We start from the raw sequence: 70748 nt of genomic DNA, 5'->3' as shown, positions 1-70748 counted from the left end.
TGGATCTGCAAAGGACAACCGAAGAGCACCTTGTCCAGGAGAATCCCACAGTGGTCCTCAGTCACTCAACCCTGTCTCTCTGCGTCCCGGTTTGGGCTCATCAGCGTTTAACGCTCAGGTTTACCCGTCCAGGCGCTCCCACAGCGTTTTCTCAGTCGCTCTGACTTGCTCATTTAACATTGCTTTTATTGGAGCTTTATTACCGGTGCGTAAAGCCCGGCTTTACTTTCCTGGGCCAGCAGCACCATCTACAGCTTGCTCCGATATGTGCAGCCTGCTTCTGCCTGTAGGAGTGTACCTCCTCCTTCCACCCATAGCAGAGAACAGAGACATAATCTACACGTGTTTGGTGGCAAAGAGAGGGTGGCAGACTGAACAGCACCTCTGGGGATAGAAAAGCTGATGTACAGTCATATACAGCTGGTGCGTTGTACTAAAAGAAGGAAGGTATGCTTTGTACAGTTAGAGGCAAAAAGGATGTGGTATGTAGCTGTTATCTCGTTCTCAGGTAGCACTGTATGTACATGGAGAAGAAAGTTCTTCAGCCAGGGGGTATATGAGCCTTACACATTGCTTCCATGAGGAAGAACAGAGGAAACAATTTGGGCAGAGTTATAAAACCAGCTGGAGACAGAGCCAAGACCGGATCCTGTGGCTCCTGCTTACATTTCCCAGCCAACAGCAGAGTCACTGCTGCTTTTCCAAAGGGTCACTGCCTTCACTGTCCTAAAAACATCCACCCAGCTCAGAACAAGGGCCCATGGCACAATCCCTCCATGCACCTGGGCATGCAGTGGTGCTGTGCAGTGCTTCCAAGGGCCACTTACAGGGCAAACACAGCCTGCAGCAGAAAACCATGTGAAATCACTCTTATACGCCAATGGAAAAGAGCAAGAGAAGCCCAGGGCATAGCCTCTTGCAGCTCCCTGCAATAGGAAGGAATTTGTAAGACAGAGCTCTGAGACAGTGCGGGCAAGCAGAGCATGCCCCATAGTCACAGAGGAGAGCAAAAGGGGGAGGAAAAACTCAACTACTTCTGTCATTTGGTTTAGGGGAAAAGCCATCCTTACGACCCATCACTTTAAATCATTAGGCTCACCTCTGGTACCCATGAGGTAGTGTGCTGCTTTCTCCAGAACGATCTGTAAACATCATATCCTGCAAAATGGCTTACCCAAAGCACTGGGGTTTGTAGAGGGAAGGACAGTCCTGCACGGCCCCAGTGCTACAGGCCACCACTGAGGCCATTACAGCAGCTGTGTACATCTGCATCATGATACACACAGAAAGGCGGGAGGAAGAGCTGGGTGCACACAAACACAAAAAGAACAAAGTGTCCTAATCTATCCTGTCTGGTTTTGCAACAAATCCATGTTTTGCTTTGCTGTTGCAGGATCCATGGACTGGAAACCCCAAGGGAACAGACAGATTTCTCCCTCGTCTCCTTTTCCTTCTTCTCCTCCGCAGCAAGCAGGATGTGCTGTACCGGCAGCAGCTGAGCTAGACCCCATCCACACTCATCAGACAAAGCTCTCTGCAGCACAGATTGTATCTTGTGGTTACATCCACACTAGTAACCTAGATGGGAACAAAACAGCCCATAGTCCCATGAGTGTCCGTGGCTTCCCGCAAGATGCTGCAGCACAACAAGGCAACATGGGCCAGGAACTGCTTTCCCAGGAGGCAGTTTGGATGAAGCCTCTGCCACTCCTGAGGAATTGCTCTAAACACTTTGGGGAATGCTGCTCTACGCAATGATAAACCACGGTCTGGAGGAGCCAGGAGTAGCAATGACCAGGTCCTACAACTGAAACTGCAAAGCAAAAGTTCCAGGCAGGAGAGTGCAGAGATTTCCCAGGAGATGCTGAAGTGCCAGGACCATGCGTCTTTGATCGAGTTCACACTCTCTGAGTAACAAGGGACTGTAAGGGAATAAATCAGCATATTAATGGGGATGCTAATTGCAGCTGAGTCTGGCATGGACTAAAATCTGCATGTTCCTTTTAATTATGAATTCTACAGCCCAATTTGAACCACATTTGCAATAATTTGTGAGAACAACTATTCTTTTAGAGATCAACCACCCTTTCAATGGTTTTGATATTTTGATTAAATGTAAAGGCAGGTAAGAGGACAGCTCCCAATCTTTGTATCACAGCATAATCCAAATTACCTCCTCTATAGTGGAGAAGGCATTCAGAGTCACTGAGGTCAGGATAGGGCCTGGTATTTGAAGCAGAAGTACATTGCTGTTCCCATTTCTCCTTGGCTGAACAGTGCTGCAGGGACAGTAATTGGCATCTCAATGCCTGTGTGCAATGACCACATTCTTGAGTGAGTGCAGGCCTATGAAATGTCTGCAGCTATTATCAGTGTGTGTATATGTGTATGTATGCTGATTTGTTACCAGTCCTCCTTACTCAGAGGAGTTAGGAGTTTTCCCATTCTAATTTCCCCAGTCCAGGAGAGCTCCGCAATGGGATTTAAGCACCTTTAGCTTTTTCTTTTTAGGAAGCTTAATGAGGAAAGTCTGAAAGAACTGAATCACTCCCTCACACCCACAGTGCTATACATGGCCCAGAGCCTTGTCTTCCATCTCTATCACTGAAGACCATATGAGCAATCCAGTATCAAAGACCCGTGCATCACGGGAGCCTGTCTCAGGAGGGGATGATCAACAGCCACAGTTATGAGGGTGAATGTCTCTTACAGGATTCTTCTGAGGGCAAGAGGAGAAGTGAGAAACCAGGTTCTGAATCTCCCCCTTCCAAGGTCTTCTTATTTGCTTCTTCAGGCTGAACTTCCAGCCCTCAGAGTGTCTTGCAGAGGTGACTTCCACAAGTCAAACCAGCACTCCTCATTCAGTCCATTGCTTTGTATGAGTAACCCACAGCCTTTGGTTATTTAGCATAGTCTAAGTATCCAGTCTGCCTTCTCTTGTCAGACCATCCTCCCAGCAGTAGCCTTTCCCCCCTCTTTATTAGTTATGGTCAGCATTCTCCAAAGAGTAAGGGTGTATCCACTGAAGACCAGTCAAGCCACCCAAGTCTCACCTGTCAATGCATGATATCAGAATTTGCATTGACTATTTCTTGAGCTTGAGATATTTCCAGAGGCAGAGAAGCTGCAATAGCCCTTAGGGAATCATGTTAATGAACCACATGGTTTGCTTTTCTTCTACTGTCTTTCCATTAAACCCTGTATAGGTCTCAAAAGCACCTCAGGTCCTCTACACCCTTGGCTGCCACGGTCTCAGCCCTAAGGCCAGACACTGGTGTCACTGGCACAAGAACAGCATCCGAAGCTACTCTGGCAAGAGACTGCTCCAAATCCCTCCTTCCCCAGTGTGGTCTTTTCTTATGGCTTTCTGTATTTGTCCCACACACTTCACACCTTCATTCACCCGAAACATTTGCCTGCAAAGTAAGCAGTTTGTCAAGTTTCCCCTTTGTAGTCTGTTCTAATTCCTTTTGTTCAGGAGAGAGTGGAAAGCTCCAGGGGCTTCTGTCTTGGGTCACAGCTCAAAACTGAAGATGATCTAATTATGGCACAGCCCAGAGCCCTTATAGCATCTGAATTCATTAAATGGAGTGCTAATCTTTGATGGGGGAGCTGTAATAACACTGGGGTATGAATAGGCTTGTGCACTTGAATCAGCTAAGTCTCATCTCTAGACCTCTCCTTTAGAGATTCAGGGTGGGAAGTTATAGTTTTGATATATTACATATGAATGCATGGGAAAACTTGCTTTTCAGTTTTGTGATATGCAGGTGTAGGCAGAGTCTGGCTTTGTTTCTTTGTCAGAAACCTTGTGGCTGGCTGAAGCATCCAGGTGGGAGAGGAGAGTCCCCATGGACCCTGGTACAGTGGTTCTCAGTGACACTGGTGCAGGTAGATGTGGCACAGCCCCATGGGGACATGAGAAGGGAAAGGCTGGAAGGCAAGAGCTGGGATGTCTCTGGATTCCCCATCACCAGTCTAACCTCCTCCAGTTACTGCTTGCAGGGGTGTTTCAGGTGATTATGGGATTCAGCCCTGCTGTGGAGCATGTTACAAAAAACAGTTTTGAGTTTCCCCTCATCCCTTCTGGAGCTGGGGATGGGATTCATCCCATCCTAAACAAGGATAATAAACAGGATGAGTCCCCTCTGGAAATGTCTTTCCCTCCCCAGTGACCAGGCAAAGGGCAAGACAACTAACTCATGTCAAGCATGTACCCAAAAAGGTTAAATTCCTCCTCATCCTCACTTCAGCTTCAACATGGGCTAAAAAGCATCTGGTTCCTCGCATCTCACCAAAGAGAAACTTCAGCTGATAAAATAACGTTAAGCAGAAGGACCTCACCTCCAACCATGGCTTCAAGACCTTTCAATGCCACAAGGAAAACAGGCTCTTTCCTGCACCCAAACCACTGCTTCTCCAGGCCCAACAGCTTAGGACCCTTTCACAGCATGGATGTATCCCAAGCATTCCACCAGCAAAACACAGTGCAGTGATTTAACTCCCCGAGCAGTGATTTAACTGGGCAGGCATGCCATAAAGTAGCAAGTAAGTGGGTCAAAAGTAAGTGGTAGGGTTTATATAGTTGTTATGTTTATTCTGCTGAAGTGTTTTGATGCCAGATTTAAGGGAAAAAGGGGAGAAGAAGTTCAGTTGACATAATGGGAGCTGGCTCCAGTATAAACACTCTATCAAGATTTGTCAGTCACTGTTATAAAAGAGGGTGGTAAGATGGCTTAGCATGCCAGCTTGCAGAGTTGTGTTCAGTTCACAACCATGTCCTGAATCCAGCTCTCACTAGTTTAACATGCTCTTTGGCATGGGGCTGTGCTCTTCAAGCTGCAGCCATTGCAGTTAAGTATCGTGATGAACAGCAAAAGCTTTGAGACTTCCCAGTGGCAAGAAAGGCTCAAAAAACACACAGTAAAGAACCCCAAATCAATGATTTCTTTAGATTCTGGGAGGTTTGGGGTGCATTTGGACATTTCCTGAACCAACAAATGGGTTTAAACAAATGGGCAATCTGTGATGGTATAAAGCCCCCACCAGAGTGCCCAGCACACCCTCTGGGTGTGAGAGGGATCTAGGCATGAATGCGGGATGCTGACTGCATCCGGCCTGCAGCAATGGGAAATGCACACATGTTAGGAGAGCACTTTTTTCATAGGCTGCAGTTTTAAATCCCCAGGGATTGGCAGTTTGGGATTCCTCCAGGACACAGACCTCCCCAGGTGCTGTTTATAATGTTTATCAACATAAACACCCAGGGGTAATGTACTGCAGGATATTGTACCTCTTTAAATCAAAGTCAGTTTAATCTCTACCTGCTTGTATGTCTGTCCCCTGTGGTGATGAACTGTGTGATGGAAATCAGGGCTTCCCTCTGAGATTTCCACTCTGCTATCATTTTAACACAGATACCCTGGGGGGGGCACTGGAGTGAGGTTATTTGAACACACATCCACCACTACTGAAGGCACAAGTACCAATATACAGAAATACCCATCACAAAAACCTTTCCTGGTGAAGCTTTTCTCATTATTAGAATAAACACAGGCTCCCATTTACTGCAGAAGCAGAGCTTTTAACTAATGGCACTACACAGCATACAAAAGAAGTCAGTAGAGCTAAAGATCCTAAAGAGTTTAGCCAGGTCCAAGTCTACACAGCAAAGCATCACGGGATTTTAGTTCCATTTAAACCTTTACCAAAGGGGCACAGAAGCAAGTGCCTAAATTATAGCACAGTCCAAAATCAACATGAAGAAAATATGTGAAAGTCAATGGAAACACATTGGGAGCTGAAGGGCTCGGTGCCCAACATTGGCTGCTCCCTAAGAAATGGTTTCTTGTGTTTTCAAACGTGCTGCAGAAGCAGCCAAAGCAAACTGGTGGGTTTTCATAAAGAAAACCGATGAGAGCAAACATCTCTCCTCTCCTTGGTGCTCCCACATGCAAAGAACTTTGCATTCAAAGCCTTGTGATAGATTTTTCACATCAGGTGCCTTCTTTGCCCCTCTGGCTGGCAGATCTCCAGCCAGGCTGCCCACAGAGACATCAGATATTCATGCCCCATCTTCTCTAAACAAGCCCTAGGTGAAGGTGTAAAGGAAGCTGCTGCTCAAGACAAGGAATAACAGGAGTCTGCTGAGCTGTAAACTACCAGACCCCATTCCTCTGCTCTCCTGGGTAGGTTCAATGGACAAGAGGCACCAAGGGCTATCCTGGAGCTGTGCACCCCCTGATTCCTTTGCTGGCAGCTCTCACTCAACATGTGTGGACACTGGGTGCTCCCTGCTTTCACATGGGTGTCTCTTATTCTCTGGGCACCCAGACAGAGAATGAATGTCCTTGGTCATATCCACCAGCTGCATTGACAGCAACAGAGACACCTCTGCTTCTTCGGAGAAATCCCATTAGCTTCAACACATGGAGATGCGGCTCTGTGCTTTTTGGTGGCTTAGTGGATGCATGGTCCTGTGGGTTGCCTGGCTAGGTGTGTTGCTGTTGACCTGGTAGGGAAGAGGACCAACTCCACAGGTCAATACAACAGATCTAAAGTCTGGGAACAAAACCCAGAAGTATGTCAAGAAGAAAGGAGCAGGAGAGATGCTCAGTGTGTAGCTGGGGGCACCCCATTAAGGCTTTAAGAAGACAAATCACTGTAAAGCACGTAAGTTACAACAGCCCGCGTGTGTGTGGCTGAGATGTGCGGATGGAGGTAGGGCCAGAGATGCTCTGGAGCAGTGTATTAGCAGGCAAACCAAGTGGAAATGGAGCAAACTGATGCCAGGACTTCTGGGAGTGATAGATTTCTAAAGAAAAAATAAACTTTCAGACCAATGTGGAAGCAAGCACAGTGTATGTAAGGGGCTGATGATGGGGGAAAGTGGAGGAAGTCAAAATGCATTTGATTGTATCACTGCAATGAAAAGCATCTGAACTGAGTGGGGCATTGGAGAATGATGTTCAGAGGAATGCAAAGGCTGAGGAGCCATTTGATGATCATTGAGATTCCAGCAACTGGAAGAAATAAAAGAAATACAATTGTCTGAGGTTTTCTGGTTGTTGGTTTGGGATTTCTTTACTTGAAACCAAGGAATGGAGGGCAGAGACTTCTGCTCCACAGCTAAGAACTTTGGCATCAGCACACAAACCAAGAAGTGCAAACGCTTCCTCCCTCAAAAGAGAGCTCTTCACAGGGCCCAGGATTTCCAAAAGAAATTACTGAGGGCAGCAGAGCTAAACCTCCAAACAGAAATGTCCAGGGGAGGATGCAATTTGCAACCACTCAAGCTGAGCAAGGACACAGCTTCAAGTGAAGGGAGGCTGAGAATCAGGGCAGAGAAATACATGGGGAAGTCACTTTTCGCAGTGCAGGGATGTAGAAAAGAAAGAAGTACTTAATTCTGGACAACAGCACAGGGAGAAAGAGGTTTGCTTTGTGTTCCCATCTAGTCCTTCCTTGCCAGAAGTCAGGCAAGAAATAAATCAGTTTTGGTGACTGAGGCTTTGGGGCTCTCCAGTGTAATGGCAGGTATCCAACCAGCTCTCAACGCTGGGTGGAATTAGACAGAATTGGAGGATTTTCTCCTCCAGTCTTCCCCCTTCCATGTGAAGATGCTTTTACTTTAGGACAAGGATAAGTATTCAAGAACAAGAGGAGTGCACCCTGAACATAAAGCATCTGAAGACTGACAGTCCTCTGAACATACAGTCACAGATAACTCCAAGATGTCATGGAGACAGTCAGGAACTAGCAGGGGTGTCCTAAGCAAGAGACCAGCCCTAAGCTACTGCAATGGTGCAGAGCAACCAAGGACTAGAGAAGAGAAGAGGCATAAGGATTGCTCAGTGCACAATCAGCAGCCCTAGACAAGGATGGGAAACATCCCTGTGAATGAATCCAATACACCGGCTTCATGAATTCATGTTACCTCTGCACCAAATATGAGACATGAGCCTGGATGACGCAAAGACCAAATGTCCCAAGCCCTGCTTCTCAGGTACCCACAGGTAACCACCTGAGGAGCTGGTGGTGGTTCCAGTTGCTCAGCTGGCTGCCTCCTCCACTTCTCAGCCATCTCTGCTCCAGGAGACCTCCCAAACCCCCACATTTCACAGCACATAAGGCTAAAACAGCAGGTGCCAATTTCCCCAGCATCCCATGCTAAACAACATCACACTGCAGAGGAGCAGTAGAATTACTGTGGTCATCCTAAAGCAGCCGTGCCCTTCATTTGCTCCTTGTGGCACTTCAGTTGCGTATGTTCAGCCTGGAGAAGAGCGGGGTGTGTGGAGACCTCATAGCAGCCTTCCAGTATCTGAAGGGGGCCTACAAGGATGCTGGAGAAGGACTCTTCATCAGGGACTGTAGTGATAGGACAAGGGGTAATGGGTTGAAACTTAGGTTAAGGGAAAGCTCAGGTTGGATATAAGGAAGAAGTTCTTTTCTGTGAGGCACTGGAAAAAGTTGTCCAAAGAAGTGACAAATGCTCCATCCCTGGCAGTGTTCAAGGCCAGGCTGGACAGAGCCTTGGGTGACATGGTTTAGTGTGAGGTGTCCCTGCCCATGGCAGGGGAGTTAGAATCTTAAGGTCTTTTCCAACCCAAACTATTCTATGATTCTGATTCTATGCCATACCAAGGACTGTGGCCCCTGGCATCACTCAGCTACTTGCTGGCATGTCTAAGGCAGCCCCATCGCTGGACAGCAGGGAGCATTTTAAAGCATATTCAGCTTTTTTATTTGACAGTGGCTTTCTATGCACATTACAGTGTAAAGGTTTGTATTTGTGGCTGTTGTTGCACTGTTTATTCCCCAAACTCTTTTAATAGTGGGCTTTTGACAAAGTGTTTCCCCAGCAGTGGGAACTACATCTACAGCACAAAGCAAACACTCGCAAGATAAACATCCTTCACATCCCGTGCTGGTCCTAACCCCTCGGAGCTCGCTGTTACCTCCCTTGGAGCAATTCAGCACAACTTCATCAAAGTTAAAAATAATACTGTGTGATGTTATTCCTTGTACTTGCTCAGTGAGCTTTTATTGGCAGCTGCTGCCAGGATCTGGGACTCTGCCAAATTCCCTGCCTATATTGCTCCAGTGTGGACAAACAAAGCAAGCCTAGTTCAAGTTTCTTGGACGCAAATAAGGTAAAAAACATAACAAAATAAAAAACAATGTGTAATTATTTGTTTCCTTTATGGAGGGCCCCCTTTGGAGGCCTTTGAAATCACTTCTGGTTTCTACTTACGAAAGGCACCCAAGTGAATTATTTAGTATTAATAGACATTCCTGAGCAAGAGTGTTACAGCCGGAGGCACAAAATCCAGGGGAAAAAGGGTATCTACCTTCGCCTTTCATATTACACTTCCTGAGCCAAAATAACTTTAGCTCCTTGCCTTTCTCAATAACTTTTGTTGCTTCTAATCATGACTCAAAGCTATTTGGTATTTAAGTTATTTAAGCACAATAACATTAATGAAGCCTTTTTATAGTAATTAAAGACTAAGGCCCCCATGCCTGCCTCTAGGTGCATGTGTGATCCTGACCCTTAGTGTTTCTGCATCAGAGCTGCCACCTTCTCATACCATATTGGAGACAATCACTGCTCATGTGTGACAACGAGGGCCCTGTCACCTTGTTAAGGTCAGTGCCATTGCATTGGGTCCTTCAGAGGTTATAAAGGCAGAAATACAAGGAGCTGAATGCACAGCCTGGAAATAATCCCTTTGCACAGAGGAGCCTCTCTTCCCAAAGTCTATACTAGAGGGAGGGAGGTACAGAGAGGAAGGGAGGGAGAGGAGAAGGAAAATCAGGGATAGGGATAGAGACAGAGATAGGGATAGGGACAGAGAGAGAGGAAAGGAGAAGTGAAAGGCAGAAGAAAGTCTCTCCCTGCTTGACAAGGCTACTTGGCAGTGTTTTAGAGCCAAAGCCTGTCCTGTCAACAACACACACAATGTGCTTTTGAAAACACAGAAGTGTACACGCAGTTCCTTGGCACTTGGAAATCACGGTCAATATACAGACAAACAGGTTTTGGAGCATATGGGTTTTGAACTCCCAAGAAGCTGCACCTTATCCATTTGGGCTTTTTGGGGTCACCTCCAGTTAATTATGCAGAGTCAGTCACTTGCTGGTGGGCATAGTCCTGAGTCACAATAAGCATAAGAGAAAAATCCCACCCTCTCTCCCAGCAGAACAGTCTGACAGAAAATAAAGCTTCTTGTTTCCTCACTATCGGCTGCAAAAAGGAGATTAGAGAGGAAATAAAATCCCTGCTTTACTTCTCTCTCACTCAACAGGTTTGGATCCGGGAGCGCTTCTCAGAACGCAGTATCTGAAGGGGGCCTACAGGGTTGCTGGTGAGGGACTGTTCATTAGGGACTGTAGTGATAGGGCAAGGGGTAACGGGTTGAAACTTAAACAGCAGAGGTTTAGATTGGATATAAGGAAGAAATTCTTTACTGTTAGGGTGGTGAGGTACTGGAATGGGTTGCCCAGGGAGGTTGTGAATGCTCCATCCCTGGCAGTGTTCAAGGCCAGGTTGGACAGAGCCTTGGGTGATATGGTTTAGTGTGAGCTGTCCCTGCCCATGGCAGGGGGGTTGGAACTTGGTGATCTTAAGGTCCTTTCCAACCCAAACCATTCAATAAGTCTATGATTCTAAGGCTCAGGTCTTCATCATGAGCAGGTGCCTCATTCTGATCACAAACCCTTGAGAATAACACATCTAAACCCCTTTGAAGATCCGACCTCTTACCACCAGCACAGTTTTAGTTTCCCATGCATGAGCCATGCTGAAACATGCCTTGGGTCCAGCTGTCATTGTTATTGATATGGTGCTGGTTTTTGCTGGTTCTGTAAGTTTTGCAAGTGCAAATAAAGCTTTCATGGAGCCCCAACTGTCTGCAAACCACAAGCTTAAAATCATGCTGCTCGTCCTGCCCTGTGGCAGCATGCTACCAGTGGCCTTGCCTGAGCTTTGGGGTCTATCACCATCTCCTAGAATCACGGAATCATAGAATCAACCCAGTTAGAAACAAACCTTTAAGCTCAAGTCCAAACATTACCCCAGCCCTGCAAGGCCACCACTAATCCATGGCACTGAGGGCTTCATCTACACGGTGTGTGAACACTTGCAGGGATGGTGATTCCCCCGCTGCTCCGGGCAGCCTGTTCCAATGCCTGAGCACCCTCTGGAGAAGGAATTGTTCCTAATATCCAATCTAAACCCCCCCTGGTGCAGCTTGAAGCCATTTCCTCTTGTCCTAACACTTGTTACCTGGGAGAAGAGCCCAGCTCCACCTCACTACAGCCTCCATTCAGGCAGTTGTACAGAGCAAATAAGGTCCCTCCAAGCCTTCTCCAGGTTAAACACCCCCAGTTCCCTCAGCTGCTTCTCATCACACTTGTTCTCCAGACCCTTCTACCATGAACTCATGGCTCACATCCCTCTTGGCATGTTTATATGGACCTGGAGACAGGTCACTGCTAACACAGGGACCAGGATGCACAACCCCACCTGAGCCATACCAGAAGACCTGGAACTCAAATTGGCTCATCCAGTTAATTTCTTCTGCAATCTCTCAGTTACACCCCTTTCCTTTATATTTTACTCATTCTTAATCAAACTAAAACCCAAGTTGCAGTTCATTTTACTTGCAAGAATGTAAATGTAAATCCCTTTCCTCCATTTCTTTAACATCCTCTGGATTTCACAGCCACAAATCACAGCAAAACCCAACTGGAAGATGCAGTCTGAAGTAATTACTTTGTTGGTTGCCAGGAGGATAATGTTCCTATAAATAATATTCCTTACAATGCTGAGAAACGAAATACCTTTGTGAGCAAAGGAAGCAATTAAGTTCACAGCAGTTTCACACCTGGACAAAGAGTACAGGTAGCCTAATTCCTTGTCCACAGCAATCAAGTTGCTTTGCTCCCTGTGCATCCATGTGAATCAGCTGAAAAGCACCTGGCAGCCATGTGAAGTGTTTTCCTGTGGATAGATCAAGACCCTTGTTCAGCTACAGCAGGACTTCTCCAAGCTGGCAAACCCTGAGGGGCTGCAAGGGGCACTCCACAACCCCAGCAGTGGAGTAGCTGAGACCAGGCTGCATGACAGGGGCACTCCTGTTTTGTAGTGGGATCTTGGAGATAAACCTATCGTCATCTGTCTGCAAACTACTTTCCTCTTCTCCACTGCATGTGGCTCAAGGTGGTGGCTTTGAAGGTCACTCTTTTGAGTGACTTACGCTTCTTGGGCTCCAGTTCTCTGCAGCCAGCCTCATTCTCATAGATCTCCAAACAAACATAGCAGGGACCACCAGCACTAACTCTGTGTCACACCACAACAAGTGGCAACTTGCCCTGCTAGTGCTGGGCTAAAAATTAATAGATAGATACTAAAAGCAACCCTCAGCTGCAGTAGCCAACAGACATATGGACACATCTTCTGCTGCTGCTGTCCTAGGAAGCTTTAGTCAGGTAGCAAGCAGTGAAATTCACAGAAATTTGTGCATACATATGGACACATATATACCTATATATATATATACAAACGTAAATGGAAAAAGACAAATATGCTGTCAACATTTCCAATTGCAGGTCTTTTCCTGCTCAGGTTATGGATCCTGGAAATTAAGATTAGGTACCCCCAATTGCAAAGAACATTGGGAGACTCATTTCCTGCTGCATGGGAATACTTCCTTTTTAGGAGTCAGCAAACACAACCAATGTTTACTCTCAAGTATACACAGATACTTCCTAACTTTTTCTCATGCACTCTGAATGGTCACAATATCCTCAGTCCATACCAATGACATTTCATGGTACATTGATCCAGCTATTGATCAGTCACAGGCATATCTCAGACACCTTGTACCACACCACCAGCACTTTCCTTCAGCCTCCACACTCTGTCATTATCCAGGTGTTTTTCCAGGGCTCCTCAGTTGGGCTTTATGCTAAAAGATGAGAGCAGTGCTTGGAGGAGTGAATTACACATCCCTGGCAGACAGACTGACTCCAGTTTCACCTTGCATTGTTGCCACTGGAAGGACCTTGGGTGCAGAAAGAGGTTAATAACAATCAGTGCTTGTGTTGAGGTCACTGCAAGCATTGAAATGTCACACGTTTGAGCAATGGATTTGTCAGTGCCATCTAGATAAATGTTACTCCTTAACACTCCTTGGTGTGTTATCACACACTAGCTGCTGCAGGCTTCACAATGGGCAGTCCTCTTGGAGGCCCATGAGGTGCTTCTGCCTTGCTGTCATGGATGTATTAACATACTTCACTCATAAGAAACACGTAGCAATACGTTAATTGATATAAACCAGTGATTTAACAAGGTTTGATAGTGAATATGACAGTGGTTTAACAAGATTTGATGGCCAGGTACGCTCCATTACTTACTGCAGAGGGCAGGGTCAGACAGAACTGTGAAGGAGACCTTCCCATTGCATCACGAGGTTCAGACAGGAGTCCATGCATTCTAAAGTCCTTCTTAGAGGGGAGTTTAGGTGCAGCTGGATCCAGAATTAGTCTCAGAATTGATCAATAGTTTATGTCTAAAGTGTTATGGATGTGCAATCAATTCTTTATATCAGCTAGCTAAGATTTCAAAGTTTAACATGCCATTAATCATAACTGAGGGTCTGCTACAGCAAGGAATCTCTCAAACCCAAGGAGTAACATTGAGAGGCATCCTTGCTCAAGGGGAGATCCTGGCATGCAGCCCATTGCCATGCAGGAGAACTCAACAGCCCCTGGTCTGTCCACCAGTTATGGAGTGAAATAATTGACTCATTGTTGCATTTGCACACCAACAACAAAAGCTAGATTCTTCCAAACCTGGCAGGAGTCAGACCTTGACCAGCACTATGGTTAAGGGGCACAGGTTGTTCAGATTAGCCCTTAGCTGTTGTGTTGTTATCTGTCTTTCCAAAATCCACTTTGAGATGGATGCAACATCTATTACAATTACCACTGGTGGTTCAGTTGATTATGGGAAATAAAGGTCAGGTTGGGGTGGGAGCACACTGCTTGCTCCTAGCACTAACCACTAGTGGTCTAACAGCAGTCACCACTTACAGACTCCTTAAAAGCCCTTGTTCCACAGGAAGCATAAGGCTGTTTCCATTTTTATTTAGAAATGGCATATTTTCTCATTATAAATAGGTGATGTTTGCTGCACTATCTGTTTTGGTGGTACCATTGCACTACGAACAGAGACAGCTCCTGCATCACTTGTCACGAGTAATGCAAAAAGCACTGGATCAGTTTAACTCAGGTTTCTGTTTGGAAGGAGTTCTTGTACACCACCTACATTAAAGAGTTAAATCCACAGCAAATCCTCCAGCCCTGACATCCCAGATTCCAGTGGGACTAGGTCTTGGCTGGAGACTTCTGATTTGGGACCCAGATATAAGTTCCATTGTTTAGAAACAACTGCTGATCAAAATACTGTTTTGGAAAGGATGTTATTTATTTACAGAAATCCCTATAGAAACCACAGCAGAGATTCTTTAACCAGATGTGATGCTTCATTGTTAATTAGTTCATCTATCGGAACAACAGTGCTCCTATCACGAGATCTGGGCAACTAAAATTGAAGCACTAGCTCCAGGCTGCCCATCAGATGGAAAATATTACTAACACTCAGCTTTTGGAACTGAAAACCTCCAAGTGCATTGTGCTAACACAACAGACATTGTTAAGCTCTAGCCACCACTATGGAACCAGGGGCACAGAGCACCAAAGTGGTTTCTTCAAGAGCACACTACTACCCAGCACTCAAATTCAACTCCTATCACCTAGACTATTACACCCCTGGAATGGACTAAACCCCATCTTTACCACAAGATCCAATAAACAATGTTATTGATTGATATTATGGATTATATTCAATGACTTTCTGCATCTAAGCTCTGGGGGCTATAGTGAATAACAGCAATTAAATCAGGGGAGCAAGAGATGACAACTGTGACTGGGAAAACAAAGCAGCAGTCACATCCCTGTCTCCTCAGTTTAGGAGCTAGGCTACGGATCTAATTTTAGACTCATATTTACCTCTTTTCCAACCCAAACACAGCTCTCCCTTGTAATACCAACAATGCTTTTGAAGGGAACAGCAAACTCTGGTGCCATGATTATAAATAAAACTATCAGTTGTTGGGCAGAGGCTCCTACACAACTCCTCAATGTAGGCTAGGGTAACACTTGTCACCAGCCTCCCAAACACAGGCCAGTTGGCTTTGCTAATGGAAAGAAGGGCAGGGAATGTTGCTTTAAGTGCCAAAAGACAGACAAGTGGTGGAAGATTCTGCATGATGAAATGTTGCATAAGTAACTTCCCAAATAATCTTCAAGTCCTGGGTCTATCATGCACTACTGGTTTGTGTTCTGTTTTGCCTTTATGGGACCTGCTCACTTAAACTGGGGGTGAATTCCAGGAAGGAAATTCCCAGAAAACGTTTGGATTCCCTCACCACCTGGGCTTGACTGAGACCCTCTTTCACTCCAGGATGCAAAGTCTCTTCATAGTGATTAAAACATGCTGCTTGCTTCCCAAAGCCAGCATCACCTTTATTAGCTTTGTTCCTGTTTTGGTTGTGCATTCCCCAGAGGAAATAATGGAGAATGGGCTGGAAGAACTTCTACAGAAGGAAATGTATCCATTGAGTGTGACAAGCACAACATTTACGTGTCTTGGGAGGGAGTAATATAGGCCTTTGATTTGGAAAATATAAAGATTAAAGAAATGGCCTGGCAATGCATGGAAACTATTTCTTCAAGGATCCACTTAAATCAGACAACATAAAACAATCTTACTTTTAAGACATTAAAAGGAATGAACAAAAACAGAAGTAAAAGTTACCTGCTTTCTAGGATGTAATATTGCTCAGCAAGCTTAGAAAATAGAAATAAAGGAAGAAGTTTAAATGATTCACTGAACAGCTCCATGCCATGGAATCACAGGATCATAGAATAGTCAGGGGGTTGGAAAGAACCATAACATCATTTAGTTCCAACCCCCCTGCCATGGGCAGCGACACCTCACACTAAACCATGGCACCCAAGGCTCTGTCCAACCTGGCCTTGAACACTGCCAGGGATGGAGCATTCACAGCTTCCCTGGGCAACCCATTCCAGTGCCTCAGCATCCTTACAGTACAGAATTTCTTCCTTATATCCAATCTAAACTTCCCCTGTTTAAGTTTTAACGCATTACCTCTTGCCCTGTCACTACAGTCCCTAATGAAGAATCCCTCCCCAGCATCCCTGTAGGCCCCCTTCAGATACTGGAAGGCTGCTATGAGGTCTCCATGCAGCCTTCTCTTCTCCAGGCTGAACAGCCCCAGCTCTCTCAGCCTGTCTTATACGTGAGATGCTCCAGTCCCCTGATCATCCTCACGGCCTCCTCTGGACTTATTCCAACAGTTCCATGTCCTTTTTATGTTGAGGGCACCAGAACTGCACACAACACTGCAAGTGAGGTGTCCTGAGAGCAGAGTAGAGGGGCAGGACCACCTCTTTCAACCATCCTTCATCATTTCCTCCAGCAGTCTGAAGTCAGCCCTGGCACTGTACAAATGGACACCACATTTGGAACTTAAGCAATACAAAAGTGTTGGAAGGGTTTGAAAATCTTCCTCCCCAAGTCCTGCACTGCAAGTCCAAGTGTATTTAAAGAGATGCAGAGAGGAAGATTCACCATGTTTGTTTCCCCTGTGAGTCCTTCCTCAAGCCTAACAAAGCCATACAACACGTGAGCACATTTGATGCTCTGCTGCAATCCATAACATGTTAGCCCCATTAAATGGTCACAGCTGCTTCTGGGCCACTGAGACCTGTCATACAAACACAGTCAGACAAGCTGGTCCCCAGCTCCTGTAGTGCTCTGACAGGTGACAGCAGCCAAGGGACCATCCTCTCACACACCAAAAGCCAGGACGGACTCCATGGAGATAGATAAAGTTACTCCATAACCTTCTTAAGGTCAGCAGAACTTCACCACTGGAAAGCTCTCTGTCAACATAGAGAAACATCAGGGTCTGACACAGGTTCTGAGTTTTCAAGCTACAAAAGACTTTCAAACAGCAAGACACTGGCAAAATCCTGACAGCAAGCACTGACAAGCAAGTATCTGATATAAACTGCAGTTAAATTTACTGGTACTATGATCAAAAGTAGGACAGAACTCACAAGGAACTTCCTTCCCCTTCACTCCTGCAGAGGATTTAGTTTGTCTGCATTAGGTGTGCTGGAAAGGAAAAGAAATCGGTAAGAAAATAATGCTGTGATTGATGCACCTGACAAAGCTGAAAACAGATGGGTCTTTCAAAGCCATATAAAGATTAGCTGTGTCATGAGCTAATGAATTTGGAAAAGATAGAGAGCTCTTCAGATAGCCCAAACCAGCATGCTGAAGTTAAACCTGATTATAATAGAACAAGAATATTAATTTCCCTTTCTGCTTTGATTTGCTCTGATGTTTTGTGATTCAAGTAACAAATTCATCCTCCAAACTGAGGAAAATTGGAGATGGTCCATTATTTCTCTGGTTTTCTCCAATGCAATTTACAAAAATGATGAGTTATACCTGCTTGGAAGTATAAATTGTGACTTTAAAAGTGATGCTGTATTAGATACCCAGCTAAAATTTGATTCAGCTCTTGCCTGGTTCCAGTTTCACACCAAGATGACTCTCTCCATACTCCTTCATGTGAAACTATGATGCTTTTTTTCTCACTCTATGTTGTCAGAGCAGCACAAAAGGACTAGGAAGCTGCTCAGAATCAAACCCACTGACTCTAAACCAATCTGGAGACATTCTCTGAATCGAGCAGGGTCTAAGTCATGGCTTCTGAACCGAAGTCTTTAACTATGCAACAGACTAATGTTTGTGCTTGGACCATGACAAGTGTTCTGCTGAAAACTGGTTTTGGTAGAACAGGAGTGGAAGTGACTGCAAAGGTGACTTTGGACCCTAAGGGATATATATCCTCAAGACTTCCTGGAGAACCTGAGAAATGCCCTGAAAAGGCATTAAAAGCACAGACCTGTGGAAGCCCTCGATATAAACACAACAATGGCGTTAGATCAAGCGAGTAGATGCAGTACCTTTCAACCATCCCAACCAGTTCTGAAATAAAATGCATCCTCCCATATACTTGAACCAGGAACAGGCTGTTTGACACAAGAACTGCCATCCTGTTCGTACAGCACATAGGAAGTATTCATATAAATAATATTAAATAAAACCAAGCAGTATCAGTTTTCCTTCTGATTATCTGCTTGCAGAGGCCAATTCGTGTTAGATGAGGCTCACTAAGTAAATGGCAATAAGGTAACAAACCAGCCAGTCTGATTCTTATCTCAATAAATGTAGACTAACTAATCACTGAAAAACATAGGTATCTTGCATACGACAGTTCACACAAGTTCATTAATGTGCATTTGATCACCTATACTGTATGGTTTAAAGGTGAATTCTTCTGAAAGGGATTTTCCAGCATTAGAAGGTTAGTAACAAGAATGATTCTTTAAAATAAGGTAACATTTGAGCTGGCAGTGTGCTCCTACAGCCCAGAAAGCGAACCATATCCTGGGCTGCATCAAAAGAAGCGTGACCAGCAGGTCAAAGGAGGTGATCCTGCCCCTCTGCTCTCGTGAGACCTCACTTGCAGTATTGTGTGCAGTTCTGGTGTCCTCAACATAAAAAGGACATGGAACTGTTGGAACAAGTCCAGAGGAGGCCACGAGGATAATCAGGGGACTGGAGCACCTCCTGTATGAAGACAGGCTGAGAAAGTTGGGGCTGTTCAGCCTGGAGAAGAGAAGGCTGCATGGAGACCTCATAGCAGCCTTCCAGTATTTGAAGGGGGCCTACAGGGATGCTGGGGAGGGACTCTTCATTAGGGACTGTAGTGATAGGACAAGGGGTAAGGGGTTAAAATTTAAACAGGGGAAGTTTAGATTGGATATAAGGAAGAAATTCTTTACTGTTAGGGTGCTGAGGCACTGGAAAGGGTTGCCCAGGGAGGTTGTGAATGCTCCACCCCTGGCAGTGTTCAAAGCCAGGTTGGACAGAGCCTTGGGTGTGAGGTGTCCGTTCCCATGGCAGGGGTTGGAACTGGATGATCTTAAGGTCCTTTCCAACCCAAACCATTCTATGATTCTATGATTTAGTCAATACTGAACAATACTTTCCAGCTACTTTTACAGCTATTACAAAATACTAAATTCTTACAGATGGTACAAGTGTTAGCTTTGCGGTACATATTGCACCTGCAGAGGAAAATAAGCCATCCCTTCTGAGCAGTCTAAAAATGCAAAGACTCTCCAGGCTCAGCCTCTGGCAAGCAAAATACAGTTAATCCAAGCTGAAAGCTAAACAATGCCTTGAAGTCAAGCCTTGGGGATTCACACATTCAAAAACCTTTCACTCATCACTTCAGGCATTTATAGCAACCACTCATTGAAGCATCGGTTTTCACATGCTGTCAGTATTCGTGTAAGTACTGACACAACCAGGAGAGCCCCGAGCAGATCTCCCAGGCAGTGGTCACAGGTTACTGAGCAGCATGTTGAGCTGTCTTTCCACATGATACTAAAGTGCAGTTTCCAGTATCTAACATCAACAGGCAATAACTGGTCACTCAAAGTGTATATCTTAATAACTTGTGTGGTATTGGACACAATGATTATTACCAGGCACCAACACTACCACAGTGAATGTATCTGGTATGCTGGTCTCTACTGGACTTTTTCTGTATCCGCCTCCATCAGATTGGAAACAAGGATGTCTGTAAGGTTACTATATTCAAGCAACAGAACAGAATAGGCTGAAAATCTCATTTTCTAGACCTAAGCAGTTCTCCTCCTTTCACCCAGCAAGCTACTGGACCAGAGATGTTCTGCATAGCAGGAAGCTATTTTACTCTGAAAGAATAGAGGAAGGTGAGGAAGACTGTCTTCCCTTATGCAGCAGTTGTCTAAAGGTACATGCAGTGGTGTAATCCTTCGGCACTTGTAGCATAAAAGCTCCAGATCGCATTGTCACTATTTACACACAGTCCATTGGCATACATCACTCTGCAGGTCTTTATCTTTCCATCAGGAACCCACGAAAATAATTGTCTTACCTGCATTAAGCACAGCTGGAGAAGCGAGGGACAATCTGCAGTTCCACAAAGCCCAGCCTCCTACAGCCAGTATTCCGAAGAGCAGCAGCTACACCTTGTGGAGAGATTTAGCATCGCAGGCTTATCCCTAATAGAATCGTAGAATAGTTTGTGTTGAAAGGGACCTTAAAGCCCATCCAGTTCCAACCCCCTACCACTGGCAGGGACACCTTCCACTACAACAGGTTGCTCAAAGCCCCGCCCAGCCTGGCCTTTAACATAGCCAGGGATGGGGCAGCCACAGCTTCTGAGCAGCCCATCTTACTATTACTTTTCCATCTTACTATCTTTTTCCTGCAAGAACTCTCCCAACCTCAAGGCAGACACCCCAAGGAACAGTATGGTACTTCTTGATGGCAAATGACTCCAAACAAGAAGCTCCCCCTTTGAGCTTTAATCTGTGACAGGATAAGAGCTAAAGTAACAAGGATTTCCTCTTTGACACAAGAAAAGACAAGGATTAAGGAAACAGAAATCACACAAGTCATGGGAAGGAGACAAATTCAAAATGTAATACACCTGCCCACCTTAACCCTAGGAAGAGCTGAATTCACACCTCACATTCAGCCATTGCTAATAGTTTGAGTTGCTATAGCTAACATGCAAGCTCATCTTTGCATTAAACTAGCCAGTGATTAATCTAGCTGAAATGCTCTGCTCTTTTCTACCCCTCTTTTTGTGCAAGATGTACAAGTGAACCTGCACAGCACACTGATCCACTGTAAAATTGCAGTTGCATCCACTCAGCACCCTTTCCCTGGACCAGTTTGTTTCATCACACCACTGAGACTACCCACCAGGGAAGAAAGAGTTCTAATCCTTGTGTGCTGAGCCCTATCCAATTGTAGGCCAATAGCAGCCTGCAACATCAATGCTCCTTGAGGACTTTAAATATTTATTTCTAAACACACATGGATAAGAGTTCACAAATTACATCAAGTATAAGATTTCTCATATGTATGGTTAAGTCTATACACAAAGGAACATTCAGAACCACAATCTGGAGTAATCACTGCTATCTGAAATTGAGGCAGGGAATAAACTTTCTTGTACAATTCTGCTGACTTTTTCTCTTTGCTATAGCGCCTGGCACTTCCCTAAGCTGCAAGTTAAAGAAAACACAGCAGCACAACTCCTGCAGGAGTGAGGCATGCAATATCATTCTACTGATGGTTAATGACTTTCTCAGCTTAGTGCAGAAATCAAAAGCCCCACACCCCATGAACTTGAAGCTTGTTAACTACAGATCTGCTCTGCAATGTGTTTCTGCCACTTACAGTTGCTAATTCACATAATACTGATCAGTAGTCCCCTAACCAAGGAGTAGGCCTCAGACTCCTTCAGCACTACTACTACTACTAACCACAGCCAATTTTTCCCACCCACCTTAGCAGATTACCCTTACATGTAAGGGAAGAGCTCCAAGTACACGTAAGAGCACATCCAGCCCTTCTGGGAAGACACAACTATTGGTCAGGCAAGTGAGGGAATGACCTCCCAGTAGCATTGGCAATAAAAACCTATACCTGGCACTGAGACAATCTTGTTAATGTCTGTTAGGTAATAACAGTTTATCTGAGATGTCTGCTACTGTCCTAATTAAAGCTGACTTCATCACAACCTGTGACCTGAAGCCTTTATCACTCAAGACTTTCTATTACAGACAAGTTGCAGGGAGCTTTTGGAAAGTCAAATAGCTCCAGACAAAGTAATGATACGAGAAAAATCACTGAGAGAATAGCAAGAAATCTGTCTTGCTATTTTATCTTGGAATACTACCAGCTGAAGAAAAACCTGAAGTTCCAGCATTTTTCTAAGTCCCTAAATACTTCATAGCATTTCTAACAGGTCACTTTTTACTACAATCTCGTAACTCTGAAGTGTTTTAAGTGACAGAGCAGGAAGTGCAAAATAGAGACATGGCCCATACTGACCTTCACCAGCAAATCCAGTTCATGAGTACAGAGTCCTCATGTTCTTATCCAGGGAAGAGAGCAAAGGTGAGATGATTTAAAGTTTTATATGTTGCTCAAAGGAAGAAATGTTAGGTAAGACACCATTACGTACTGGAAGAAGCAACGGAACTTCAGTTTATTAAAATTTTCTACATAAGATACATGTAAGACAAGTGCAAATTAAGACTTTTATTTTCTCCCCACATACATAATTAAAAAGTGAGTGAACACACAAGACAGGAAGCTGAGATACTACACATATATAAGTGACAGTTAAGCTATCAATCTTTTTTCATCTTCAAGATCAAGTCATCACAGAGTTTCAGTAGTTCGTCATTTTCTTTAATCTGTTAAGGACGGGAAAAACAAGAAAGTTTCAGGTATTATAGTGAGCTGCAACAAGTCACACTTACCAAATTATGGAATAGGAACTCCATTTATATGCTAACAAAGTGGACTCTAAAGGACAGTCTACTTTGTGGAAGGTCACATGGCACCCTTAAGAGTTTCACAAAATGAGACAGAATCCACTATACTGTCTCTACATCACGGACTTTCCCCATGATACATGGAGACCAACTGATCAAGGGAGATTTCCTCAGACTCAGTCTTTGTTAGACACACTGAAATTCAAGATAGTGACAATTTAGATTTTAATCTTCACAAGACACACAACTCTGTAGGATGATGCTTTCATATTTTTACTGGTGTGGCAATAGTTTACAGTTTGTATAACTCCTTACACAGTCAAACAATTTTAATAAGAGTTCCTAACATAAAATGCCACCGTATTTAAACAGGAACAAAACTAGTTCTGTGTTAAATAGCTTGTCTCACCTCTCCAGTTACAAGCCTACTGCTGCTTTAGCTACGCAAACCTTAGCTATAAGCCTGAAGATGAACACTAATACAGGGATTTTCCCTAACAGGAATGCATCAGTATTCTGTGTCTTTGATGCTGGCAAAGATACCACTGTGATGCAGTCAAACTAATAGCGAGAGTTTCCAGCAATGTGACTTTTAACCCTCAAAGCTTTTTCCTTTGAAGGCTTCTAACAAAGGTCTGCTTTTACAAAACATTTGAAGACTTGATCTATCCAATATGAAACAATATCAAATATAAGGATTATGAAATACAAGGATTAATGTCCTGAATATTGAAAGAGTTCAGTCAAGGCAAGTCTGCACTAGTGCCAATAGCTTACAAATCACGTTTATGAACAAGCTGAACAGACATTAAGATTTAATCCCAGATTCTGCTCTAGGACATGCTTAAGTTTTAGATCATTATCTCCTACAGCAGTTCAGCTAACCTCCCTGCAGTAGCCTGGATTGATCACTTCTGCAGCCCACTTATGGGAACAAGCCTTTTTCAGAAAGAAAATGAAGTCTAAACATACAGATGAGTTTTGACACAGAGTTGTGCCTTAAGTTTCAAGGTCTATTTCTCAGCAGCTATCAAAATTAGCATGGTTAGTATGGCTATTTCTGGCACTAGTACAAGGTAATTCTTGACCTAGTTAGTCTTAAGGCAATACATTGTAGAAATTCACCCATGGCATTGACCTACCTTTTGTTCAAGGTTCCCCTCTAAAGTCTGGTTCTTCATTTGTTCTTTGCGGAGACTGGCTTGTAGTGCTGTAGTCTCTAATTCAGCTTTGTTTCGTACCTGAGCGATTTCCTCATTTGCTCTGAAATGGAAGCAAGATGGTACTTACATCACCTTCAGACAGAACAGCAAAATAGTTCATAGAATCATACTTTGGATTAATTCCCAAACCAAAAAGGTTTAAGCCAAGTTTTGGCAATAATGAACAACATTTTACAGCAAGCGTGAAAACCATGTACTTCCCTCCCAGTACCTGGCTTCTTGACATGGTACTTACTGAAGCAGCTTTTCTTCTGCATGTGCCTTTAGTGCCTGATACCTCTGCTCCTCTTTTTTAATTCTAGCCAGGTATTCTTCAGCACATTTTTTCAGAGCTTCTTCATTCTGTCCCAAAATCCAAGAACCTTAGTTAGCTTTTAATGTGCTAGTAGATAGAAGTCTCTCCACAAATGGGCTATGTGTCTACACTAAAGTGTCAGTATTTGTATTTGCTCATCAAAATAACAGGAGCAGCTGTAAAAACCCCACAAGACCTACACAGAAACTAAAACTCCCCCTTTCCACTGTTTTAACTTCACAAAGATTTATTTACCCCATTTCCTTCCCAGCACACTATATATTTAGTAGCAAACTCTAAAGTGAAAATATTACTGAAACTGAAATCACTAATCAGTTTTGCATATTTTTGGGTAGTTTTTTTTGGGGGGTGTAAAGGAGGAGATCAGGTTTAAAGAAAGAAATCAGCTTTGTCTTAGCTTGCAATTGTCCCAAGAATAGGTTGAAATCCAACTACTTCAGAGAATCCAAAGAAAGATTCAAGCTTTGGACACTGATGTAAATTTATCCATTAACAGCAAGAAAGTTACATTGGTACGTAGACAATATAACACCTTATTGTAGTAGTTATGATGACAGCAAGTTGAACTGTTCGAAACAAGTGCTAAGACACCCTACTAATTCCAGCTCTTGAATTTAGCACAGTGTTCTCAAGTGACTCTTTAACTCAGTGCTAAGGAAACGCCTTATGAATTTAGGGTAAGAGCTGGAGACAAGATGAAGGAAGTGTGATATTTATTAGTGAGGCAGAAACTTGAGTTGTAACGCAGACATAATGCCTGTTTCTCAAATGTAGATTGCCACAGAACTTTTAAAAGGCTAGTTCTAAGCCTAAATAAATAGGAGACATTAAAAGGATAACTGAGGGGGAAAAACTTCAAAGCCATTTTTAAACACTGACTGGATCAATTTTTATGCATTTCACGCAATAAGAAACCACAGCTTAATTCATAACCTGAAGATGCTGCAGAATGAAGGCTTGACTTTACCAAGTTGAGTTTGGGGTTTTTTTTCAGCTAAAGAACACCTGACAAAACTATCAGCATTTTGACTTGCAATGGAAAAGCCTCCTCAGCATCCATTCAACATGTAGGGGAAACAAGTTGCCCTTATGCAGCAGTTGCTATGTGAAAGTGTTTCAAGTCTGTCTCACAAAAAAGTTATATGCATACATATAATTTCTTCTGTTTGAAGAAACTTTGGCTTCTAACAGAGATCATCATCATACTTTAGGCCAGCCACTAAAAACAAACCAGTAACCTTTATTTAACATCTTTACGCAAACAACAACTTAGCACCTGGTTTTACAGGTAGTGCCTATACTAGCTAATTAATGACTGCTCTAGAAATGCATCACTTCCTCTCCACTAAGTTTCACTTATCTAGAAAGGACAGGATTTGCATTATGGCATCTTACTTTGCGGTAGCCCTCTAGTGCTTCTTTGTGTTTTTCAAATCGTTTGAAGAGTTCAGAGAAAGATTTCTCCATGGAGTTAAGATCTGAAATAGCTTGTTCCTTCTCTTCCACTAGCCTCTGTATTTCTTTACTTGAGGTTTCCTTCTGCTTCTGAGCATCCTCTAAATAAAGTGGAGTTAACTCGTTACAGTCATTGCTTTTAAGGAAACAGTCATATTGTCTTTATATGCTACACAGTACTGCACACCAACCATTAAACACTTATTGTAAGGTGTTTGCCCAAAGCATTGTTTCTCTTGCAATATAGTCAAAATACTATGCTTGCATTTACCATAACAGGAGCTTCAAATGTGATAGAAGCAACCTGAAGACATTTGCTTTCATTCAATACACACAACAGCCTGAAGTCCTGAAGACTGGTATAACAAGCCAAACTAGCATAGCAAACTCTTTCAGGAGGTTTTTAACACACCTGAGCTACGTTTCCCATAGGCTTAAAGAAGCAAAAAAAAAAAAAAGCTGACATAATATTCAGTCTCCTTAAAGAATTAAATTTAAGCAAGGCACCGATTTGGCTATTCAGCTTTGAATTAGGAGAATGGACTTCACTGAAGGTCTTCCTAGGTTTGAAGCCACAAGAAGCTTGCCTACTGACATCACTTACATAAGGTCAGATAATAAACAGCCAAGCACAAGGTGCAAACAACTGGATCTGCCAGTTTTAATAAACATGCCACTGGAGACTAAGAAAAAGCTAGATGTGCTCATGTTTGATTCAGGAAGTCATCATTACCTATCAAGTGATATCACATCTGTATGAACATACATGAAGTGTCACTCTAGCTTCCCTGCCTGCAGCCTGACACACTGAAAGCACCTGTAATATTCATGTTAGCTGAAGTTACTACTCTTTTTCTTCTGATATAAACTTTAGGCTAAGCATGCCCCTGCCCCCACGAGCCATTCAAAAGTTTAAATACGGAACTTACCCATGATTTGTGTTATGGTATTTTCAAACTCAGCAACTATTCTCCTAAAAACGTTAAAGAAATATTGAACATAAGTTAGAAAAAGCAGCTGGAATAAATGAGTAGATATAAAAGCCAGGACATATTCATACCCCATTTCCTTGTATTCCATATGAAGCTTGTCATACTTCTTTTTCCATTCCTGAACCTCCAACTGTTTCTCTTGAACCTTTGAGGGGGAAAAAGTAAACTTTTATTTCTTGCACAGGAAGACATACAAGATTTCATACTCCAAGCAGTCTAAAGGGCAGATTAGGTATACTTAAAACATAATATGCAGAAAAAGTTGTAACTGCTTAACATGACCAAAATTGCTTCGTTATAAATATAAGTCAAATAAGGTGTAGACTGATGTATATATTTTGCATATATGGTTCCACTCAATGTTACTAATATCTCTTCAAATAGCAAGATCAGAGCCAATTCAGCCAACCTCTCACTTGTGTATGTAGCTCACTGTTCCTTTGTCAGTTACGTTCTCCTGAATATTTATAAGGTAGAGTAAAAAAAGCCACACAAATCTGCTAGTTTTAACACAGGAAAGTGCAAATACCTGACATCTATTCTAGTCAAGATCAAATTGCTGTTTGGAGTTATTTATATTCAACATTCAATCCTCCTCCTACCATATTTCCAAGTATAAGGCCTTTGTCTTTATAAAATAACTACACCTATTTCACACCAGCTGAACTAAACCAGAGAACCGTATTGAGCAGTATAAACACTCTCTCCTAAATGCTTCAGTTCTTAATAGAAACCCTAAAACAGAATTAAATGTAACATTGATACTTGACTGCAGTGGGAGGCCTCCAATGACAGAGGCCAAAATATGTAAAACAACCTGGAATTTTAAACAAAAAAAGAAGGTAAGAGCACATGATTACTGCTGATTTGCCCTTGAAAGTGGCACAGTACATTGTAGTACACAGATTTTTCAATAGTTAAACTCATTTTAAATGGATAGCAACATTTCAGATGACAGGAAGTGGGACAAAGTAAAAAAAGTCTACCAACATATAAAAAGAATTAACAATATTTAGACTAGAAACAAATGCTACAAAAGCAAAGGTGTGTAAAAGTGAAAACTGGTTTGAAACTTTCATTTGCAAACAAAACAGAAATGGTGCAGTGACACAAAGAAGCATACTTCCATATAGTGCTATATTTGCCCAGAAGGAAAAGTTGGGGCTTCCCCACACCCCTTCTCACAGTCTGGGGTTGTTTCACCAAAAAACAATAATCATTTAGCCTGTCTCCCTTTCAGGTTAAAACAGCAAGCATTTCTATTGAAGTGACACACAGCTGGAGTCACCCAGTCACGCCTGTCCTGCTACAACTATGTTTGTGTGTTTAAAACATGTTCTTTGAAATAAGAGATTAGAGGACCAATTTTAAGATATTAAAAGCTCTACCCCTGTTATTATAGAAATTCTTCATTTCAGATCAATGAAACAAGAGTTGTCAAAGGTGCACTTGTTTTTCTGTACTAGACAATATGGTGAGTCAAAGTGTCTTCCTAAATGACAGAAAGCAAAAGTTACTCCTGGAGAAGCTAATATTGCTGTACTCTAAAGAAAATGAATAACTTACCAGCAAATGATCACAGTTCATCTTCATTTCGTGCCCTCAGTGTCACTATGCCTGCAGTATAACTACTCAGTAATTTTGAATGCTCCACTTTCTTCTCAAGTTAATTTTGAAGTGTCACAACTAGCTTTAAGGACATTTATGCTGAAGTACTCCTCTTACATTATCATCTTAAGGTTACAAAACCCAGAAGCTATAATGAATCAAGTACTGCAATTTTTGAAGTGAGTAGATACACAACTCTTCTTACATCACTAAGATGATGCAGGTTCAAAAGCAATTTCTATAGTATACAGAATGTGCTTGAAATCCCATCAACTACTTCTCTCTCCTCCACTACTGATTTTCTCCTCCAGAGTGAGCTCCAGATCTCATCTGTATTTTATTAGCTGGACAGAGAGATCAATGCACTGAATTGGCATTAGTTTCATCTTAAGGAAATAATTACATAAGAAGCTTCTCTCTCTTACTGGCAAGAAGAGATATTTACTGTCTAATTTAATAAAGAGCATTCAGATCACTGATATCAAGCCTAGCCATTCTATTTGATAACAGATGCTTTTTAATACTGCCTAGTTCTAAGGCAGAAGCTGACTAATAGATAAGTTTACCTACCGTATTTCCCTAGATATTGCCAATGAAGGGTTTCAGAACATGTTGCCCAAGCTAGTTGTGAATGCTCCATCCCTGGCAGTGTTCAAGGCCAGGCTGGACAGAGCCTTGGGCAACATGGTGTCACCTGAGGCATCCCTGCCCATGGCAGAGATGTTGCAAGTAGATAATCTTTGAGGTCCTTTCCAACCCAAACTATTCTGTGATTCTATATGTGCTGTTCCTATTAAGTGCACACCAAATTCTTCTGAAAGAGATGCTTATGTCAAATATCATGCAAAGAATTACCAAGTACAGAGATTTATACTAGATAATAAAAACAAAAAATACTTTCAGGACTATGCAAAGTTTTGCTGTGGAAGGGTCACCATACCTCTCTCTTAACCAGTTCAACAGCTGCATCCATGTCTTTTTGGCTGTATTTTAGCACATCTATAATAGCATCCACTGCAGTGTTTGCAGAAGCAGGAAAAGGGAGTGAAGAATCATCACTAATCAGGGCATCTGGTATTAAGCAACCTGTGTCCTGTGAGGAGAGGAAATGACATGTAAGAGTTTTAATAAATTCCTACTTTCATGCCATTGATAAGCTGCATGCAGATTACTCAGTGTTAATGTATTTTACTTAAACATCAAAAATACCTCCATAACTGTGTTACCATAACTTCCTTATTTTGTGGGTACCTTTTACAGCTATGTAGTCATCTTTAAGGTATAACAAACTGCTATTCAGCAATTACAGCTACCAGAAACAAAAGCAGATGACACACAATGTTCCCCAGCAGTAACAGAAAAATTACACCATTTTCAGGATGAACTGCTGTGTTGATCTGTTCATAAAAGGCTTTGCAAACTGTAAATTGTAGACTGTAAGTATTTTAGTACTAAAGAAAAGTCTAATAAAAAAGTTTATTTTTTATATAAGTACCTAACCTGGTTTTTAAGCTAACAGTTTAAACCAGTATTAAATACTCTGCAATCTTTCAACATCTGTATAGAAGTCCAGCAACTAGTTTCCATCCCTTTCCCAAAATATCAACATGAAACCCAGTACCATTCCAAACACCCTTACAGAAGTTGTAAATGTTCCCAGAAGATCTATTCCTTTTGGTTTTTCTTCATTTTGAAGACTGACTGCAGGCTTTTCAGCTTTCTCAAGCAATGTACTTGAATCAGCAACAGGACTAAAAATAAACATACACCATTATATTTAAGTCCTGCCTTTTTTTGTAAAGCTCTTGTATCAGCAGTAGTGTGGTCAGCAGGGCCAGGGAAGTGATTATCCCCCTGTACAAAGCACTGGAGAGGCCACACCTCAAATGCTGTGTTCAATTTTGGGCCCCTTACTACAAGACATGAAGATGGTAAAGGGTCTGGAACACAAATCTTATAAGGAACAGCTGAGGAAACTTGCATTGTTTTAGCCAATAGAAAATGAGGCTCAGAGGGGACCTTATCCCTCTCTACAATTACTTGAAAAAAGGTTGTAGCAATGTGGGATCAGTCTCTTCTTCTAAGTAATGAGTGACAGGACAAGAGGAAATGGTCTTAAGTTGCACCAGGGGGAGGCTAAGATTAGATATTAGGAGATACGTCTTCTACAAAAGCTCTCAAGCACCAAAACAGGCTGCTCAGGGAAGTGGTTGAATCACCATCCCTAGAAGCATTTAAAAGACATGTAGATGAGGCTTTAAGTGACATGGCTTAGTGGTGGACTTGGCAGTGCTGGGTTAACAGCTGGACTCGATATTAAGTGTCTTTTCCTATCTAAATGATTCAATGTACTACAGTCTTGACTAAGTGAATACCTACCCATGCTGAAGAGGACCTGTTCTGATATTCACGTTTTTCCCAAGAGTAGTAGAAATCTGTTTCCTCGGACTGTCTCTCAATAGAGGATCAAACTTCAGATAAAGTGATTGTTTCCTTAAGGCAGACTCTTTGAACTGAGGGAAAAGAGGCATAAACTGGCGGATATGCTGCTTCATAGCATAACACACATCCCACACACACATAAGCAATCCTCTGGAAAAAAGGCAAGCCTATTCTTCAGTGGTCAAAGAATTGTTTGCAGGAGAAAAATTACATAAGAGAACTCAGTGCCCACATGCTTAAGTCCTTATATAACACCAAATGAACTCAATCTGCTCACAGACAGAACCAAAAGGGAAAACATTTATGAAGTTTTCAAAACTAGCAGAGGCACTGAAAGGAAGGCAGCATTGTAAGCTGAATGAGCAGTGTAGGTCATCCTCTGTCTTTGCTCTTACAACAATAAGGGCAAACACAGCATGACCAAGAAACAATTTCAATTCAGTGTATTCACTGTATCTTCAGAGTGACTTCTGGACCAAATAAATCAGTAACTAAGGCAAATGAGTAACCAAGATGAACTGATCAAAATATTACGTGCCCAAGTTGGAGACAGATTTCCAGTGACTGCCTATAAAGCAAAAGAGCTTAGAAAAGTGTATTTTTGAAACAATGCTCTCACACAAAGCATTATGTTCTTGCAGTTTTGGCAACCACAGATGAAACGTCATCCATCTCAGTTTCAGCACTATTAAAGAGAAAGTGCACCTTTACAAACTGAAAGCAAAAAGACCTCTGATACTTAGCTGAATTGTCAATAACTATATTCCATGACCACCCCCTGCCCAGCCCTGCCAACACAATCTTTTGGAACAGAACCTGTATTTCTGTGCCTAAGTTCAAAGTAAAGTTATTTCATTGAAATATTTAAAGTTTGACAGTTTCATTTTCCTTTTCTCTCCCCCTCTGCCAGAAAAGTAAATAAAGCATTTCAATGTCATACTTACTGAAGTCCCAAACTGTTCCAGATAGTCTATTTCTATGTCCATACCTAGAACTAGAAAAGAAAGCGATAATAGTGAAGATGCAATATTGTCACATTGTTTCTGTCCGTGGGTGCTTCACTGTAAGACAAACAGGTATGTGTAAAAAGGAAATAAATCCCTGCTCTCATCTCATGAGCTGTAGCTTTTTATTTGCTAAAAATACTGTATTCCTATCTAGACATGAAAAATTAAGTCAGCCAAAGTTGAAGATCTTACAGCTTCCATTTCTCTCCAAATACCTGTAAGAATACATGGAGTTTACACAGTTGAAGAACTTCTGTTGTTCTATGCTTCAAGTGGCAAGCACTCAGATATTCTATTCTTTTATACAATGCCCCATAAAAAAAGGAAAGGAAGATTGGCAATCTCACCATTAAAATTAGCACACAGCTCAGATGTAAACAATGATGTTACAGCCATTTCTCAATATACCGATTTCATTCTAATATTAAGATAAGTGACAGATTGCACTGCAGTCAAACCATTTGCTCATCCTTCCACACTGTAGTCCTGCAAGGAATAACCCTTCCAGGTGGTTAAGTCACAGCTATGTAATAAGCTTTCAACACAGACACACCAGTGCAGAAAGACCATCCACACTGCAATATGAAATCAGTATTCAAGTAGTGTGAAGGCCTGTAGCAATCTACAAGACTCCCAAATACAGGCAGCTAGTTGCATAGCCAAAGTGCTCTCCATTTAGAAAGCCCTTAATACTAGAAGGGATTTTAAGGAAGTGTTTTTTCAGCACAGAGAACTGCCACTGAAACTCTTGCAAGACTATCAGCCTAAATTTCATCCTTCCAGGCAGCCAAATGCCAGTAATCAGCTTCTTCAATTTGGCTTAATCCAAAGTCAAAAAAACATCTAGATATATTTCCAACTAGTCATTGCAGGCTTCACAGTCCTTTCAGAAGGGCAAAATGAAAGACAAAGTAGAATCAATGTCAAAACTGAAGTAGAGACACCCATACACAGGAGTTCCTGTAACACTATCTTTTCTGTCTGTTTTAAATAAATGCCCTTACCTTCTGATGATGGTCTGAAGATCTCTTCAGGTTCAGCATTATCTGTCTGCCCATCTGCTGTTATTTCAGGGCTTTCGGAACTAGGCTTAATTTCTTCTGCAGACACTGACTTTTTTCCAGTGTCAGGAGAAATCGAATTGTCTTGAGAAGGGACACTTGCTGGAGACATTTTAGATGGGCTTATTTGCTTCTCCTGATGAGAAAAAACACAATCCTTTTTATTGTTAAAGTAATGATTAAAGACACAATGATCAAATTGGTTTGTCATAAACTAGCTGGGCAGCCAACATAATAAACCAAGAGCTTCCAAGAATAGAAACTAAACTATCAACACTGAGTACAGCTCATATGATATAGGAGTTGCTTTTTTAGCATCCACACCCTTGTATTTGTCCTCATATGTGACTGCTGATCAAAAAAAGATACTAAACACCAAATTACCAATTTGGCTGTCTCTGATGTTACCTTCAAAAGACAAGTCTGTACAGTTGATACTCATTCAGAGCCACTGAAGATGCATAAACACACAAATTCTTTGACTTAACCTTGTCAAACCAATGTGCAACACTTTGTCTAAGAACTCTGCTTCGAGAAACAGCTCTTTAAAGAACTGGACACCTTTCCTATACACCTTACCCTGGCGCTTTCTCCTGGAAGTTCAGCTTCTGCTTGAACTTCTGTCTTGTCATTTTGGGTTCTTGGTTTTTCTTTTACCACACTCTGTTTGCTGATTTCCCTAAAGAAAAAGCAAACAAACCAAAATCCAAGTCAGACAGGCAGTTCTGAATTCTGCATTCACAAATATATCCTGAAGCACTGAACAAAGTAAGCTTCTATGAGAGTTTCTTCTGCCACAGTAGAGGAAGCTTTACAGAGGGTGGGGATGTAAATTCACTGCCTTGTCTAGTGACAAATGACAGAAGGCTCTCCCACCACCAGAAGCAGTATTATCTGTGAAGCAGAAAGTCACAGCAATACCACTTATTCCTGCTCACTTAACACGGTTATTTCCACTTGTCAAGCTATTTTCCTATTAAAGTTTTTGGTTTAATTAAGAACAGCCTCACAAGCAGCCTGCTACTCTGTCCAAAGTAACACAGTGATTTTTGGTGCAAAACACAGAACTTTATTAGAGAAAGACAATACCTTATTTACTGCTGACAGGTAAAACTTAACTTTTCACCTTGGTAAACAGTAGCGGATCATGTTACACAGAGAGCAAAAGAGCAAACATTCTGTCTAGTGAACACATTGTGCCAGTCTAGTTCTGGTAAGCACCTGCCTATCTATACGAATGCTGAAATTTCTAGGAAAGGCAACACCACATACCCCATTCACAAATACAAGGCTTTGCGTGGTGCCAGAAAAAAATGCAGCTTCAGTGACAGGCCTTTTACATTCAGATATCAAGAAAATGCAGGGAAGAAACAGCACCTCAGAGGGGTCAGCCAGCACACTAAGAGAACAGAATTGCCTAGTCTCTCCACAAGCTGCATGATTTACAACATTGCTCATTACCTCCTTTTTTAAAACACAGCAGCAGTCACCCAATTCTCTGATCTTGGAGGAGTGGGAAGAGCCACCTGATCAAGGCACTAAAAGTCCTCCTATATATGCCTGCTCCCCCCATTCCTCCAGGTTTAAGAACACCTTTTGCCTAAAGCTAGCCATTTAGAGACTGCTTCCCCAGTGAGATTTTTGCTGTTGCAACATGCTGTGTTAAACATTACAATGTGCAATAGACTCAGCCTACCTCACTGGGAGGAAGGAGGTAAGAATCAAGCAGTTAGACACACCATCTATCTTTCCTCACATGAGGTCAAGGTGCTTCTACATTCAGCTACACATTTACTTACAGATTCTGGGGTTCTCTTTTCTCAAGAGCTTCACTGGTACGTGGGCTGTTATCCTGCTCCACTGGAAGAGGCTGCCTTTCTGAAAAGGTACTATCCTGCTCCTCTTGCAAGTGAGCTTCCTGAGAGCTAGGCTCAGAACACTCAGGTGAGGTGGAAATTTTAGCACCACCTCCAAACGGATTAAAGTTCGGATCATCAAGTTTGTCCCAATCAACCTTATAAGATGCTTTAGGAACAGGGATCTCATCTTCCACATTACTTTTATTTTGCACTTCAGTATTCTCAGTTTTTGGTTTGGTAATAGGAATTTTTCTGGAAGGTGGTTTAATTCCAGATCTTTTACCTAGCTTCTTAGGAGGTGGCTTTCTAGCAGTGGTATTGTCAAAGTCAAATTCCAGTTTTACTGGTCCAGCCTTGATGACATCAGACTTTTCGGCAGGTTCCTCTTTGGAGATAGCCAGCTCTTCTGCGGAGGCTTTTTCTGCTACTGAAACATTCTGGAGTTTCAATTCCCCAGTTTTGGGAGAATCTGTGACATCTGAACTACGGGGACCTAAGCTGCCAGATAACGGTGCAGGTGTAGGTGCTTCTGCTAATCCCACTGATGTATCAGTTTGGCTCACATCTGTGGAAGCAGACTTCACATCCTGCACAGCTTCACTGACTGCTTGCTTAGGCAACAGCGTGGATTTGTCAGACTCCAGCTCTCCCAATGGAGATTCTTTTACAGATAAAAGTGTCTTCTCCTCTTCACTTGAGCGCTCTGTACTTGCTGGGGTTGAATCCAAAGGAGATGAATCATCCAGCATAGGAGAACCACTACTTCTTTCAGGAGTTTTCTCAGGGCTGCTAGATACTTTCACAGGAGGAGACTTCTGAAGCTTTCCAGAATGCTGCAACTGTGTTGAACTTTGAAAAGGATTAATGTCATTTAAGTTATCAAAATCAAGATTGTAGGAACCTCGACTCTTCACTGGCATCTCATCATCTGGGTAAGGAGCTGCACTGACCTTCTCTGGCATTTGTTTGTTTATCACTGTACTGTCTGCTTCAGCTTCAGTCTTTTGTTGACATGTGCTGCATTTAAAAAAATAAAAATAAAGATATCACTCATAGCTATTTTTAGGCATCATTTCGAATCATCTTTAGAAAGATACTTGCACAAGTAGCTTTGCATGCTCAGAGTAATCTGGTGTTACTCGACATAAGGCAGCTGACAGCAAAAGGATATAACAGCAAAAATTCAGTTGCCATGTCAGAATGTCAGAAAGTTATGAGCTTTGGTACACATGAACTACAGGGAGACCAGTCCTTGAAGCTAGTCAGTATTCTTAAGCTATCTGTTGTACACAGCTGTGTTAGCTTCCACCAGCCATCACTGGAGACTGCTCTAGTCACAACACCATATGAACACTTCCATTTCACTAGACAGTGAAATATACACTGCTTAGGAAGTGCTGTTAACAGTAAGCAGCTCAAACGCAGGCACAACTAGTACATCTTCTTGCAGATTCCTCTATGAGTCATGACAGACTCACAAGTCTACAACCAAACTGAGACATTATTCAGCTTCTCCCATTCTAGTCATTACTCTGTCTGGTGATTCTGCCAGATATTTTTTCCCTTGAAAACATGCACCAGCATTTCATTTGTGACAGCCTACATACAAAAACAGAACCTGGACTACAGGCACTCAAAACTCTGTGCACCCGCAAAACTGAAGAGCAAAGTGGTACACAAGAAAACACTTCTCCAGTTAGAGATTCTCCACCAGAAGAAACAGGTTAAAGAAAGGGTTTGTGCATTCCCTACAGCTGAGTATTCTACAAAGTACTGCTTCCCCCTTTATTCCCCAAACTCTACTCAACTTTCAAGGCTTAGCCTCAGACTACAGAGAGTTAAGCCATTACTTCCTGCAACAGGATTTCCTCCCATTGTTTTGTCCCTTGGTAAAGTTATTAAAGTTATTATTCTTACATGCCACCCGTATCTGTTGTAGAACAGAACACGATTAAAACCATCTCAGTAAAAACACCACTTTGATAAACCCAAAAGCAAAAGAAAAGGTAAAGAGTTCAGGAAGTCATTCTCACCCGGTTTGAGTGCCCCTTCCCTGCAATAGTTCAGCCCCAGGCTCCTTCAACTAATCAAGCCCCTCCCATTCTCCGCCAGCGTTTAACCTAATAAATGCCAGTCAAAAGCAAACACCTGCTTGAAACTTGGCTTTAGTCTGAAGTGACACCCTTCAGCAGCACACAGTTGTGCTACAAATTCTTACATTTTACAAGCAGAAAGGATGTGTAGACTAAAAGCAATGTCTTGCCACATAATTATCCCTTAATTAAAATCAACTCCCTGCTAGCCCTTTTAACTCACTTGAACTTTATATGTATCAATCTTTATGTGAGAAAGAAGTTCCGAGCATAAATGCAATTAAGTAATTGTGGTGACTAGTTCAGTTCTAAAATAGAGCATACATGTAAGTTACCAGTTGAAGCAAATGTTCTTTAAGTGTTCTTTAACATTCTTCCCCTCTCCCTCTCCCAAAGCCAAGAATGGGGTCAAATTAAAGTATTTGGTAGCTAAAAAACTAAACTACCAAAGCTTCGTCTTTTGCAGAAGACAAAGCTACCATCTGAGACTCCTTGCTACAGGGAATTATAGGTAACAGATGTTTATACAAGTTTAAATGGGGCTAAAAAAGTCAGTAACATAAATACACACTGAAACCTATTAAATAACACTGTATTATTGTACACTTATAACAATATTTCTACTATAGCAGAGTTGCAAAACCTCAAACTGGGACACTGCAGACTTCATTCTCTTCTCTAGACAGCTACCCTGAGCCACCTTAGAGATTCAGGCTACAATACTATAAAGGTGCACAAACTTGTTCATACTTGGGATTGATGTTATCTTTACTTTCTGTTGCTAGATTTTCTTTAATCTTAATACTCATTGACTCAAGGTTTCAATTCAGAGGATAGATTTTTTTTTTCCTTAAGATAGAAGAAATTTTAAGGATTAGCTTCAGAACAGTTGCAGAGTCACATGAAAATCTTACTGTGGGAAACAGCTTTGTATTCTCTGCCTAATGTGTCTCTTTTCTTAAACTGCTCACCCATGTCATAAGTCATCTCCACAAAATCAGTTACCGAAGAGTCAGAAATAGATTTCAATATTCAATATAACCACCAAGTTAATTGTTACTACTTTTAATAAAATTATCTTTGAAAGAGTTTGTGCATCGAAGCCAGCATTAGTTTTGGTCCTCCTGTGCAGTTTACATCTTGTTATAAAATACAAGATTACATTTTAACTATACAGGTTTATAATGGGCAAAAATTAACTTAAGCATGTCCCACATTGCTAATACTACTGGCAGCAATTACATTACTTACTCAGCATTGATGGATGTAGATAAATCATCCACCAAGTCTTCACTGCAATCATCAAGTGTAAAAGTAGTCTCAAGTTTGTCTGTCATAGTAGGACTTAAAATTTTTCGAGTCTGAGGATCTCGTAGAGGAGTCTGAAAGGTTACCTTTAAGAAAGGGGTGGGGGGGAGGGAAGGAAGAACATAAATACCACAGTACTTTCAAGCTCAAAATATTATCTGCATTCAGTAGCAGAGATCATAGGAGGAGAAAGAATATAATCAATACAAAAGTAGAAGTTTACCTTCATAGCTTTTGCCACACTTTTTGGTGGCAAGTTCTCTTTCTGGGACAGGCGTAGAATGGAAGGTCTCCCTGTAGGTTCCGGTGGTGAGAAGAAAAAGCCACAGTCTTCAGCTGTTAGGTCATCCTTGAAGTTCTCTCCATTTTCACCATTTTCTGCATTTAAAATCTGCAGACTCATTCTATAACATCAACACATAACAACGTTGCATGGTGAATGAGGGGGTGTGGTCAGCCAGATGCAATTTCAGATAACTAAGAACTTGGAAGCCTGACACAGGCTAACAAATATTAACAGCTTCAAAAGAAGTTTTAGAAGTGCTGAAGCCCTTCATATGAAAAGGTGTACCTCAGAAGGCTCTGAAAGCATTTACATGCAGCACTGCATAGCCCTCTCCTTTTGTTAGGGGTCTGAGCAGTTGTTGACATTACACTTTCCACAGTTAGCATTATTTTCTTTACTAATTAAGCTGCCCATCCTTTAAAGGGAGCTCTGTCATTTGCAGGTTCTTCATTCCCAACCCCTTAGAGCCAGCAGGGACACAGTCATGCCTCTTGTAATGGTGGCATCTAGCTAAGCAAAATTACAGGTTTTGCAAGGGGCAGATGACAATCATTTCTCTATTTTATTCACATGGTCTAATTACTGCATTGTATTTCAGCAAACATCAAACCCAGATTTTGTTGGTTGGAGTGTTTATGATCAGAGTGCTGAAAATTATTTAGCTTTTCCTGCTGTTTTAAGACACAGTACTTAAGAATCCTTCACAGTATAGACATTACTGGTATGCAAATCTGAAAAAAATGTAATTAAAAAGGTATTTCTTAAATACTGTACTTGCATTGGACATACACAAACTTCTGTAAACCATATAGGCTGATTTAATCTTACTGGTATTTCAAGTGTGAAGGATTTGAAACTACAGCCTACATCACAACTAAGATTAAGGATGAAAATAAGCTAGAAATAGAGAAAGAACACATTTGAAGTACACAAGGAAAGTCAGCATGTTACAGATACTTGAACTCTGTCTACCTTTTATTCCCACTGGAGCCTCCACTATTGTTAAAAGTTTAACAACCAATACCCATTGATGCCACTGCTGTTTCTTTAACCCAAAAAAGTACCAGAGCTGAGAAGGCACGATCTAAGTATAAGATCTAGGTATAAGCACCATCCATGAAGGATGACCCCCAGAAGCTCAGTTAGTTATCTGATAAACCACTAACAGAGCAATTTATTTTGGAAGAACTGATGTATTACCTTGTACCATCTCTGCAAGATAATCACTATCGAGTGGAAGAGATGTTAGCTTTCTGCAATGGATAACCAAGTGATCTCAAATGCTCAATTTGACCAAAAAGCTAATCCTTAGCTTGTTTTTATACCCTCCATCATGTAGTCAAGATTAAACAAGAAAATCAGCAGAGGAAGACTCCAAATGACTGTGTTAATTGTCATAAAGAGGTTACAAGAACACTCCCACTGAAAATTTTAAGTCACATTTTCAATCTCATTGTCCTCATGTATTCAAATTTCTGCATATAATCCTCCATGCACATTTCCTCACTCTTACATAGATTCTTATGGGAAAGTCTGTTTCCTACTCTGAACTCAGCTGCTTTGTCTGCAAAGCATTTTTAATCAGCAGTGGAATGCAAACAATGGCTACAGAAGCAATGGCAAGCAAAGTATGTCCATATTAGCTATGTCTTCAGTCCTTTATTCTTTATCATATTCATACTTTAGCACAAGTTAACTTATACATGAAGTATTCTCACATTAACTTGCAGAACTTGAAGTGAACTTCGTTGCTTTTCTTTATTCTACAAAGACATTGAGATAGCAGACCATGTGAATCTCCACAAGCTGTAGGTGTTTGTTGGAGTTACTTTAGAAATAAAGACAAGGACATAAAGCTGTCAACACCTTCCAAAACAAGCTTCATAAGCAGGGAAGGTTTGTCATTAAGCTATTTCTGCACCACTGTAAAACAGATCCTGTTCATTAAAATACCCAATAAATTGATGCCATATAAACAGATATTTGTCCAGCATTTTATATATTAAAACTAAAAACCAAATGCCTTTCTACAATTGAATCAAAGTAATTTCACATTTATTTAAAATATTCATAATCAATATAGGATCTAAATCATATTTCACAAGTTCATTAGCTAGTATTTGTGCTAAGCTGAAAGGAGAAGGGAGGCTTTATGGAAGACATCATTTTGTTTAAAGGGATCAGTGTTGAAAGTATGCAGATATTGTGAAAGACAGCAAATTTCCCCCTATATCAAGTCAAAGCTCACAAAAATGAAACTGCTCCTAGTTTTAGAATGATACTTACCCAGGCACAAGCAGCAGTCTTTCATTCTGTATCCAAGAATGAACATAAACTCAATGGCATCAGATAATTAAACTTCTGGTACCTATCATTTGTAGACAGTGGTCTTCATGGCAACTACCTGCTGTTTAATGAGCACTGGGGCACAACATCCTGGTCTCAAATACCTAAATAAGCCACTGAATATGCAGGGTAAAGATGGAATTTTTCTACTTGATTACCCTCTGAATGCCTCTACAAGCTCAGATGCAGAGCACCTGCTCATGGACAAGCTAATAGTATGTGCTAGGAATACTTCCATACAAACTAATGCAGAGCTGGCCAACATACATATATATTCAGTGCAAACATCTCAATTCAGAAATCTGGAGAGGGACTTTTTCCAAGAGCATATAGTAACAGAACAAGGGGGGATGGCTTTAAGCTGACAGAAGTGAGAATTAGACTTCAGGAAAAAAACTTTTGACCATGAGGGTGGAGAGACACCAGCACAGGTTGCCCGAAGCTGTGGCTGCCCCATCCCTGGAGTGTTCGAGGCCAGGCTGGATGGGGCTTGGAACAACCTGGTCTAATGTAAGGTGTCCCTTTCTGTGTCAGGGGTTGGAGTAAGATGAGGTTTAAGGTCCCTTCCAACCCAAATTATTCTGTGATTCTATGAAATAAACACTCTCCTGGTTAACTGACTCATAATCACCTTTCCCTGAACAGATCATTTGAGGAAGGGGAATTTGCATCAGTTTTAGCCAAAACCAAGTTCTGGAGGCCACAGATGTGGTGCCCAAGGCCAGCCAACCCCATGAAACCCAGCTGTGGGCACTGGGATGCAGCTCGTGGCAGAGAAACAAAAGATGGCCTTGGCCTTCCGTGGCAGCCAGCCACTAAGGGGCTCCTCCATGCAGGGCTGGGGAAGGCTTAGCAGGCTCCCCGAGGAAGCACGATCACTTCCCATCATTGCACCTTAAAGCCATGCTTTAAGTTAAAACAAACAGCAACCCTCCCCCAGCCCCACAATGCTCCTGAGTCACCCTAGGCCACAGAAGACCCACATCACTGCCCTAGAAATGCAGTGGGGTATCCTCAACAGTCCCCCACACCGCCAAGCTGCTGGAACCTCCCTCAGCCCCATTAAAGCCCTCAACACCCCCGACCATTAACCCCAAGCTCCTAGCTCTGCTTCATCCCTAAACTCACAAAAGCCGTCTCGTCCCCCACCCCCAGTATCTTGGTCCTAAGAGTACAAAAGTGACGCCGAGACCCATCGACAGAAGCTGTTCTGCCCCACACCATCCCCAAGCTCACAGAGTGGGCCCCCAAAGCCTGTAATTACTGCTTATGTCTTTCCCCCCATTCCCGCCTACACCACCCCACGCTCCCACTGCCCACCCCTCCCAAACTCACTAGTACAGCCCTCAGCTCCATAGACAATCAAGCTACCCCCCAAATGACCCCTACCTGGCGGCAGGGCCCCGGAGCAAGCCCGGGGGACGCTCAACAGAGGCGATGGGAAGGACCGGACCGGCAGACACCCCGCTCGTTACGAACACCGCTGGGCAGCGCCCCCCTGCCGCCACCACAGGATTTCAAATTCCAACGGCAGCCCCGGCCAGCGAATGAGGAAGCAGCATTGGGACGAGCCAGCCAATCACAAGAGCGCCTTGGAGGAGGGCGGGAGCAGTCACTATCCCTGGTGTGGGCCGCGCGGGGAGTGTTGGGTAGTGTGTAGTTCAGCATGGCGGCGGTCCGTGGTGATGTCCTGCTTCAGACCCCCTTCAGACCCGCTTCGGATCCACTTCGGATCCACTTCGGATCCCACTGTTCTGGGAAGCACATACCGGCTATGGGAGAAAACTGCCTGTTTGGTGTTCTTCGTGAAGGGTCTGAGGTGGCAGATCAGGCCCCACTGGACTTTACCGTCTCTAGGGGCAGAGATTTGTGGATATAAGTCCTGAGGTAAATAATGCTGCCCTTTGGCGTGAAATCTTATTAAAGCAAATTTTCAACACCCAAACCCTTTTGCAGTAGAAGGAGTGGAATAAGAGGCATGGAAAGAAGTGCCGAAGGCCCATTTGGATCACCGTAGGGGCACTCACTTCACTATTGCCGTGCCTTGTGGCCAGGGGAAGGTCTGGCAGTTGCTGGCCCATCCTCACTGCTTTATGCTGTACCACACACAGGTTTCCACGCAAAGCAAAACTGGGCCAGAATTTAACATGCAAACCTCAGTATTATTTTTGTAGGTGCCTGCTATGGAGGAATTGTGCCTATGTTCTACACAGTATTCATAAGAGGTCAATATCAGTATATCCCTCTGTACTCGGCACTGGTGAGGGTGCATCTCAAATCCTGTGTTCAGTTCCGGGTCCCTCAGTATAAGAGACATTGAGGTGCTGGAGCGAGGTCCAGAGAAGGGCAAAGGAGCTGGTGCAGTGCCTGGAGCACAAGTGTGATGGGGAACGGCTGAGGGACCGGGGGGGGGGGGGTTAGTCTGGAAAGGAGAAGGATCAGGCAGGATCTTACCACCCTCTGCAACTGCCTAAAAGGAGGTTGTAGTGAGATGGGGTCGGTCTCTTCTCCCAGGTAACAAGCAATAGGACAAGAGGAAACAGCCTCAAGCTGCACTACGGGAGGTTTAGATTGGATATTAGGAAAAAATCTTCACTGTAAGGGTGATCAGGCATTGGAAGAGGCTGCCCAGGGAAGTTTCCACTGTCCCTGGAAGCATTCAAAAAGCGTGTAGAACAGGCCCTCAATGACATGGTTTAGTGGTGGTCTTGGCAGTCTTGAGGTAATGGTTGGACTTGATAATCTTAAAGATATTTTCAATCCTAGTTAATTCTATGATTCTGTGAATATAAGTAAATGTGGAGTATCCCTGAGAGTCAGTTCTGTGGTGAGTTTATGAAACCATGTTGATACCATGAGCACTCTTCAAGGGAAATTTGTTGATATAGAAATTAATGCTTAGACACTGGAAAGCTTTAGGTCCACATTTAAATTCTGCTTCTATTCAGAGATCTATAATGATAAATAAAACCACATGAACTTCCACCACGTTCAGGACTTTTGCACTACTGTCCCATGTAGCTGTTAGAACATGTTATTGCTCTTTCCCCTTCAAACATACACACATCAGTCCCCTGTGCTCCCCAAGTATTTCCTCATAATACATGTTATTGATCAACAACAGGAACACGTGACCCATCTGCCAGCTGTTGGATTTCACATGCTGGGGGTAGCATTTCCTATTTACATTTCCTCATCAGTAGTAGCATGTAACATTACATGTTGCTTCCTCTGCTCTGCTTTTCCAATTGTGCAATTTCTCCATTCTCCAAGAGAGACCAGTATGGCATTTATGGTGATTACAGGGTGCAAGGTGCCATACTGGCAAAAGGGGTTTTGCTGTATTTTAAAATTGTGATTATTGTGGCTATTTGTTATTTTTACTTCACTAGTAAGCATAGATCCCAGCCAATCTTCTCCCTTTACTGTGTTTGGGAGCGCACACGCATGATATTAACATCTGTCTCCCTTTAATGCGTTTTAAGATCTGACATCCCTGTCTTAGTAATTATCAGAATAGTAGATAAAATACAACAGGAGAAACAAGGAAAAGGCTTTTTCAGACCAGTAAGTAAAACCGGCTGTTTCCCTACTTTAGCAGGGTTATGCCCTCATCCAACAGGGCTCTTTCAGTTTAGTTTACAGGTCACCAGCCGTTTCTAAGGCCTGAGGCTACGGGGAGGGCTAGATACCGGGAGATGCGAGTCCTGGCCAGCCCTGGAGAAACCGGGGCTGAGCGAGATGGTCGGTTCCTTGCTGGAACGGCGCCACAGCCCCGGGGCTCAACACTGTGAAGGCCGGGACGTCAGGGCTCCGTACAGAAACCAGCAGTGCGGGAACCACGCCAACCCGGACCGTCCGGCGGCCGCGCCTCCGATTCCCCCCCCCCCCTCCGGCTCCGCCCCAACGGAACTGCTGGCCGCCCATCCGGGACCACGGCGGAACTACGGTTCCCAGCCAGCCGCGGGCTGGGCCGCGGTGGGTCGGGCTGTGCTGCGCCGTGCCCGGCGGGGCGCAGCATGGAGAGCCCGGCGGTAACCTTCACGCTGGCCTACGTGGTGTTCTCCGTGTGCTTCGTCTTCCCGCCCGATGAGGTGCGGTCGGCGGGGCTGACGGTGCAGAGCATGCTGGCCGCCTGGCTGGGCAGCGAGGATGCGGCCTTCGTGCAGTACCACCTGCGGCGCACCACCGGCACGCTGCTGGCGCACTCCCTCTTGCCCCTCGGTGAGCACCAGCGGCGGCGGGCGAGGCACCGAGGTGTGGGAGGGGATGAAAACCCGTTGCCAGGGTCCTGCTGTGCCTGCCGGGAGGTTCTCAGCAGTGCCCGCCTGTCCGGTACACGCAAGCGTGGGTCAGGTCACGCTGTATACATCCTTGAAATAGCCTTTAAAGGGGGCCTATAAGGAAGCTGGAGACGGGCTTTTGACAGGGGTAGATTTAAATTAGATACAAGGAAGAAGTTCTTCCCTGTGAGGGTGGTGAGGCACTGGAACAGGTTGCCCAAGAAGCTGTGGCTGCCCCATCCCTGGCAGTGTTCAAGGCCAGGTTGGATGGGGCTTGAAGCAACTTGGTCTAGCAGAAGGTGTCTGTGCCCCGGGCAGAAGTTTAGAACTTGATGAGCTTTAAGGTCTTTTCCAACCCACACCATGCTGTGAATCTGTTTTAGTATTGCTCACGCCTCTTTGTGATGTACACACTGAGCTTTCTAACTAGTTGGAGGCGGGGGGGGAGAAGGGGACTGCATCTGAATACATGCAGTTACAGAGAAGTAGCATTTTATTTAACTTGTGAATTCAAATCAGCTTCCTTTAGCCATACAGTTCTGCTAAAACTGTATGGCATCTTACAGGTCATTTATTCAACCAGCAAATTCAGCTTCCTTAAGATACATATTTCTGATAAAAGTGACATTTTATAGGCAATTTTATTTAACCTGCAAATTCAAATCAGTTTAATTTAGCTATGTAACTGTGGTTAAAATCAATGCCAGATAGCAATTTACCTTAGGTTGCTTATGACAAGAGGCTTGAATTTGAGTTGTCATCCAGAGATACAGCAGCTCTTCTGGAGATGAGCTTACTGATTAGATAACTGTGATTCAGGGTATGTGTTTATGTATGTACTTTATTGCTTTCTGAAAGTAAGTCCTTTTCCTTGCAGGTTATTACCTTGGTATGTGCTTTGCTGCACCTGAAAAACATCTTTGCTTTTTCTACCTGGCTTCAAAAGGATGGAAAACTTTCTTCTTCTTCGCTGTTCTCTTTCCAGCAGTCACCAGTGCCCTGGCATATTACTGGTCACGGAAAGGTTGGAATAATCATCCGTTAGCCCGAACACTCGCTGTTTATGCTCTCCCGCAGTCGGGTTGGAGGGCAGTAGCTTCTTCCATCAATACAGAATTTAGGAGAATTGACAAATTTGCTACTGGAGCCCCAGGAGCAAGGGTGATTGTCACGGACACATGGGTGATTAAAGTGACCACCTACCGTTTACATGTTGCTCAGCAGCAGGACATTCATTTGACAGTGACAGACTCCAGACAGCATGAGCTCACCCCAGACTCAAATATGCCTGTGCAGTTCCTCACCATCCGTGTTGCCAGTATAAATCCCTACGTGAAGGCATTTGATATCCGGTAAAACAACTGCGCTGTTATACCTGTGCTATTTGATGGTGCTAATTGAATGCTTTTGTGGCAGAGCTGAAGACTCCAAAGGTCTTGTCCCTTCCTTTTTGGTCCCTGCCTGGTGTTCAGAGATGCTGTGTGTGCAGTTCTGCCACACATTGCTATGAAGAAAGGCTGTTTAGAAGAATTTATGCAAGTACAATACTGAATGCACAGTGGTTAAACAGAGAGACTGCCCTATTTGATCCTCTCTTAGGAAGAGGATTGTGCTAGATGCAGAAAGAAAGAACTGGAAAAACTTAGGTGAAAGATGGAGAACAGGAATGAAAGGGAGAATCTTTGGTCTTCTGAATTCTGGGGGAGAAGAAGTAGTTATTTGTCTATAACTGACTGTTTTTCACCCATGACTGTTTTTCTGTCTGCTCAAGGCTCATAATTTTGTCAGTGCTCAGGAGAGTTCTCTTTGAGCTATTACAAACCAACTTCCTTAAAGCAAGGAAGTAATCTTGGTCTGTTTCTGTGTTCTCATATCAGTAAATCATAGCAAACCTGCTGCAGCCTATCAGGGCTTGTTTTCCAAGGGCACATGCTTTTTTTTTTCAGCAGTCTCTCTGTGGAGCTAGGCAAAAGTACAAGTTCTGCAGAAACCTGTAACACTGAATAGAAGGATGCAAAAGTCCCTGAAGTTGTCATTAAACTGAGTACACAAAACCATGTTAGTGCTTCTAAAACTATATTTGAAAAGGCCTTTGAGTGTCTGCTTGCAGTGAAGTTGTATGACAGCAGGACTTATTTACTGTGTAATTAGAAGTAGTCAGATCTCCAGACTTGTAGGTGAGCAGAGGGGTCCTGTCAAGCATGCATAAGGCATAGCAGTGGTTGCATGAGATACCTAGGTGAACAGAGCTCAGAATGAGACAAGTGAAGGTAAGCATAAAATCCTGAGTAGACCTGTGGAGTGGTGACCAAATAAGTATTAAATAACTTTTTTTTTTTCTGTAAGTGCTTTAGTGTTAGGGTGACAAACCTACATCCCCAGCTCAGAAAATCATGGCTGTATTGACAATTCCTTTTTTTGGGTAAAAAAAAATAAATCCAACCCCCAAAACTTTATTTTGTGGTTATACAGAACTACACCAATAACAATGTTTAAAAGTTCTTGTAATAAGATATGTCATAAATAGCAAGTCTCTGCTAGAATACAGTCATACAGGATTTAAGAGAAGTGCCATAGTACAGAATTCCCCTACTAAAGATAAAGGATTATTGTGTATATCCAGAGTCAGATTACATGCAGTGGGATGTTTCTAGAAAAATGCTTTTGTGCAGTAAGGCCACATTTCCCTGAGTGTGCAATGTGAATTTTTCCTCTGCATAGAATGATCTCTGTTATTTGCACAGATAATAGCGTCTGTTAACAAACAACAGTATCCTATAGTAGCTGAAAGAATGGAGACCACCAGGTGCTTAAGCTAAGCCAGCATCTCATTGTACTGGGCTCTAGGAAGAACAAAGAATTTCAGGGCGATGTTCCCACAGCTTCTCTGTGAAAGCTGTTTAGTGAGTGGAAACATGGAGATGAGGAGTTCTGACTATACAGTTCAGAACCATTTCAATAAAAAGGGGTTACAACAGTAATGATGTGTCACCACTGGATCTCCATAAGGTCTCATGTGCCTCTTCAAGTCTGTTGGCCTCGCTTAGCAGAAGTAAACCTAATGTGATATGCAGCTTGTTTACACCCTTAACTCAAAGTGTAAGTTGCATTCAGCGGCTCTTCGTTACCATCGTGAAATTTCAGTTTAATCTAAAATTGAATCATAAAACCACAGAAACTGATACTGATTGATACTCTTTTGATACATCTATGTACTATATATCACCTTGTGATACATGCCACATGATACAACTCTGATTTCTATCCTAAGGAATTTATAAATTAGAATTCAGGTGTAGTACAAGTAAATTGGAATTAAAAGGGTGGACAGAAATTGAGCATGAGTCATTTTACAGTTAATGCATGATTTAGGTACCTATATTGCTTTTGTTCATGCTGATAACTTCAAACCCTTCCTTTATTTTTTGTATGTTTTAGTTAATCTCTGGCATATCCTGTCAGATATGAAGGAGGACAGTGCGTTCAGTTGTCATGTGTCAAAAACAACAACTAAAGAGCAAAAGAAGACAAAATAGTCAGCACATTTATTGACTAGTGTGTACCAACCTAAATAGCTTTTGTGTAGATTCACTTCTCTGGTGGTAACCTCTGCAATGTACTATCAAGGTATTTGAATGGATAATCATGGTAACGTTTTGTTCCATATTTTGCTCTTCAGGTTGAACTCAACAGAGTATGGGGAACTCCGAGAAAAGCTCCGTGCTCCCATCAGCAATGCAGCTAATGTTGTGATTCATCAAAGCCTTAGTGATTTATTTCTAGAAACCTTTACATCTCTGGTGGAAATAAACCAGACATACTCTGTTCCGAGCACCCAGGTGAGACTTCCCATCCATGTGAGATTGTAATCATTATACTTTTCAATATAGCTGAGCCTGCAGTTAAGGTGTCATTGATAACTTAGGGCTGCCGAAAGGCAATTTTAAGATAAGTCATTGTCAAGGGCTTAAGGAAAAAGTTTTGTGGTTGAATGATGATTAAATGATAATTATAATATCATAATTACACAGTAATCAAATGGTAATTAAATGGTAATTAAACAGCAGTCAAACACTCAACTTTTAGTAATTAAGCTAGCCTTTATACAATATGCCTTAGATCTGACACAGAATGTTGTTTACCTTGCTGTAGATAACGGAGGCTGGGTAAGGGATCTTTCAGCCTCGAGGAATAATTGTGAGAGGTGTCATACCTCAGGGGAGATACAACCCACCACTGCACAAGATAGCAAAATGGGCTCAGGGGGTACAGATATCTGTAGTGTAAAGTGACTGACTCGTAGTCAAATTCCCCGTTGGGGCGTGTGCAGCCGTTTTAGTTTTGTCTAGTTCAGATCAGGTGGAAGCATTAGCTTCTAATAAGACATGGCCTAGATACCTTAACATCCCAAGAAGATCTGGCCTAGCACATTTGCTCAAGGTCTACAGGGCAGGGCTGATTCCAGTCAAGCCTCCTCTTCGGCGGAGCCTGGACCATCATGCTGTTCACATATTGGGGTGGGTGTATCTGTCACAGGGGCTCACCTTCCATTTCAGTAAACGTGTAATGTAGTTCTGGCTGCTTCTTCCGTTCCTTCTGTAAGGAGACAATCTGTATTGTGAGCATGATATTTTTGAGAAATAGTATAGTGGAAGAAAATCCCCTATAATTCCCATCATTTGGAAATGATGAGGTTACATTTCCAGAAGGTTTATGGGAGCTAGAATAACAGATGTTGTTACTGTTCGTTAGGCAGTTTGCTCTGTTGCAGGTTACTTTTCCAGATAGCCAGGTTTTGCTGGATCTTGTGCTGAAATTAATAGGTGATTCTTAATTGGACCTTGCTTTAATTGTAAGTAATGCCAGAGTCCTCCTTGTTTGTGACCTGGTCATTATTATACTTGTGCAGCAGTCGGAAGTGTGACTGGAGCACTGTTCGGTATACCAAAGATAACTAATTTAACTAGTTCTGGTGACCTTGTGGTGAGTCTGTGTGAGGGGTTCCAGCTCATGGAGTGTGCACTTGGTATCTTCACTAGTGTTACGCAGCTTGGGTGGTGTTTTTGCTGTCTGGTTACATGAACACATGAACTAGCTAATATCAAACTGGGTCAGATATGTCTGCATGTAATGTAGTTGTGTATTTTATAGCTGCAGCAGTGTACAGTGAAAAGAGATGTTCAAAATAAAGAGAAGATACTATTAATGTGAGAGTTGCTTTCTTTCAGGCCTTTTCATTTGTGACACATTTACATGTCAGCTGAGCTACTGAACTTTGGTTTAACACTGAGTGATAACGTCAGAAATTGATATGAACGTTTAAAATACAACATGGCATTTACCCTATTTTGAAGCTCTATGACTAAGTTGGAAAACATAGTTAACCTTTCTATGCTAGAGTTTTTTGTGTCTAAAAGGACTAAAAGAAACACTAATTTCACAAGTGAAAGCTGATCCAGCTTCCAAAAGAAGCAATCCTGCTTCCTGCACACTTCTCATCCCATGTTGACACAAGACTTTGCAGTGAACCTTGTTGGGAGAGATGATCAAGGTGAAAAACGATATGACTGGTTTTCACCTGGATCTGCTCCACGGGCAAGCTGCCAGTGTGGTGGGACAGACACTTGAGCTGACAAGGGAAGAGATGCTGGAGGTGGGACCTAGAGACCACAAAGCAAAGCAGCTTTTTGTTACATCCGTAGCAGTATGAATAGGATTCAGGTCTCCATGCCTGTTCAATGTGCTGTCTTTTGAACTTTGTCAAGTTCTTGGAGAGCTTTGCCTGGAAGACGCATGAGAAATGCTAATTATTGTTTATTATTTGTAAAGCACTTCCTAGCAAAATGACCTTCCTGTATGCAACTGCAAGTTTATGTGGTATAATTAACTGTGGGGAAATAGCAATTATTCCAATATTAGCCAAGAAAAATTACGTAAACTTCTGGTCCTTCAAGATGAGTTCCCATTGTGTTGAGTAGAGCCCCAAATTCCTCTGTTATTTACGTTCCTTAGAAAGATGGAAGACAGGAACAGCCATTTGCTGTAATAAGTGGTAAGAACTGTTTGCTTTATTTACTGTCCTTACTTTATGTTTGTTTTTGAAAAACAGTATGTCTAAATGATGAAGATAGCTACTTGCTTACCTTGCCCTAGCTGCTGTGCTCTGGAAACAGGTGGAGCTCTTCAGAGAAAGAATGGGGTTTTTTCAGTCATTTTCATTTATTCAGTCTCATGCAACATTTCTGTTTGTTGGGGGTTTTTTTTGTTTGTTTAAAGAGATACTTTATCCTTATTCTAATATAAGAATTGTCCTAATAAAACAAAGCTATGGAGATTGAAACTATTTGATATCTTCTGATGGAGCAGTTCTATCTTGAGGCTTCGCCCAACTCCAGGCTGTGGATTTAGTGGGTCAGGTTTTGACGTTTTCCTCTTTCTCTAGGAACTGGAGCCATGCATAGGGTGTATGCAGACTATTGCTAACATCAAGCTCATCAAGAACTGCCAGGAGCCAAGTGAAGGGGAGTGTCAGCAGTGCTACTGTCGTCCTATGTGGTGCCTCACCTGCATGGGCAAATGGTTTGCCAGCCGACAAGATCAGCAGCACCCAGAGACGTGGCTGTCGAGCCAAGTGCCTTGTCCAACTTGCCGAGCCAAATTTTGCATTTTAGATGTTTGCATAATACGATGAGTCATAAATGGGTATGTTTTAACTTTTTAAACTTCATTATTTCTGAGTGCGTTTGGTTAAAAGACCTGTTATATTCGTTTCTGAGACTTCATGTTCTACAAAGGTGCAGGCTCCAAAGCTTTCTTTTACAGTGTTAAAAACAGATGTAAATCTTTTCAATTCCTCTCAACTTTTACTTGTATCTTTGGGTTTTATTCTCTAGATGTCAGTTTATGGAATTTTATTTAATCCAGACTTTGATTTCTTCTTGGGTTGAATAAGGATATACCTTTACAGTTAGAGTACTGTCCTCTTTTTTAGGTTTCAACGTAGGTTAAATTCTTTCAATTTTTAAACTTATGTTTTTATTCTTTAATAAAGGGCTGAGAAAAATACTTTGGTTAGACTTCATTGATACTTGTGTTCTTCTTCAGTCTATTTGTAAAGTTCTTATTAATCTTTAGAAGTATTCACTGAATAAGCGTACCAGTTGTGTTCCTTGTGCTGCTCCCCTCCACTAAGAAGGGGGACCATTTTCTGTAGGCTAAGGAATTTAATCCCTGAAGATGTATAACTCCCATAGGGACCTTTTATTCCAGTAATCTGCTTCTGGCTTATGTTTTTATGGATGTATTTATTTCAGACAACAGAAGGAGTTGAAAACATTCCCCATTTACTTACACTGCTAATGCTATGCTTTGTGAAATCTGTTGGTTGCTAGAAGCTGCATAGCTTAGGGTTTCAATGCTCTTTAGGTGATGGACTTGGGTTTTTTTATACATTTAAATAGAGTGCAGCAAACATCTGAACTGTCTAAATACTCTGAAGGAATGCTCAGCTGTTCCAAAGCCCATAAGCTTTTTGTGAGGTGTAATTTTGCCTCTAAAATTGATGCCAGGATTACAAAGGTAGAAGTTGACATGCTAGATGCCTGAAGAATGATTATCATTAGCAAAAGGTTTTTGGGCTTGCAATTCCAGGACTGACTGTAAGCAGTAGTTGCTGGTTTTAGTATTCATTGGGTACTGATACACACTTGATCTGATCTGCATGAGAGTATTCTGAAAGTTAAACCCAAAGCATTTTCAATACATTTAAGAGAGCCTTACTCCTAGATCTAAATGTAGTACTTAGTCTTCTAGCTGTCCATCACACCCTTAAGTGAACAGTTCTTTGGTATACTTCATGGGGGAAAGCCTCAAGCTGCTGGAGAATATGTGAGTTGTAACACTGGCCTATGCACTGCATGGGCTGAGATGCATGTATTTCCTTACTTCGGTTGTCCATCTTAGCAGGCTGGTAACCTCAGGCAGACAGTTGGGTCAAATAGAGAAAGGAATGTTTTTATGCTTTGGTCTAAGAGAATAAAAGCCTAAGATCTTTCACCTGCATAGTCAGAAGGATCACCTCAGTAAATCGCCCATTGTCTTGCAGAAAGTCCATCTCCAGCTTTTTTATAGCCCTCGCCCCCTTAGGTATTGGCAAGTGATTACATGAAGACACCTTGACTGCCAAGATGTTTTGAGCAGGAAACTATTTTGAGCAGGCACAAGAGGCAGGATGTTAAAAACTGTACAAGCACAGGAAGCAGAAGCATGAAAGATGTCATTAGTCTCAGCCAAGCCACAGGTCATGTGAACATACCAAACTGCTCTCAGAGCCAGCCAGATGGAAAACAGTTATGAATGTGGTTGCAAGCATTATTTTGGAGAGGGATTAGGAATTGAGAACAGATTTGACAGCATCATTTGAGATATGTTCTAGTGTTGGTGTTTTTCAATAATACGCACTTTTAAAAGTTCAAACTGTTTGGGTTCAAGGACATGGAATTGCTTGAGGGTGTCTCAGTTGTTACATACTGAACATCAACTATGCAATTATCTGTAGTAGCTATTAATAACGGTGATTTTTCTATTTTTCCTACTGTGTTATTTTGGATTGTGTAGAGTGAAAATTTGACATGAAACTGATAGTATGGATGTGTCTGTTTCCCAAAGAGATCTTAAGTGGCATGGATAGGATTGCGTTCCTGAGTTTCAGATGGATTTCTTGACAAGCCTGAAAACTGAAAAATCAAGGAACTGCTCTGTGATTTAATTCAAAATATTTTCCAGTACTTCTGTCTGTGGGAAAGTTATTTGGAAGTTTGAAATGTTCTCTGCAGAGTTTTTTAACCTTGAGAAGATTCTTACAGGGCTGGGTGGTGTCATCAGACGTACACCTCTTCACACGCAGCAGCCTTTACAAACAAGCATTTTGAACCCATTACTTCTTGGGAGTTTACATAACGTGGTACAGATAGAAAGGATGTTGTCCTTGAAGTACCTGCAAAAGAGAGGGTGGGATTCTGGAGCTGTGGTTTTGCCACTGACAGTCATTCAATTCCTAGAGCTCTTCTCCTATTTGGAATAAAAATATTTATTGTAAGCATCCATGAAGTTAAAGTTGTAAAGGCCTTGAGAAACTTGGATAATAGATACAGGTAATTGCAAATGGTTTCATACAAGAAAAACAGGTCTGTTTCCAATAGTATTTCACGTAATACAAGCTTTAGTCTGCTGATTTCTTGTGCTGTGGACTTGTTTTTGCAGAAATCTACTTAGAAATAATTGGAAGATTTCATTTCGGTGGAACTTTGCTTTTACTCATCTTACTTCTTTTGCCAGTGTAGCAGTGCAAGAAAGTAACAGCCATAAATGTATACTACGCTTGCATCTTTTAATGGTAGTGCTCTTACACAGAAGTGCCTCTTGAAACATAGTAATAATTACCAAAACCAAATTATGATTTATGTTAATAATAGTGCCTGGCTTAAATTCCTTAAAATAAACATTTTTTCCCCAAGTTTAAATTCTCAATATGATCTGGCATGCCTCCAAAGTTTGTAAGCTTCTTCAAGGCTGTGTTAAAAACCCACCTTGTTAAAAGTCCATATTTGTAGACACAGCAGAGGGATGAACTATGACCTCTCCCTGCAGAGTAATGTGATAAATATCTTGAATAAATCACTGAATATGAAAATAATACGATATAAAAATAGACATTTATCTTCATGGTAGTTTCAGATCATCATCTAAAGAGCCTATATACGTATAGGACTGTTTCTAGACAAGATCTTTACTTGCAGTAACAAGAACTTCATTTTCTTAAACACAAGGAGAGGGTTTAGAATTGGTCTTTTTATAGCATTTTTGTAAGGAAAAAAATTAAGTAGTGTGATGGGCTAAAATACATAAAGAATTTTCTTTAATTATCAGTGATTTAGTGTTGCATTTTCAGCTGTGTATATGTTTTTCCATGTCACTGACTTGTGGGTAAGAAATGTTAGTAATCTGAAGTACATTACATAAATGTAATGTCATTACAGTAAAACAATCTATATGTGGGTGCATAATGTCAGTATAAATACACCGTGTGTGTATACATGTAGAGCCCAAATGTCCCCATGTGCTGCAGCTGAAGAGGTGTTCCTAAAAACATGGGCTGTGGCTTTATTATTTATTTCCACAGTTGTATCATTTCTGTAATTGTAGCATTCCAGAAAATATTGGCAAAATATTATCCATTGGTTTTTTCAGGTTCCCATAGTTTGCTAAACAGAGAAAAAAAAAGGCATTTTGACCAAGCAGAATGTATTTTGAATCCATTACATGAATGCAGTCCTTTCCCACAAGGCTTGTCATAACTTTAAACAAAAATACCAAGTTATTATATTATTTCTTCAGTATATTTTTATTGGGTTGAAACTTGGTAAACTGCAGCTATGTACCGTTCCAGTCAGGCTACACCTCAGCAAGACATAACTGACTGAAGTTCCATTTGCCGTTTCTTAAGAGATGTTGACTTTGAGGTATTTAAGGAGTTGAGGTATAAATAGTCAAGCTTTTACATGCATTACAATAAACTTTCTTCCAAAGATACATCACAGGGTTTGTTGTTTTGTTCTTGGTTTGTTTTTTACTTTTTATCAGGATAGCTAACCTGTTTTAAAACACACAGAATTACTTGGATAGCCTTTAAGGAAAAGGCTTAATGAATACCTGTAGTTAATCTTAAAAGTCTCTGAAGAGCTGAATAAAAATACAATTGATTTTATGTATGACTTCTGGTTTTCATTTTAAATTTACTTTTCCCAGTATATATAACTTTATATGGGTGGGAATCAGACTGAGTTATCTGTATACAACACTAGCTGAGAACTGAATACAAAGTGGACTCCTGAAGGCGTACCTGATAATGCCTTCTTTGATTAATTTTCCTACTGTAACCTGAATGCAGAGGGTGGCATAAATGGTGTGTGAAATCTATGTATCTGAGGTAAAACAACCAACCTTCCCCCCCACCAAAAAGCACAAAGAGTCAAAGGAGTGAACACTGAATGCCATGAAAGCAGTAGGGGCAATGACTTTTGTCTTTCAGGGGTCTCACTGGCAGACAGCAATGATGTCTCCTACATAAAACAATTCTCTTACTGTGGACAAGGGATGTTAACAAGCACGGGCTACAGGAGAACGTAGTGTATGCCATTAACGGTATAAAATGCATCCACGTTTCCCTTGTGTATGTTATGGTGCCTGTACACGCCTCACAACATCCAGCAGAGAGACCAACTTGGCCGGAAACGGAGCCGTCCCCCTCAGCCCCTCCCGCACCAAGAGCGCCACCACACACAGGCAGCTTCTGCGCATGCGCAGATATCCACCCTGGAGAAAGACCGTCGCGCATGTGCGCTGCCTCTCCGCTCCCGGGCTCAGCCATGTTCCTCGGCGGCGGGGCTGCTCGCCTCAGCCATGTTCGGAGGGCAGCGGGGCCTGCCGCGCCAGGGAGGCGGCGGAGAGGAGCCGGGCGGGCTGCGCAGGTGGGAGCCACCGCGGGGAGACGGGGCGGCCGGGGCCTGCCGGGTGTTGGTCTCTTAGGGCTGTGGGGAAGGCTGTTGTGGGGGTAGGCCGCAGGGTGCTCTTCTTCCGCTTTCCCCCCCCCTTCATCCTCGTTTTCCTCGGTACCCGCTTATCGTCCTCTGCCAAAGGTCTTCTCCTGGGCCCCGCGGGCAGGCGGCCTCAGTGGGGGAGCTTCCTTGTAGAGGCTGCTTCGGTCCCTGCTGGCAGCGGGTAGGGAGCTGGGCTCGGAGTGAACTGCAGGCCGCAGCCCAGGCATCGGTGTGTGCGCTCCGCTTAGATGCCCCGAGTCCGGCTGGGGGTTTCTGGGGTTGCTTTTTGGGTGACCCTGAAGGGGGCGGGTTGAAGAAACATTGGAATACTTCTAAAAAGGGATAATTTTCAGCTAGTATTTTTCTCCAGGTTTTCATTGTTGTGCCTAAAGCACAGTTCCCCCTCAGTTCCCCTTTTCTTTCAAGTTTTTGAACTGAGTAATTACTGTTGAGGGTGGTTAGAGAAGGGTTTTAGCCAGTGACTAAGCATTGCAGAAACCAGATGTGTTGAAAGTGTCCCATTGCCTAGATCCATGATTGGAAGTGAGCTACTTGTGCTGTGTGTTTGCAACTTTGAGCTCTCTGGGAGTAGGGAATAAGCCATATGCACTGTATGTCAGTAAGTTGGAGCCCTGTGGGAACAGGAAACTTTTGACAGCCAGTCAGGGTGAAGGAGGAAGGAAAAGAAAACATAAGTTGTAAATGCAAGATTAACCAAAACCTTCCTTCTCTCTCACTTGTTGACTTAAAACCCGCAGAGACCTTGCATACACAGAGCAGTGTGCTCACTTGCACTGAAGAAACAGCAGTATGTTTGCTTTGTGGTCTGTAATACAGGATTCTTCTCTCAGGCAGACAGAGGTGGACCTGCAGGTGTGGTCCATAGCCCAGAAGCTGGGCCTAATGTTAGTAGGTGTTGTGACAGTGCTGTATTTAGTAACCTGTCATTTAAAATGTCAGAGCTCCTCCTGGGTTTCCTTCCTTCCTGCGTTTCCTTCCTTCCTCCGTTTCTCCAGAACTGAGGAGGAAAATGAAGATAACTCTTATTAACCTTTAAGCGATCTCTGGTTGTCTTTCCAGCATGTTGCAAGCACCCTAGTCTAGCTCCTTGTCCATGCTTACTTGAGTATAAAAGTGTTTCCACATAAATGCTTGACCTACTTCTTAGATGTGCTGATTTTGTTTCACCACTTCTGCAGGTTAAGTACTGGATAGAATGGTATATAAATACCAAATAATGTGTTGCTGACAGGTGCCATTCTGTGAGTGCTGATATATCAGCAGTTCCATAAACAGTGTTGGCAGCCCTCTGTTGATTTTATTCTCTTTTCTGTTTGCAGATTACCTAAATACTTATGGTTTATTTTAAAGTTTCATTAGTCAAGGACCTTTTCTTGACAATTGCATTGTCTTAACACCTTTGGTAAATTAGTATTGCTCAGATAAGGTGACAGAGTCACATGCATGCCAAATCAGCACTTTGTAACTACACATGATGGTACTCAGATTGTCCATATCTGTTTTGTATAGACAGTGTTCAGTGACTTGGATTTCTGATGAAAATTCTTGGTTTCTAGTTCTGTGCAACATCCACACTGCTGGCGTCAAGAACAGGAATGTAGGAGCTGGAATGGTTCAGATTCTTTGGTGTTGGATGAATATGAACATTTAGACCAATGGCTGGAGAGGTAAGGAATAAATATGAAATTTGTTTAAATCTTCACTTTGCTGCATTCTTCTCCCTAGGAATCCAGCAAAACCTTGGATGTGATTGAAGGCTTTCTAATAACACGGTAACACAGAGTTAGAAAATGATACCTGTATTCTGCAAGAGTAGGTGTCCCTGCGCATGGCAGGTGGGTTGGAACTAGGTGACCTTAAGGTACTTTCCAACCCTAACTATTCTATAATTCTGTAATTCAGTTTGGCTAATGAAAATATATGCCATAATATTAGCAAGTATTCCATATGAAAGAGAGTATATGTATATTCTGAGGCAGTTGTTTAAGCCGTAATGGTTGAAGTCTTCAATGTTAGTATAAAATGTCCATTGAACCACTATGCTGTTGCACTTTTACAGTTTGCTTACACATCTTTATGTGTGAGTGTGGGCAGACCATGACGTTTGTCTCTTCACTTGACAGTGCATTTGGTGTATTGAACTGTACTACAGTTCTAGTAGATATTTTTTTTTGTTTTAATAGTCCAAGGATGAGAAGTTGTGCTTGGATATGTGCAGAAACCTGTGTTAGAATATAAGAAGAGGTGAAATGTTTTACTTAGGACATAAGGAAACTTTTTTAATAGGGTTTATACATCTCTGTGTGTTACCCTGTATGAAGTTGGTTGTCATTTCTGATGGCAAGTTTAATATTGCTTTAGCTAATGAATCTATTGAAGAGCTTACGGAAGCCCTTGTATTCAGGAGTGTTTTCAGTGTCATTGCTTTCATTAAAAAGTATTAACATTATGTTATTATGAGTCAAACTGGATGTGCCAGCAGCATTTTGTTTTTCTTTCTGCTAAGCAGATATGTTCTTTCTTAGTATGGAATCTTTGTTCTGTGTTAAAATTACATTGGCAGCATTGGATGATAGTTTCATTTGTTGATGTGAAACTGTTTAGGGAAAGTAAGACTATAAGCTAAATCTACTTCTGTATTACTTACCCTAAATATTGAGGCACTGGCACTGAAAGAAGTGGATGAAATGAAAGCGCTTCAGAATATTATAGCATTATACAACTGTCACTTACTCCATTTTTACGTTAATGAAAAACCTGGTGATTATCCACTCAAGAGAATGTCAATGATCCAGCTGATTAGTTAAGAGCTTCCTGACTTCATTTTTGGCTTTACACAACAGTTTACATGCTTCAAATTATTATGTTGGGATATGATGGCATAATCTTAGTTCTGCTCATGTGATGGTCATTTCTCTGTTTCTTGAGCATCAAAGCATCAACCTTGTCCTTCACAAAGTCTTTTGCTGATGGGAGAGATCAGTAACTAGACTGATTTGACCTCAAGTAGTTTCACGAGTTGTGCTCTTTGGGGAGGTCCTCAAGCAGCAGGGGGAAGGGTTTGCCTTAACTGAGCTCGAGTATATTAGGAGATCATCAGGTCTGTGTTCTGACAGGAAATTCATGACCATTTTCTTTACCTGCAGTGTAAAACTGATAATCTTGCATCACAACACTGAAAGGTTTTATTTTTTTTTACTTTGAACTGAAATAGAGTAGGGACATGCCCATGGTTTTACAGTTGTGGAACTGGTTTTGTCCACAACTGAAGTTTCTGCTCATTAAGTATGTTACAAGCAACAAATGTTCATATTAAATTCTTCATTGTTTTCCAGCTCTACAACACCAGAACAGTCAAGGACTTTTTCTTGCCCTGACTGGGAAGACAGAATTGAGGAAGACAAAGCTGTGAAAACATCGAATAAAAAAGTGACAAAGTGGGTATTGGACAATTATTAACTATTAATTATTAACTCTTGCTGTGTTGGTTTTAGCAATAGCCATCTGGTGATCTCTGACTACTTTGCATGCATTAATGAGGACTTGAAAAACAGCCAGGCTGTTTGATTTCAAGCTTGAAGGAAGCCCTAAGGAGACAGTAGTACTGAGAAGTCTTACCTCAAAAACTCCTTATATGATAGATTCTCTTCTTTTTCTGTTTAGGTTGCATATTCATTACAGTTTTCCATAACAGAAAATACTGTAATAATGATAGGACAAATGAAAATTAGCCGTTGAACCTAGGAGAGAGAAATGGCTGATAGATCTTTCAAGCTTACCTCCTTTGTATTATCCATCTTAGTTTTATTGAGTTTAAGCTTTTTCATATTTGTATTAGGAAGTTGTTACACATACATGCAATAATCGTGTATCATTTGATTTGCTTGTTGTAGGATTAGCAATAAGCTTCTAGTAAGGCAGCTCTAGGAGCACTACCCTCAGATGTATGTTTACCTGTGACAAACCTGAGCAATTGCATCAACTTGCAAAACCTAATCATGGAGTGATTCATTTGCTTAGCACGACTTTCACTTCACTAGTGAAGTAAGAGTTGTGCTTACTGTCTGTCAGAATAAGAATAAACACAGTTCTAGAGTATGTGTTTATATAACTTGCTGTAAGAAAATTAGGGTTCTTTTCAACTTAATTCTGATTTTTGCTTTTAAATTCTGTTTCAAGTGATTCTGCTAATCCAGCTGAAAGGGAAACAGATGAAGTGGTTCTGAGGAGAAGACAAAAACAGATCAATTTTGGAAAGAATACTCTTGCTTATGACAGATATATTAAAGAAGTTCCAAAGTAAGTTGCACTGTGTTGCGCATTTCCAAATAAACTGTTACTAGTTCCTGCCATCTGTATAGATCAGCAAACATCTTCAGTGCACTTAGAATTGTATGAACTGTAAGTGACGAAAATGTAATTGACTTTTATGAAAGAGAAGCCAGGTATTTTCTGCATATGAACAAATTTAGATAGGGAAAACTCAAAAGCTGGATGTTCCCTTTGTTTATTGCTGGTGCTAATAGCAAATATGCTTTGAATAAGTTCTGCGTTAATCATCCCAGTTTCTGGTGACTGTGTTGCTAGGCCAGTGCGAAGTTAATTGCTACCAGGAAATATCAGCTTTGAATGAGGCTTGAGCAAAGCCTTACATTTAAGTATTGGTAAGGAAAACCAGTCTTCAGTGATTTATCAGTGACTAACAGCTCAAAACCTGAATTTTTTCCTTTCTCTGCCATTACAGTTTGGGCTTCAGTCTGTGAATTGTGGCACTTTAAGCAAGATTTTTTTAGCCAGCCCCCTCTGGTTACTGCAGAGCTTTCAAGATTCAGAACCTAGTCTGTACTAATGTGTGAATGTGCGTTTGGGGAGGGGGGGGTTGTGTGGGTTTTGTTGTTGTTTTGAGGGTTATTTTTGGAGGTGCTTTTTACATGTGGCTAGCTACATAGAGTTGCCAGATTTCTATGGATTCTACCTGTAAGAGTCTGTGACAAAGACTGGCAGCTAAGTACAATGGACGCTGCAAAGATGTTGTTGAGCAAAACTTGAAAGACTAGATTTAATGACTAAATCCACAACAAATGCAGTAAATGATCAGATACTATATGGTATCATGGTCATATCTTTAATGTCACTTTCTTTCTTCAAAGAGCCTTGGGTTGCTTTATGAATTGTAGTTTTACTTGTCACTTTGTCGTCAATGGTTAGCAGCCAGTCTTAGGGTGATGCCTGGCACTTGCATAGCTTTGCTGTCATCAGTTGAATCACAGGTGGAGAATAGGAAAGGGTAAGAACAGTGTTCAAAAAAACCCATGGGGTAAACTTCAAAAAAAAGTTGTCTGGGTGGTATTTTAACAGGATAGTTTATAATACTGCTCCTTAGCAGGGATCTCACAGAAAGTGTTATGGCTAAGAACATTGATCTATGAAGCTGGTAAGGGACCACTTGAGACCAAAGTACTTGGTGTGATTGAAAACCTTATTGTAATAAGCTTCCTCCCAGGCATGAAGCTGACTCCAGTGTGGTAGCACTATAAACAGGATTGGTTTGGTTTGAAGAGACAGTTTGAGCTTTCCAATGATGTTTGATGTTCAGGTTCGAGATTTGAGATACCCTCTGAGAAACAGCACTTCCCACTGTGGTGTGATTGCAGACAGCATTGTTTCAGTGTCTGTCCTTCCAGTGGGAAGGGGTATCATTTGCATGTTACCCAGAGAATGGGGTGCTTTGTTTTCTATACTCCCAAGAGGCAAGTGCTGTTTAGAATTACAGCAATCCCCATTGGGATAATGCATGGACAATGGTGGAATAAAAGTTCACTGAAGATACTTGTGGATTGATCCCTGCGGTAAGCCAAGTATCCAGACAGCTGCTTGCTCCCTCCCTCTCCCCAGTGAGATGGGAAAAGAATAGGAAGAGCAAGAGCGAGAAAAGTGGTGGATTGAGATAAGGGCAGTTTAAGAGATTAAGGGGAGGAAAAAGCCAAGCAATGCAAATGCTATTATGTACTAGCTTCCACAAACAGACTGGTGCCCTGTCAGTCTGAGCAGTGGCCGCTTTGGAAGACACATCTTCCTCTGCCCCAGTTTTTACTGCTGAACATTACATTATCTGGTGTGGGATGTCCCTCTGGCCAATTCAAGTCAACTATCCCAGCAGTTTTCCCTCTCAATTTTTTGTTCATCCTCAGCTTAGTAGCTGCAGAAGGGGGTAGAGCAGAGTGGGAGAAAGAGAAGTCCTTGAAGCTGTGCAAGCACTGTTCAGCAGTGGCCAAAAATTAGTGTTATTAGCACTGTTTTAGCCATAAATCAATACAGGGACTGCTGTGAAGGAAATTAACTCCATCCCACCCAGACTCAGTACAATACTAAATACAAAGAAACTCGGGAACACTGAGGTAGAAGTAGGTGGAGGCTAGCACACTATGGAAGGAGTATGAGTTACGCATCTTGTTTCATATTTGTCTGTGGACAGTAGGGGTCTGCTTTTGGCAGATGTCAGAGTGCTGGACTGGATGAACCTCTGGTGTGACTCTGTGTTATTGTTAACTGTTGCCTGTGTTTCTGACAGAGTACACACATTTCAATTTAAAATATAAGCATTTTATTTATGAGACCACTGATGCCTGTGTGATCTGATGGACTGAGGATTGGTTTGGGTTTTGTTGGGTTTTTTTTTTAAGAACAAAAATCATGTTCTGAAATAATAAATGTTGTGTATTTGCAGGAATCAACGGATACCAGGAGTTCATCCTAGAACCCCCAACAAATTTAAGAAGTACAGCCGTAGGTCCTGGGACCAGCAAATCAGGTTGTGGAAGATAGCACTGCATGCCTGGGACCCTCCAACTGAAGAAACCTGGGATCTCCAGCCTGTGTATGTATCATAGAATCACAGAATCGTTTGGGTGGGAAGGGACATTAAAGCTCATCCAGTTCCAGCACCCTGCCATAGGCAGGGACACCTTCCATTATACCACATTGCTCCAAGTCCCCTCCAAACTGGCCTTGAACACTGCCAGGGATGGGGCAGCCACAGCTTCTCTGGGGACCCTGTGCCAGCGCCTCAGCACCCTCATAGTGAAGAGTATTTTCCTAATATCCAATCTAAATCTACCCTCTTTCAGCTTAAAGTCATGGGTGAATTAAATTAGCATGTGTCTGTTGCTTCACAGGAGGGCCCTGTATTTCCTTTAGAGTATTGCTAACTGGGAGCAAGAGAAGCTATCAGGCTCGGAAATGGGAAAGCCCTGTTTTCCTTCTGAAAGCCTTGTTTTCCTTCTGAAAGCCTTGTTTTCCTTCTGAATTCTGTTAGTCTTTTGAGATATTCCCATTATTTAGTCTAAATTCATACCAATAAGGCTCTGTGGGGAGGAATGCATTTGGTCTGTCTGCAGTCACACACTTGCTTCCACTGTGGGTTTACAGTGATGAGCACAAAGCAAGAAAATATTTTTCTAGAAAAGGATAGGCAGAAGCAGGAAAACAGTGATTACTGTTCCCTGAACTTGATAACCTTTCTATCTTCCCTTCCACTGATATCTGCGAACCCCCTTTCTCCTGCAATAACAGTATGTTAGAGAGTTTGAAAAGCATAAGATTAGAGGGAGCTTTCTGTGCTCTCTACAGGAGAGTGGCAACTGTGTTTAGGGTGGAAATTGGGGGTTTTCTTACCTCTTAGAACTATGAATTTCTGTAACAAGGCTAGCTCGCCAAATTGATGCCACCTAATACTTTGCAAGATTTGGACTATTACATGGGGAGAAAAAGAGTGAATGGAATTCTGTTAGCTCTGTAGCTGCATTGTGTAAATAGTTTTAGCTGTGGGGTAGTTGACCTGTGGTAGAAACTGAAGTTGTTTGCACCATTTGGATGTCATAAAAGTTGAACTGTTAATCATTATTGCAGCTTAAACTGCAAGTCAAATGGCTGGTATTTAAAATCCCTTCTTTTTTTCTCTGGTTTTAGTAGTACAGAACCCTCAGGTACTTCCCAGGAATGGTTCTGCAAGGATCAGGATATTTCTGGCTCCTTTGTTTTTGATGAAAAGCAGAAGAAAAATGAGTGTGAAGATGAGTGCAGCCAGACTGACTACACACCAGAGAGGTATGAAACTTCTATGTCTGACTTATTGAAATAGTTCAATACATGTTGGTGCTGTCAGTTTTTTGTAGGAAGTATTTAATGACAGTTAATGGTCAACTTCGGGGTTTGGCTCTTTTACTGTGGAATGTAACCCATTGCTGGTACAGAGCATTGAACGAGGAAGAATTAGCAGCATTGCAGAATTGCATGATTAACAGCAGAAAAAAAGCAGTCATCTTTCAGCTCCTCTGGTCATGGAGTGCTGAGGTTTCTCTAAGCCCTATTGGCAAGTGCTGAAAGTAGGAAATCTTTCTCAGAAGCAATAGTCACCATCCTCAACAGTATTACACCTATCTGCAGAACAGTGAGGATACTGAAAGTGAAGCACCTCATACACTTCCCTGTTCACTGAGATATCTTGATCTGGGGGCATGTGTGTGGAGCTGAAATGGTCTCTGATTCAAAGTTTCTTCTGTGATTGTGACTGAGTTTGCTTTCCAAAATACAGTGAAGTGGTTACCAGAATTTGAGCCATTTTCTCTATTTCTCTTAGTGCCTGAAGAATCATACCTCAAAAAAAGTCTTCCTGTGTAGCACGTGCCATTATTTTGCAGAACACTGATAAGCATTTAAACACAGATTGTTTTGTGTGTAAAATCTGTCTTTTCTCATAGTCCCTGTTCTCCAGGTTCTTCTCCGGTCTGGAAACGCAGAAAAAGAAACAATTCTGACTCCTCTGTGATTTCAAAGAGCAAAAACCATTATGTGCAGATGTATCACACACTGGGAAGGTATGAAATGATTCTCCATATGGAGAATGATATTACGAACTGAATTTTGGAATATGATTTGTATTTATCCCTCCATTTATTAATAGCTTCAACTGTATCTAAATGTACATGCAGTTCAATGAGGAAGTGATATCATATCAGAATTGTGTTTTATGATAGCAGATGTTTACAGTGGTCCATTGCAAAAGTGAAGATGCTTCAGTGTCAGAAGACACAGCATAGGTAATTTTGGGTGTGTAGATTTAGGCAAAACTAATGTGTTGGTTTTGATTTCTCACAAAACCTGGTTTCTGCTTCAGAGGCCGTAGTTCTGACATTGTTAGGCTAGTTATTTCTCATACCTCTTCCATGCACTGCATTCTGCTTTTTGGCAGGCAGAGTGTGTACAAATTGATGAGCATGGAATAGAGCCCAGTGTGCACTCATAAGTTGGTCAGCAAATACTGTGACTCACTGCCTAGCTATTACCATCTTATGTTTGCTACAGTTATGACAGAGAATATGTTATCTGTGAAGGGATGTGAAAGAAGCTTTGTGTATGTTTAAGCTTTTCTTTGCCTCATTAAAGATGTTATGGAAGAAAATACTTGTTGGACGTTGGTCACCCAGCCTGGGACTGGATCAAAGTGAGGTTAATGTTCAGAAATAGCTAACAGAAGGGTCCAGTGTTTTAGGCTCCTCTTTCCTAGCTGCTGCATTGGAAATCTTTCTATAAATGAGAAATGATAGGCTGTGTGGAGGAGAGCATGGCTTAACTCTATACAGATTTGTCAGCTCCACTTTTCTAAGGGAACAATGATTGAAAGGTTTTCACACTAACCGTAGTAAAAATGTGTATAAAGGCATGTTTTTCTCTCTCTGCTTACCCCCTTTAAGAAGAATTAAGAGGAACTGTGTTACAGAGGTCGATGGTTTCAGACCTTTTCACTTTCTTTTTAGCCTTACTGAATCAGGACACCAGGAGGCTCTTTCAAAGTGCTCAGAGTGGGAAGCCTTTGGTGAACACGACAAAGTAATGACAGTACAACATGGTATTGAAATAAGGTAAATACCATTATGATTGTAACTTTCTTTTTATTGTTTGTGCTATGAATGTCCTGCCCTTAGCTTTTTTATCTTTCTTTTCCTTCACTGTTTAATACTACTTTTTCCCCTTACATTTCCTCCAGCATGCGGTATCTGGTTATTTTTGTTCTTTGAGCTTACTTGGCTTTTTCCAGTCCATCTATTGCTTCCTGCCAATTGTGCCTTTAAGTAATGCTGGAAGATGAAGAGCCCCTTTCACCCTCTCTGTTGCATGGAAAGCAATGGCATTTCACAGAATTGGTCCCTATTGTTTTTACTGCCCTCTCACTTCCTCAGCCTAGGAGCTAAAAGCTTCCTCTCTGTCTCCCTAGAGATTAAGTTGTTTTGTAGCTGACCACAATGACAGTTATTTGTCTTCATGCAGTGACCCAATTCCAGCCAGCTGTTCTTCAGGATGGAACAATCAGAAACAGAAAAATCCCAATTTCTTTCTTCCTGACAGCAAAACTTGGAGAGATACAGACTGCAGGCTTGAGAGGTATAAAATGCAGCTCATCAATGGGGGGCTTTTTCTGCATATGAAGGTTAGAAGCATAGTTACTTTATTGCTGTATTTCAATCTAAGCTTTTATTATAGAAGTTTGTATTTTTTTCCCTATGTTGCTTAGGGATCTGTTGGCTAATATTTATGTGTTGCATGCTAAAATTCTATCACATTCTCAGACTGTAATCTGTATTAGTGTAAATAGAGGTTGCAGTTGTATTTAGTATAAAAAGGTTGCCATAAGAAAGTCACTCAGTCTCTGGGGATTTTTATATTTGTAGGCTTAAACTTTGTAGCAGTTTGTTGGAAGGACATCAGTCAGAATACCCTGAAAGGGGATGGGGAAGTGCTGAAGAGAGAATAATGAGGAAAAACATTTAAATACCAAGGTGAGTTCAAGCTGACTACTTATTCTACGTGTTCTGGTTCAGTAGCTCATATGCAATATCATTCTATGGAATCCAGCTGTTCAGTTCAAGCAGATCAGTTTCTCTATTTATGTATTATATCAGTATTTTATCCCATCCTCTTCTATTTACTGCATCACCTTAATTAAAAGATCTAACACTTCGGACTTGGTAAACTGAAATATTTACCTGTTTACCAAAAAAAAGTGTTTTATCACCCAAATGCAACACACCAGGTTGAGATATTTCAGTACAGATTTTCTGCCTTAGCATGAAGTCACAACTTTGCATTTGCAGCTGTAGACTTAAATGCAAATTTTCTCTTGGACCTTAGATTCCTGTATGGATTCCTAGGATAGGTGGGTAATCTTGAGTCAAGCAGCTTTTATTGGCAGATAGCATTTTGTGTAATTTGATTGCATTAAATGTAGATCAAAGACAGGCTTTGCAGCATTATGGACTTGGATATAAATGTCTGTTTAACAGAGATCTTGGAATATTTTTGCATTGCAAAATTCATTAAGAATATGGCATGTGATTAGTTTTACACTATAGATTTTTGATTTCTAGCAATTAGAGGAAAAAGCAGAGCCTTTAAATTGTGCTGATGGCATTTTTCTATTGACTTTACTGATATTTTAAATTTAAACTCTTTGATCATGAATAAGACTTCTTGTGAATTCATTTTCCTAAGTGCTAATTCAGTATTTGAACTATCTAGTCTCTCTTTGTATATAGAAGTATCGAAGAAGGACTTTCTCCTGTGATGGAATATGATTTGAAGGATAGGGATGTAGTCTGAGATGAGCTGATCAAGTCTTGGAAAACTGGTGCAGTTGCATATGGCCTGCACTGAAAGAAGAAGAGATTTACAGTCAGCATATATGCAATCAACATAAGGCAAAATGTGCAGGTAAAGGAAGCATTTCTCTACACATTACAGTTAGGAGAGCCTTTCTGGTCTTCTGGTTAGTTGATGTGTAGCTGCTTTGCAGTTGTCTTTGTTGTAAATAAGGCTCTGTTAAGGAGTGTATATATTCAGTGGGTTCATAATCACTTGTTCTGATTAAAAATTCATGACATGTAAAATGTAAAGTAATGTTAAGTGACTGAAGTAGCCTCTCTTATAGAGCAACACATTGGTTTCCTGGGATGCAAAGATCAGTGTTTAGAGAGATGTTGCCTTTAACCATGGTTTTTAGTTGCTATGAGCTCTAACTCAAAGGGCAGGAACTTCACATTCCTTCACATGTGGAAGGTGAATATTGCTTGAAAACCAGATAGTGGGTAAGCGGTAGAACTTCACACTACCTGCCTTTTTGCTAGAAGACAATTTGTGTCTAAAACAGGAAAAATAAATGTGGCTGGTTTAGAGTCCAGTTAAATGTCCATGAGTTTTAATATATCTAGCTGCTTTTTAAAGGAAAACACCTTAGTCAGTAGGACACTTAAGGTATAGCAGGAATATGTTAATTAGAATTGAGAGAAAAATGTGTATTATGAATGAATAATGATGTGAAAATGATGTGAGGTGTTGGGAAGGATAGGCTCACCTGCTTCATCTTTGCTTTGATAGATACTTTAGGACTGTAGGGTATGTAGTACTCTGTGTTTTCAATGACTTACATTCTCAAAATGTCCAGTCTATATGGGCAGTATGGCTTTTTCTTTTATACAATGTTTTAAGCTCACCATATGCAGTGCTCTGTTTCAGACTGTAACTCTATAGCTTAAAAGTGTTGTTAATGACTAGATAATCTATGACTCTGATACATCATACTTACAAACCACTGTTATCTGCCTTTTTGTTTAGGTTTTTCAAGATCCTTAAGGATAGATTATACTTTTTCTGCAACCTCTGCCTCAAGTGTAAAACTTCTGATTTCATTAAGCCTGTGCTACAATGATGGTGGATGTTCCTTAAAGCTTTTGTGAGAATGTTTCTGCTGTACCTGCGTTGGCAGACAACGTGCATCATATTGTAAAGGCTACTTCGATTGATGGATCCTGTTGTTGCTATTTGGAGATCTCCTACTTATAGTGCACTGGTGTTATGCTGGTAAACTGGTCCAATGTCAAGTTAAACTGAAGAATGTCAGCCTTAAACCAAGGAGTTCAACCCCTGTTTCCTCTACTGGACCAGAATTGTGCATCCAAGCCGAAGAACTGTTTCAAAAGAATGTAGATAATTTCAGCCTTTTTCCAGCTGTTAAAGACAATCTGTTCTTAGCTTTTGGATTGGGTGATCCTCTGTTTGGCTTTTTTACCATTCTCTGACATAAGATATGTTAAGGTAGAATTTGCCTAAGCAAGTGAGAGAAGAGAAAGGAAAGGCAGATGATTTATCAAAATCAGATCCTTCTCTTTAAGGGGATGAGTGACTGTTTGAACAGCAATGCAGTCTTAAATACATGGGATTTGCTTTTATGTGTGTTGCAGCCTAATGCGAAGAGCCAATTTACTGCTAAGTGTATAAGAGAATTAATTCAGTGCCTGGTGTTCCTACAGGAACTGGGGGTGAGCAGCAGTACTTGCAGGTTTAGAGCTGCTCTTACCCACACTAAGGGTTGCAGTGGTGTTGAAAGGTTCTGCATTATTTTATTCTCCTAGCACTGTGCTCAGTGAGGTCTGTGGCTATAATGGCATTCAGACCAGCTTCATATGCCAGTTATAAGAATGTTTTACAGTCCTTGTGGCATTTTATGTAGCATGTACTGGGACACAAATGTCTGTTAGAGCTGGGAACTGCCTCTTTGCAGGAGTTTGGTTGGCTTTTCACAGGGCCACTGCAGAACTATGGCAGTGCCAGGGATGTCACACAGCAGCCTTGCTCTGGGGCTGGCAGTGTACCCAGGGCCCTAAAGCCCATTGTGCTACTGATGTGGAACTAAACTGCATCCCCAAAACTACCCCCAGTTCATTCCAAAACATTATTTCCAGGGTGCTCGGGCATGGGGTTCAGTAGTGTCCCAGCACAAGGGTGGCTCAGCCACACACCACAGAGCGTGGGGTGTGTGTACACAAGGAACACACCTGTACAGCACTTTTTAAAGAAGTAATATTTAGCACCTTCTTGCTCCAGTGTGCATGCTGTCATGTGATTTATGATGACTGTAAATAAGGGAATGGTACAATGTTTTGGCATTTTTGTCTTTATGCAGAAGAATTAAAGACTTTAAAAATTCCTGTTACTCTGCTTTTGCTGTTACACTGAGTTCCATTATAAAAGGAATATGTGGGTTCAGGAGTCCTCTTTATGTTTGTGTGAGGGTGTTTTGTTTATTTGGGGTTGGTTTTTAGCCATTGCCAAAAGGGGGAAGGAGGATGCTTCTAAATCAAACTCTTAAAGGGATTTCACACCTTGCTTTGTACCCAACCCCTCAGTTTGTATTTTGGTATCTTGTCATGAAGTTATAT

The 70748-nt window shown here is 41.9% G+C and overlaps 3 protein-coding genes across 8 annotated transcripts; 2 read left to right on the top strand and 1 right to left on the bottom strand.

Moving 5' to 3' along the window:
• Positions 1 to 22262: 22262 nt before the first annotated feature.
• On the bottom strand, positions 22263 to 42074 carry TACC3 (transforming acidic coiled-coil containing protein 3). Of its 3 annotated transcripts, none has more exons than XM_005148540.3 (16): positions 41967 to 42074; positions 38169 to 38349; positions 37889 to 38031; positions 34485 to 35561; positions 33265 to 33364; positions 32629 to 32821; positions 31562 to 31611; positions 30555 to 30688; positions 29815 to 29926; positions 29116 to 29268; positions 26636 to 26712; positions 26505 to 26548; positions 25516 to 25676; positions 24040 to 24146; positions 23724 to 23844; positions 22263 to 22500 (listed from the first exon to the last, which is right to left on the bottom strand). In XM_005148540.3, exons 2-16 carry the CDS (start codon positions 38346 to 38348, stop codon positions 22435 to 22437), a joined length of 2718 nt encoding a protein of 905 aa, XP_005148597.2. In that variant the 5' UTR covers position 38349; positions 41967 to 42074; the 3' UTR covers positions 22263 to 22434. The 3 variants fall into 3 exon arrangements, with proteins under 3 accessions (XP_005148597.2, XP_030904273.2, XP_030904274.2); XM_031048413.2 differs by lacking the exon at positions 41967 to 42074 and adding an exon at positions 40518 to 40535; XM_031048414.2 differs by lacking the exons at positions 37889 to 38031; positions 38169 to 38349; positions 41967 to 42074 and adding an exon at positions 36578 to 36637.
• Positions 42075 to 44510: 2436 nt separating this feature from the next.
• TMEM129 (transmembrane protein 129, E3 ubiquitin ligase) lies at positions 44511 to 55625 on the top strand. Its single transcript, XM_034064850.1, has 4 exons — positions 44511 to 44801; positions 45738 to 46212; positions 48540 to 48699; positions 51303 to 55625. The coding sequence occupies exons 1-4, from the start codon at positions 44597 to 44599 to the stop codon at positions 51549 to 51551; spliced, it is 1089 nt and encodes a 362-aa protein (XP_033920741.1). The 5' UTR covers positions 44511 to 44596; the 3' UTR covers positions 51552 to 55625.
• Positions 55626 to 56244: 619 nt separating this feature from the next.
• On the top strand, positions 56245 to 70522 carry LOC101878117 (histone RNA hairpin-binding protein). Of its 4 annotated transcripts, none has more exons than XR_004549875.1 (12): positions 56245 to 56388; positions 58035 to 58145; positions 59814 to 59915; positions 60658 to 60777; positions 63206 to 63355; positions 64450 to 64584; positions 65238 to 65354; positions 66294 to 66398; positions 66805 to 66918; positions 67206 to 67313; positions 68053 to 68244; positions 69145 to 70522. XR_004549875.1 is itself a non-coding variant. In XM_034064954.1 (11 exons), exons 1-10 carry the CDS (start codon positions 56321 to 56323, stop codon positions 67303 to 67305), a joined length of 1125 nt encoding a protein of 374 aa, XP_033920845.1. In that variant the 5' UTR covers positions 56245 to 56320; the 3' UTR covers positions 67306 to 67313; positions 69145 to 70522. The 4 variants fall into 4 exon arrangements, 1 of the variants encoding a protein (XP_033920845.1); XR_004549874.1 differs by having other exon boundaries at positions 64447 to 64584; positions 68070 to 68244; XR_004549873.1 differs by having other exon boundaries at positions 64447 to 64584.
• Positions 70523 to 70748: the final 226 nt, after the last annotated feature.

The sequence above is a fragment of the Melopsittacus undulatus genome, chromosome 7 (assembly GCF_012275295.1).
Source record: "Melopsittacus undulatus isolate bMelUnd1 chromosome 7, bMelUnd1.mat.Z, whole genome shotgun sequence".
NCBI classification, from domain to species: Eukaryota; Metazoa; Chordata; class Aves; order Psittaciformes; family Psittaculidae; genus Melopsittacus; species Melopsittacus undulatus.
The sequence above is the reverse complement of the archived record's forward strand: the minus strand, read 5'-3'. Positions and strand labels throughout refer to the sequence as shown.

Bases quoted from the DNA above. Each gene is read 5' to 3' on its own strand.
- TACC3 (XM_005148540.3), bottom strand. From the start codon at position 38,348: ATGAGTCTGCAGATTTTAAATGCAGAAAATGGTGAAAATGGAGAGAAC. The intron at 32,822-33,264 runs GTAAGGTGTATA...TTTTCTCATCAG, and splicing joins TTCCAGGAGAAAGCGCCAGG to GAGAAGCAAATAAGCCCATC. The intron at 25,677-26,504 runs GTAAGTTCCGTA...CACTTTATTTAG, and splicing joins TACCATAACACAAATCATGG to AGGATGCTCAGAAGCAGAAG.
- TMEM129 (XM_034064850.1), top strand. From the start codon at position 44,597: ATGGAGAGCCCGGCGGTAACCTTCACGCTGGCCTACGTGGTGTTCTCC. The intron at 44,802-45,737 runs GTGAGCACCAGC...TTTTCCTTGCAG, and splicing joins GCACTCCCTCTTGCCCCTCG to GTTATTACCTTGGTATGTGC. The intron at 48,700-51,302 runs GTGAGACTTCCC...CTCTTTCTCTAG, and splicing joins ACTCTGTTCCGAGCACCCAG to GAACTGGAGCCATGCATAGG.
- LOC101878117 (XM_034064954.1), top strand. From the start codon at position 56,321: ATGTTCGGAGGGCAGCGGGGCCTGCCGCGCCAGGGAGGCGGCGGAGAG. The intron at 58,146-59,813 runs GTAAGGAATAAA...ATTGTTTTCCAG, and splicing joins TTAGACCAATGGCTGGAGAG to CTCTACAACACCAGAACAGT. The intron at 60,778-63,205 runs GTAAGTTGCACT...GTGTATTTGCAG, and splicing joins TATATTAAAGAAGTTCCAAA to GAATCAACGGATACCAGGAG.